The sequence below is a fragment of the Populus trichocarpa genome, chromosome 12 (assembly GCF_000002775.5).
Source record: "Populus trichocarpa isolate Nisqually-1 chromosome 12, P.trichocarpa_v4.1, whole genome shotgun sequence".
NCBI classification, from domain to species: domain Eukaryota; kingdom Viridiplantae; phylum Streptophyta; class Magnoliopsida; order Malpighiales; family Salicaceae; genus Populus; species Populus trichocarpa.
Genome location: NC_037296.2, coordinates 8480067 through 8552155, shown reverse-complemented (window position 1 = coordinate 8552155; position 72089 = coordinate 8480067). Strand labels below are relative to the sequence as shown.

The following is a 72089-nucleotide window of genomic DNA, read 5'->3' as shown; positions in this document are numbered from 1 at the left end:
AAGGTGAACTGCAGAAGAAGAAACGGTCTGGTCTACTATGGGACACGGTCTTATTTTAGTTTTTATTATTATTATTATTATTATTATTATTATTAAAAAAAACTGTAGATTTTTTTACTTTTTTTAATTTTTGAGAAATTATAGTTTATAGGCAACTTAATTTTTAAATTTAAAGAAAAGAATAAATTATCATTGTATATAATATAACACAAAAACTTATACACTATAAATACTTTTTTTTAAAATCTCAATAAACATAGCTTTTAAAGTCAAATCAAAATCTAACCTAGTTTTTTAATTCATTTGTTTAATTACTTTTTGCAAGTGAAAAACAATTAGCCATGCCTTTTGAAAACGGTAAAATAAACTCTAAATTGAAGCTTATAGGTTAATCTACAAAGAACCCTAATTTATAAATCTTTGTTAAAAACTTGTTGGGTAAGACAACATTAAGTTTTTCCTTAACAAAACAATAAAATCTTTTGTTGCATGAGACATTTATGCGAGCTATATATAAAAATGATAAAAAAAAAATTATTATCTAGTTTTATGAAAACTAGAAATCTTATCTAGTTTTTTAAGAGATTTTTGAATAATTAGCTAATTTTGATAAAGAGAAAGTGAAAATCATTCTAAAACATTATATCCAATGGGGTGTTTGTTTGATGGAAAATGGTTTTCTAGAAATCACTTTCCAAACTTTCCTGTATTTATTTGTCATTAGAAAAATTAGTCAACGGAAAACACTTTTCAGTCAAAAGAAAATTTAGCTTGGTTTCCAGGAAAGTGTTTTTCTTTTATTTTGAAGTGGAAAACACTTTCCGAAAGTTGTGAAAAAATTAGAAAAGTCATATTATTTGCTGATTATATTAAATTTGATCCTCAAACTTTTGATTGTTATATATATTTTGTTTTGAATATTTTTTTTTTCAATTTCATCCACTAGAATTTAATTTTTATATTAACTTTGGTCCTCATTTTTATAATTGTTATTTGCTTTTCCTTTATTATTTTTTAATTGAAATTTTTTACCAAACGAATTTCGTCCTCATTCTTTTGATTGTTACTTATTTTATTTGAAATAACTTATGAAATGGTAATTATTATTATTATTTTAATTTCTTCATCTTTTAATTTTTTTATTTGTTAGATTTGATCTCTATTATTTTGATTATTATTTATTTTATTTGAAATAATTTATGAAATTATATTTTTTTTTCAATTTCAATGTCATTCTTATTCAACTTTTTAATTTGTAAGATTTGTTCCTCATTATTTTAATAAACTTGAAAAAAATAAAACATTAATAAGTTATTTTCCAGCTCATTTTAATTTGTAAAATTTGTTCCTCATTATTTTAATAAACTTGAAAAAAATAAAACATTAATAAGTTATTTTCCAGCTCATTTTCCATGACATAACCAAATTGATATGCGTCATGGAGATTATAATCCATCTTGTAAAGCTACAAGAAAATTCAGATGATCCAATAACAAGAGCGAGAGCGAAACAACTGCAAACGACCTTGACGAGTCAAATTGGAATGATTGAAACTGCTTCGGAGTTAAAAGCTAGCAATCTGTTCGGAATTGGTTCAAAGGTTCTTATTTGCCTACAATTGAAACTTGGACATAGGAAAAGCCCTTAATGGTTCTTTTGATGTTGAGCTACTTGAGTTTGGATTGATAATGCAAATAAGTGAAGAAATTGATGTTGTTTACGGTCAGAATAATAGATGAATTTGAACCCGATTTTGAAGTCATCCATTGCATATGAAGACAAGACTAATATAGGTGGATTTCAAGTTCAGAACATGATCTTTCTAGATTGTCCAACCATGATTGCATTGGACTTTTTTGCAAGAAGTTATAGTCGTTTTAAATTTGGTTTGTTTATGTTTCAATTAAGGTCAGAAAACGTGTACTAGTTAAATTCATCTAGTTACTTTGTCAAAGTCTAATTTTTGAACTTGACTTCTGTCATGTTGAATTTTCCTAACTATAAAGGGATGTTCCAATTATAAATATAGTATCAGAATATGTAATAAATACTTTGGGCCAAGATTTAAAACTTAATTCAGAGAATTAAGAATTGTTCTTTCAAATTGATTTTGTAAAGAACCCTACCTGACTTATCACTCTTCAATCACAAAGAGTGTGGCGTCAAAATCCTAGATTGATCTTTGTGGCGTCCAGATCGACTTATCAAAGTATCATTCTAGTCTATCCTCCATCTTATTTACCTTAAAATTACTATAATTCAGCCTAAACACCAAAAGAAAGACAACACAACCAGACTCGTTCTTCATCCATTTTTGTTAGATTCATTGTTGTCGATTTTCAAATCATTCACGGCATATCACAAACACTAGAAAGTGTTTTCCAACTTATTTTGCATTACACTACCAAACATCGGAAAATAATTCACTTTCTTGGAATTCACTTTTCAAAAAGAAACTACTTTCCAACAAACAAACGGGGTCTAAGTAAGTTGCTTTGTGCTTTTTTTTAATGAAACAAATATACTTATAGTGCTTCCATGCTAAAAATATACTTAAACTAAATGCTTATATTTATTATTGGAGATAAAATGTTTATAATACCTAAGACAATGATTCGGGATCCATGCCTAACAACAGGGCTCATTCTCACTTTTAGGATATGAGTGTGAGATTCAGAAGAGTGGTAATTGGTAAATTGGGCTTGGGTAATTTTCTTTTAATTATTAAAGCTGTATTTTAAGGAACAAAATTTCATTTACATATTTTTAAAAGAAAAAAGGTTATGTTTTGGGAAAATTACCCTCAGCATCCTATAATTTTATTGAAATCGCACTTGCCTATCGAGTTTTAAAAAATTATAGTTTACATCCTAGGTTAATAAAAAAAAAATTGAATCTGACAAAATGATCAAGTTACCCTCATATATATTAAATTGAAAAATCAATTATACAACACATTTGATCTTCTCTCTCTTCAATTGACAATTTCTCTCCTTTCCACACATCATTTTATATTTCCTTTTAAACAAAAATCAAACATAAAATTAAGAGAAATAGATAAGATAGTGTCATTCATCACCATCTGATGAGATTATCTTAGTTGGATGTTGTTTTATTAACAAATTTGGATCAAGCGAGAATAACAAGGGTTTTTCATATGGGTATGCTTTAGGGTTATTAATAAAGCCATTAGGGTGTCTGCAAATATTGATTTGTTTTTTCAATGTTTGTTTCTTGATTAGTTGCCTGCAAATTTTCAATTTCAAAAGAAATGAAGGAAAAAGATAAGGGAGTGTTTAGGAGTGTTTAGGAGTGTTAGAGAGGTTGCTTTTCAAAGTGTTTTTCGCTTAGAAATGCATTAAAATAATATTTTTTATTTTTATTAAAATTTATATTTGACATCAGCACATCAAAATTATTCAAAAACACTAAATTCCAAACGAGGTCTGAGTCAACATGGTGAAGCCATTGGGGTGTCTACAACTATGGATTTGATTTTTTTTTAATGTTTGTTTATTATTTGGTTATTTGTAACTTATCAATTTTAAGAGAAATGAAGGAAGAGGCTAAGTCAAAATACAACTATGGATTTGAATTTTATTTAATGTTTGTTTCTTGATTGGTTGTTTGCGGCTTTTCAATTTCTCAACTTTATTTCCAAGTAAACACATAAAACAATGGCACCCACCAAATCTAGTTACAATTCTATGTTTTTTTGTTTGTTTCTTAATTGTTTATTGTTATATATTATGTCACTATCTGGATTTTGACAATGAGAAAATGATGAAGGTGCTGGTTAGGTTTTTTTTTAATTTGATAGCAAAGTTATAATATTTAATATAAGGGCATTTTTTCATTAAATGAAATATAATGATAATCTTGTAAATAAAAAAAAAATTGACTTTTTTTACCAGGATGTTAAGTGTTAACGCACATATAAAGTTCAGAATGTAAACTGTAATTTTTCAAAACTTAGTAAGTAAATATAATTTCAACCAAAATATACAAAATTAGAAGTAATTTTCTCTTATGCTTATTGTTTTTTTGGTATCAAAGCTCAACTTCTTGAGGACATGACCTTTTTAAGGATTATACCATACACGAGTTTATTATTTAGTGAAAACATGATTTTTATTTACATATTTTTCTTAGAATACAAAGTTATTACTTTTAGATGACAAAACTCAACTTCCCATGAACAAAATCCTTTTATGGATTATATCATCCACGGGTTGGTTCTTTGATAAAAAAAAAATTATTTTTACAATCTTTTTTGGTGAAAAAACCAGATTATTGTTTATTATTCTTAACAAAAACTAAATATTTAATAGACACAACTCTTTTCAGGATTATACCATCCACGGGTTGATTTGATGGAGAAAAAAGTTATGCACACATCTTTTAGATAACAAAATCATACCCGATAAAATTCGACATCTTATAATGAAAAAGTTCATATAAGCACAAGTTATGCAATAATTCCATAAGTGTCCATAGATAAGCAATTACAAATTAAAAATATTTTGATTCAACCAATCAATATGACTTTCAACGCCCAAAATCAAACATATATCATAAATTACTCAACAATATAAATAATGGCCAACGATCATTACTCATTCGCAGATCAAAATCCATCACTATGTTGAAAATAATTCTAACAATAAGTAAATCACACATTGGGTTCAAAATTGACCTTTACGAATCGCTAGGGTCAACTAAAACTGGACCAAGATGGCTAGAATGAAATGAGGCAATATTGGCATGTGAACTATCCAGATAGGTATGCTTCTATGAGGTAAGGCAATGCATGGATATGTGGGATCACTACTCCTCTTCCTTTTCTTCCTCTTAACATTGATGGTGTAGATTATCTTTATCAAAGATAAGAGATCGACGGTCGAAAAGATGGTCATTATGTTGTAGATTTTCTAGGTTGTCTTTCTTTTATGTTGTTATTGCTACTATTGCTTCTATTGTTAGTTCAATGGATATTAATGTATAAGAGAAAGGTAGTAGGTTGCTAGCGCTAGAAAGAGGTTGTCCCTTGATCACTGTTTGATTTTCCTTTTTTATAATCTTTATGTCTAAAATGGCCACTGGATTAACTTTAACTCTTCCACAATAATCCATTATTGGTAGAGATGAAGACACTGCTGCATTATTGCCCACTTTCTTCTTAAGTAAAGACACATGAAAAACAAGATGCATAAGAGATCTTTTTAGCAACTGTAATCTATAGGCTAATAGTCCAATCCTGTGTATAATTTTGTATAGACCATAAAACCTAGAATTCAACTTAATAGTCTTTCTCAATGCAACACTAGTATGCTTGTAAGGTTGAATTTTGAGCTACACCAAATCCACTACCCTAAATTCTCATTTAGTTCTTTCTTTGTCTTCAATATATTTTATTATATCACCTCTAGTTGTCTTTGCAACCATTGATCCATCTTATTTCTTCTTTGAACTACCCATTTAACTGCAACCATTATTGTATTTTTTTTTTTATCAAATTCTCTTCTTGGTGAAGGGTATCCATATAAAGCTTGAAATGGACTCATTTTTATAATAGAATAGAAGTTGAAATTGTACCACCATTAAGCCAGAGATAACCAATGATGTCATTATTTGGATTGTACATAATCATACATTTTAAATAGTTTTTTATACACTGATCAACCCTTGTTGTTTGGCTATTAGACTATAGATGGCAAGATAAACTCATTAGTAGGTCCACCCTAACATTTTAAACAACTCCCTCCAGAATAAGCTAATAAAAACCTTATTCCTATTTATGATAATAATTGTTGGCAATCCATGAAATTTATAGAAATGATCTAGGAATATCTGAGTTACTTCTTAGACTATAAATGGGTGTGCTGGTGTAATGAAGTATCCATACTTGGTGAATCTATCAATGATCACCAAGATTGCATCCTATTGATTTTGGCAATCTTTCTATGAAATCTATAGTTATGTATATCCATGTTCCTTCTATTATTGGTAAAGGTTGAATTAATCTAGGATAGGTTATTCTCTCCATCTTGGCATGCTTGTAAGAATTAATCTATGATAAGTATCACACACTTCCAATAACCTTTTAACTAGTGTTTTTATTTAAGCATTGACTTAAGCCTCTTGTAAGAATTATGTATTCTTGCATAATCCTGAATGTATGAATCATATACAAGACTAACCAACCATTCTCTTAAATTCCCTCCCTTGCTAATGACTATAATATTCTTATATCTCAAAATTCCTTTTGTAAAAGTATAATCTAGATAACAACTTGTATTTAGCATTTTTTAGCAATAATCTCTTGTAATTGAGGATCATTCATATAAGTTTTACCTACCTTTTTTATACTATGATGATACCACTATAGAAATAGTTATAAAGCTTTTAGAGTCCTTTTTATTTACTTTACCTTTAGCTGTTAAACTTTTTTCATTTCTTGTTCTTCTAAATAAAGCATCTATTACCACATTTTCCTTGTCTTTTTTATACTAAATTTGATAATTTAGCACGAACAATTTAGTTAAACCTTTTTTTTATATAGGAGTATGAACCTTTTATTCTAAAAAATATTTTAAACTCTTATGATTAGTTTTGGTGATGACAATCATTGATGCTTTGGACTCAATGCCTTATTAAAGAATACAAATGGCCTTTCATTATGGCTCAAGTTGCACTTAATTCTATTCAAATCAGTCTCAAACATAAAAATTATGTTGAAATTTGATAATGTTAATACCAGAACTTTATATGATGCTTCTTTTAGCTTTTAAAAAGCCTCTTGATCCCTATCACTCTAACTAAAATTTTATTTCCTTAATTGAAGTCAAGGGCTTGTTAATGATCCCAAATCCCTTGATTAATTTTTTATAATAGCCTATCAATCCTAGTAAGCCTTTAAACTCTTTAACTGAATATGGAATGGGTCATTTATTCACAACTTTTATCTTTCTTGGATTGTTAGCTACACATTTTGATGAAATTATATGCCTCAAATACCCAACCTATTGCTCATTAAAAGAACATTTTTATTGTTTTGCAAACAGTTGATTATCCTTCAATATTTTTAATACTACCATTAAATAATTTATATGTAGATTTAAAGTATAACTATATATCAGAATATCATTAAAGAATACCAATATAAACGTTTTAAAAAATATGGTTTGAAATGTGGTTAGCGCACCACTTAAGCCAAAGGGCATTTACCTTAAACTCATAGTGCCTATAATGAGTTTTAAAAGTTATTTTCTCTATATTTTATTTATACATTATAACCTAGTGATATCTAAACCTTATATCTAACTTTGAAAAAGTATTAAGAGCCATGTAATTCATCCACCAAGTCATTAATTAGTGGAATGAGAAATTTATTCTTGACAATCAAGTTATTAAGTTGTCTATAATCAACACAAAACCTTCAGGTTTTATCCATCTTTTTAACCAATAACATAAGAGAAGCAAATAGGTTGTAACTATGTTAAATAATCTCATTCTATAATATTTTTTCATCAACTTTTCTATATCTTCCTTGTGCATAAAGAAGCTTTTGTAAGGTCTAATATTGACTAACTTAACTCCAAGTATTAGAGGAATCCTGAGATCATGTTTCTTGTAGGTGAAAGGGTTTTGGTTTTGTAAATACTTCCTTATATTCTTATAACAAAGCTTTCACTTCTGAGTTCTATACAATATGTTTTAGTTCTTCAAATGCCTCTATGAAAAAGAATTATCCAATAAAACCATATACTTCTTGTTTCAAGCTCTTGTGTGCTTTTGATTCTATAATTGTTTGCAGTTTTACTTCTTTCATAAATCTTTTTTAATTTAATCATTCTTCCACCCTTTTTGAATCCCAACTTCGTTTTAATAAAGTCAAAACATGATTGGTGAGTAAATCCTTAACCAATCAACTCCTAATACCATATCATATCTATCAAAGAACCAATTAAACCCAAAAGCTTAAGCTATTAAGTGAGGTCTCAAGATATGATTTATATTATTCTCTAACACATTCCCTCAAGTAAAAATCTTTTGGGCTTAAAACTTACACAGGCCCACATTATACCTTGTGCTTAATTTTTATCAAATAAATAGGGATGATGAGATTCGAACTCGTGACCGTTTTGTCATCAAGGCTCTGATACCATAAGAATATTTGAAACTGTCATACATTCTAGTGGTGAGTGTTCTTGTATTTATATACATTTGTTGTTTGTATAATGTATTACAAGAGAATAATTGTCTACAAGAGAAAAGAAAGGGATTAACTACATAAGTGGGATTAGCTAAATGAGCTCCTATGATTATGGATCAACAAAATGCATATATGGAAAGTCCTAGATTAAAGTTGATGATCTTCAACAACCTTACCTAACAGTTTAAGCTTTTAGGTTAAAATGGTTCTATGACATGGTATCAGAGCTACAACCGTGAGTTAAATAATGAATGCATAAAGCATAGAGGGGGAACTCCAATATGCCAGATACTTATGTTTTGTCTAGTTTTGAAACCTAAACAACTAAAAACAAGATCTTTCATTAATTGAAGCTGAAAAGGTATTGTTAAATGACAAGAAGCAAGAGATCTTTCAACTGAAATGCAAACTCTATAGTATACAAAGAATTTGTCACATGGACAAACATCACAAACCTAGACTATAATGAACTACGCATTCAGAAGTTGACAAAAGGGGAACAGTATCAAAGTTTGCTGTCAACAAAATGGCAATGATTAAACTTACATATAAGAAGGAGAAAAGATTGTCAATTTCATACAAGCAAAAACGATCAAAACCCAAATAAAAAATGTAACAAAAGCAAGAAATAACTCATCCTTAAAACCCAGAATCAGATATACATTAAAACAAAGGGTAGTTCTTTCATTAATTCACAAAAATCAACCTTTTCCACTGTCAAGACTCCCCTCTCTCCACACCATTAACAATCAAATCACCTCTGCTATTTTTTTGGGACCAAAACCTAGCTATCACAACTAGCTACCTCTCTCACTCACCTTTGCAGCCTACCTACTCTTGGCAACCACCAAGATCGAATACCATTTATCACTACAAGCTCCATTTTTATCTTGTCCTTTCCAGTCGAGACACTTCATCTCCTCAACCCAAATAGAACATCTTTATAACCCATCATAGAATTATGAATCTCACCACCTTATTTATTTGATAAAAATTAAGCACAAGGTAATGTGAGCATGTACACGTTTCAAGTCTAAAGGGCTTTCACTTGAAGGGATATGTTAGAGAATAATATAAATCATATCTTAGGACCTCACGTAACAGCTTAAGTTATTGGGTTGAGATAGTTCTTTGACATGGTATCAGAGCCTTAATGATCAAGCGGTCACGAGTTCAAATCTCATCATCCTCATTTATATGATAATAATTAAACACAAGGTAGTGTGGGCCCGTGCAAGTTTCAAGCCCAAATGATTTTCACTTGAGGGGGTGTGTTAGAAAATAATATAAATCACATCTTGGTATCAGAGCCTCAATTAGATTAACATCTCACGATTCTTAATGGCCTTCAATTCTTCTGATTCCTCTCTCATCCTTCTTCCCTTCAACACCATGATTCATATGGTTACAATCAAACTCTCCTCCTTCAACTATCTCTTATGGAAGAGTAAACTTTTTCCCTTTCTTGAAAGTCAAGGTCTGTTGGGTCATGTGGATGGCACCCTTGTGTCACCACCCCATTCGACCCCCCTACCTCCCAGACACCAAGCAACAATCATTTGGCATGAAAAGCAACTGACCAACACCTCATCAATCTCCTTCTCTCCTCCCTCATAAAGGAGTCAATGGTTGAAGTTATCAGCCTCTCCACATCTTGTGAGGTATAGACCGTCGTGGAAAACACCTTCAGCCACCGCTCCAAGGACCATGAAATTCATCTCAAAGATGATATATAATTGATGAAGCGTGGCACCCATCCAGTCACTACCTATGCCCATGCATTCAAAGCTTTATGTGATCAGCTTCATGCAATAGGTCGCCCAATTGATGAAATAAATAAAGTTCACTAGTTTTTTCGTGGTATTGAGCTCGATTTCTCCAATTTCTTAACTGGCCATATGGCACAAACCCTTCTCCCCTGCTTCTCTGACCTCGTCTCTGAAGTAGAGAGTTTTGAAATTTTTCAAAAATTTGTTGAGACTCTGGCGTCCTCAGTTGCAGCATTCACTGCCAACAAGACCTCTTCTCATCGTGGAGGTAGCTCCTTTCGCCACAAATGTGGTTGTGGACATGGGTCCAATAGTGACTCTCCCAGTCATGAATAGAGTCATCCCACACCAACCAAGGTCGTCGTCCACCACGCTGCCAAATCTGCCGTCTTGAAGGACACTATGCAGACCGATGTAAGTAGTGTTATGATAGGCATGAACCCACAACATACCTTGCAGAATCTGACTGGTTCTTGGATATAGAGGCTTCGGCTTACATGACTCCAGACCACTCAAATTTAGAGCAAACCACAGCCTACACGAGTAAGGATTGTGTAATTGTAGGGAATGGTGTGTCCTTACCCATTACCCACACGGGAAATCTTTCCCCTTCCTCAAATCTTCAATTGTTAAATGTTTTAGTTGTTTCTCACCTTACTAAAAAAATTATCCATTAGTAAATTAACAAATGATTTTCCTTTATCAGTTACCTTTGCTAATAATGTTTTCACTGTTCAGAATTACCAAACGGGAAAGGTGGGGGCAACTGGTAAACGTGATAGAGGCTTATATGTGCTAGAGCGCGGAAATTCTGCATTTATTTTTGTCCTTAAAAATAAATATCTTCATGCTTCATATGATTTATGGCATGCACACCTTGAACATGTGAATCATTCTGTTTTTTCTTTATTAAATAAAAAAGGACAACTTTATCCTTGTTGTCATCTCCTAAGTTATGTGATACATGTCAACTTATGAAAAATCATCGTTTGCCTTATTTTCATAATGAACATAGGTCGCCAAATGTGTTAGATCTAATTCATTATGATATATGGGGTCCTTCACCCGTAAAATCTAATTTGGTTCATAACTACTATGTTTTATTTATTGATGATTATTCTCGCCTTACTTGGCTTTATCCTTTGAAATTGAAATCTGACTTCTATGCTACCTTTATTCAATTTCAAAAATTTATTGAAAATCAATATTCTTCTCGCATCAAAATTTTTCAAAGTGATAGTGGTGCAGAATTTACTAGCAACTGCTTTAAAACTCATCTTCGTACCTCGGGCATTCATCATCAACTATCTTGCCCATACACTCCTGCCTAAAATGGTCACACTGAAAGACAACATCGTCATGTGACTGAAACTGGTTTGGCGCTACTTTTCATTCTCACACTTCTCCTCGCTTCTAGGTTGACGCCTTTAACATTGCCGCTTACATCATCAACTGATTGCCCACACCACTTCTCGGAGGTAAGTCCCCTTTTGAACTTCTATAAGGTTCTCCTCCCAATTATGAAAACTTTCATCCTTTTGGTTGTCATGTTTATCCATGTTTACGTGATTATATGCCTAATCAATTTTCCCCTCGAAGTATTCGTTGCATTTTAATGGGATACATGACTTTTTATAAAGGGTTTCGTTGTCTTGACCCCTCTACATCTAGGATATATATCACTCGACATGCTCAATTTGATGAAAATTACCTTCTCATTTTAGGTACCTCTCAGGCTCAACCCATATCTTCCCTCCAATTTTCCAATTTTTTTAAGCTCCAACCCTGTTTCTCATAAGAGAGCCAAACATGTTGAGTTAGATTACCACTTTTTTCATGTACTTGATATCGCTGGTAAACTTCGCACACAGTATGTTCCTTCTCACTTACAAGTTGTTGATATCTTAACCAAAAATATGCCTAGACCTCTCTTTTAATTTTTCCGATTCAAGCTCCATATCAGTCCCAACCCGACATTCTGCTTGCAAGGGATGTTGAAGATCATCAGCTTTAATCTAGGACTTTTCTTATATGCATTTTGTTGATCCACAATTATAGGAGCTCATTTAGCTAATCCCGCGAATTTATCTAATCCTTTCCTTTTCTCTTGTAAACAATTATTCTCTTGTAATACATTTGTAGGCCACAAGTGCCACCTCAACATAATGGCTTCCTTACAAGACGGTGTGTATATTGCACGTGCCAAACAATTTTTCTCCTTATCCTTTTATTCCATTTCAATTTAATCCCATACTTTATATAGTTTTTTATTTGATCCCTAATTCTTTAATAACTCATCAACTTAGTCCCATATTTCATCGTACTTGAGTCTAATTAAGGCCCAATTAAAGCCCAACTAGGGAGAAAATAAGGGATGAGAAAAGAAATAGGCATATTGTCAACCAAGTTACCTTATTGTGGTTATGTCCATGACCTGGATCATGAATTTCACAGGTTAATCCAAGTTGACTTAGGTCAAAGTAATATGGAATTTTTAAAGAATTTTGTTCCCCAATCTTTTATATCTTTTTAATTTAGTCCTATATTTCATCCAACCCAAGGCCAATTAAGACCCATATAAGGTCTAACTGGGGAGAAAATAAGGGAAGGAGAACAAGAAAAAAAAAAGAATTTCCAATTAGGTTGCTCATTATGGTCGTATCCATTGTCATGGGACGACGTCGGGCTGGCGCGCTGAAATGGTATTGTAGGGAAGGAGAGGGTTTTGGATTTAATCATAAATTTATGATTAAGGTTCAGAAGTCGTCACCTAGTATTATGGTTACTAGGAACCCTATGGTCTATGAGAGTTTGGGTAAAGGACTGGTTGTGTAAAGAAAAGATATATCACCCCTAGTGCACCATACCTAATGTAAGTTGCATTGTTGTTAGATTGTTTTTCTATGTCAAATTTTTATTTGTTGGTCTCGTCTACAGTTCAAGGTAGATCTCTCTTCGTGAGAGAATCTCTATCTTATCGGTTTAAATCATAATCATTCTAAAGTCTGAATTTTAGCATTGCACATTTATTTTGCATCTTTAATACCTGAAGGTGTACTGTACTATGTAGTTTTACACCCCCAACTATTAAAATCTACATCTAAACCCTAATATAAAGTGAACAAAATGATTGATGAAGGGTTTTTGAAATTTTGGTCGAATCCTAATGAATAATCATAAACTAGTTATGATATCCATTTTTTGTATTTTTTTAAAATATGAGACAACTGCTTTTTTATTTTTTTATAAAAACATGCTTGGAAAACCTTTAGGATTTAGCTGTATGCTTGAAAACAAAATATTTTTTATTTTTGTTTGTTTTTTGAAAGAGGAAACTAATTAAAAAAAAAGTTTTGATATGTTTTTGGATTTTTTAAAAAAAAATTAGAAACATTTTCAAGGAAATCGGGTATTTTAATACCAAATCTATATCTTACAGTGTAAATATACAGCATGATATTATGCAAAATTGGTAGAAAAACATACGAGAAAATCATAATTTTTCTTAAAAGACTTTTGATTTTTTTAAAATTTTCTGTTTTTTTATTATATAATATTATAATATTAATATTATATTATTATTAAATACATGGGTTGGGTCGGTCCAGCTATACGGAGTGAGCCGAGTCTGGTTGGGCTGAATTGGCCCAAAAGTGTTAGGTCGATTTTGGCCCAAAAAGGGGTTGGGCCGATGTCAGCCTAAAAAAGGTTGGGTCGATGTCAGCCTAACATATCTGTCCTTTTTTTGGGTTTGGACTGGACCTGGCCTAGCCATTTGGGCTGGGCTTACACGGGTCCAACCCAAACTCAAGGGGGTTTAATTATTCCCCCTTACATGTAGAACAAATTATTGTTCTGCATACAGGAGACAATGGTGGGGGGGCGAAAAAGAAGGAGGAGGAGGAAGGAGAAGAAGGAGCTCACCTGACTCAGGGGTCGTGATTGTTGTCATTGGTATGGTTGAGGATGGTGGAAGGGTTAATGGCTCACGGCAGTGCTAAGGTAGTGGCTAGGTTCTTAGGGGCAGGAAGAAGAAGTATGCGTTGGAAAGGGAGAAGGAAAGATTGGCAGCAATGGTTCCTGTCTCCGGTGAAGGGATGGGTTAGCAGACAAGGTTAAGTCGCCTTCGATCACAGCGTGGGTGAAGGTTGTGGTGGTTGAACATGCAGTGGAGAGAGAAATGAGGAAGAAACTGATAGCTGAAAAATTAGGGGGTGATTTGTTGCCAACTTTAGACCCAAATATCCTCCTCCTCAAGCCATAAAATCCACCCTTATTTATAGGGGTGGAAGAGGGACATTTTCTCTTTATTGGTGTCAAATATTGACCATTGATTCTACCCAGAATGATCTCAATCATTAATTCAAAGTTGCCATTATAAACTATCAAAATTGGTTGTTAAAGGCTGGTCAAGTTGGCCACTTTGGGGCAATGCCTCAGTGACTATAGGGACAATTGGTCGGCGTGACCTACTCTAAGGTGTAGTAAAAGTCAGACCATCATGGTGGTGTATAGTTTGTCCGGTTTGATTGAGAGGTGAAGCATTAAATGCCCCTTAAAAGTATCCACTCAGGCAGCTTTTTCGGGTCAAAAAAAGAAGATAATGAACAGTAACCAGATAACGCGTCGTCTATTTTTTATTATTATTAAAAAAGGGCTCTATTTTGGACCTTAAATTAGAGATTTTGGCCAAAATTCAATTTGATCCAATGTCTTTTAATTACTTTCAATCACCCCTAATTAACCTTAAACTTTTGATTTAATGCAATTTTGCCCCTACCAAATTACAATATCAGCCCCAAATTTCAGTGCCTATTTGATATTAGTCCATAGTCTTAGATTTATAAAATTTGACTCTCACTTGACCATTAAACTTTTAATTTTCTTCAATTTCACCCTTGATTTCAATCAATTGAGTCCTCAAAGTTCGGCGCCTTTTACAACATGGTCATTAGCTGTGAATTTCTTCAATTTAACCCCTAATTGACCCCAAAACTTTGATTTTATTGTAATTTGCCCTTAATTTCAATCAATTGACTTGACAAAAATTAAATTTGATCTCTTAAAATTCCAATCTTTTGAATTAAGCCCAAATTGGGCTCCTAAACTTATTTTTTCACCAATTAAGCCCTTAATAAAATTAATTTAACCAAGTTAAAGTATAATTAAGTCCTTACACCTAATTAAATCCTTCAATTGGACCCAAATTAATTCACAAACATAATTAACATTAATTTGGCCCATGATTAAATTAAATTAGCCTATTAAAATTTTAATTGTCCTTGGACTTAATTTTTATGCATATTCGTCCAATAATCATTTAATTTGACCTTCAATCTACAATGTTTCTTCAGTCGTTGGTATAATGGGGTACAATTAGGCTTCAAATTTCATCCAAAATTACAGCTTGATTTTCCTATATGTTTAAAATCCACCCCAACCTGCTTTCCAAGTTGCAAGTCTTTATTTTATTTTTTAATTTTTATTTTGAAAGAAAAAAAAGGTGAATTTAGGGAATAACCCAAAAATGGGTTATGACATCCATTATCTAGATCCTAAATTTCATGAGTTAACTTGGGTCAATACAATATGTCATCGTCTTTTTATTTTATTCCCTAATTTATTTTCCTTGGATAGTCCAATGTTTCACATTTAAGCTTGATAGGGTTACATAAAGATTAAAACAACAGTGACAATAAAAAAAAACATTTTATAGTCAGGTCACCATTTAAATAGGATGACTAATTTATCTCTTAGCATGTTGAGTCGAAAGAGCCAAACAAAATCTTTTTTTGCATTTATTAGCGTATATAATAGTCAATTAATTTTATCTAACAAAGGGTCAAGCTTTAAATTCACATTTCAAATTTTTCATCGTATGCGAAAACAATTAATGGCGCCCATATGTATTTTTTACACAATAATTGACTTTTGACTTAGCTCGCAGTGCAGCCCGAGAATCCAACCTAGTAAGTACTAAATAGATTGGGTGTCTTTCTTCCTTTAAATTTACCTTATAGATGTTGTAAATTAAAAACCCTAAAAATTAAGGCTCTTAATTGATTTTTATCAAAAATCAATTCAGTCTCTTTTCTTCTAATTGTGGCACATGCATCTAATTGACTCGAAATCCTTTTAATCCTTGCAATTTCACCTTTAGAAATTCTTATTTGATCCTTTTATTTGAAAGTGTTTTACAAAAGAGTCTGTGGTTTTCAATTTGTTCAATTTCAGCCTTAATTGACCACTAAAATTTCAATTCCTTTCAATTTGACCCTTGATTTGGTCAATTTTAGCCCCTACAATTACGCATCTTTTTCAGTTTGGTTTTTTATTTCGGATTTCTTCAATCATGTCTCTAATTGCCCATCAAACTTTAATATTATTACAATTAAGCCCTTGATTCGTCCACTTTAAACCTCTAAAAAATGACTTAAGTCCCTAGACTTCAAAAACTTATTTTCCTTGCAATCAAGTCCTTGATAAAATTAATTAAGCCTTGCAAAATTCACATTGAGTCCTTAATCATCTAAATTTGCATTTCTTTACCCCAAATATGAATATTTTCACCAATTGGGACCTTTATCAATCAAAATTGGGTTGCCAATTTTGTTGATTTTGTTTATTTTGGTCCTCCAGCCTTTTCATTTGTCATCTTGGTCTTCTACCACCAACCTTAGGCAATCTTCTAGCCTTTCTTCATGTATATCTTCTTTTTATTATTATTTATATGTGGTAAAAAATAGGTAACAATAGATGCCCTCTATTTACAATGCTTACGAAGCAAAATTTCGTCAATGTTTTGCATAGTAAGCTTGTAAAGAAATAGTGTATGTCTGACTTGATGGGTGACCTACCCATGCAAAGACTTTGTTTTTTTAACAGAGAATGCTCTTATTATCATGGGTGACCTATTTCTTTTGAAAGTTTTAAAAAAAATTGGTTTATTCTCAAAGGCGACTGCCTATTTTGAAATTCCAAAAAAAATTTCAGCAAGTGTTCATACTTACTTGAAATTGGTCTATTTTTATGGGTGACATGCCCATTTTAAAATTCAAAGGTTTTGGTTTATTTTCACGAGCGACTTACCCTTTTTAAACTCCAAAAAAAATTTCAATAAACGTCAACACTTCCTTAAAATTGATCTATTTTCATGGACAACCTACCCATTTTGAAATTCAAAAGCTTTGGTCTATTTTCACGGGCGATTTACCCTTTTTAAATTCCAAAAAGAATTTTAGCAAGCATTCATGCTCTTTCTTGAAATTGATCTATTTTCACGGGTAACCTGCTCATTTTAAAACTAAAAAATTAGTCTATTTTTATGAGTGACTTACCCTTTTCAAATTTACATCGGATCCTACCAAAACTTTTCTAAAATAAAATTTCAAAACAAAAATAACCTCTAAAGATAAACTCTTAAAATGAGTGTCTTGTCTTACCGTCTTAGTTAGTCACACCCTATGAGTGAGATGTCTTTGTCATTTCTCGGCTTTCGTTCACCCATGCAGATTTCACTGCATTTCCTCTTGATTGGCGGATCCTACACCAACACTATTTCAAAGTTGAGGTTAAATCATATGCAATGCATGCTTTTCAAGGTATAGCCCCCCTTTTTTTCTTCACGATCTTTTTTTTTATTATCGAGGGTTGTAATTTCTTAAGTGGTCTCTCTTGCTGGCTCACCTTCCCGGTTTACTTAAGCAAGTTCGTGTGAGTTACTTTCAAATCTTGAGTGTCAAGATGCCTTCGTAGCTTTCTTTTTTTATGAGTATTTAGGCCATGACAAATGCTATTATATTTTTCCTAATTGAGAATGAATTAAAAACTCTTTGTCTTATAACAACGTTGTTTTTCGTGTTCTTTTTCAAGTACTCGTGACACACACTTTGGATTTTATTTTAAGGTGTTTTCCCTAACAAAATTTTTGCAAGATTTACTTTTTCTTTTCAAAAACTTGAGATTTTTTCAATGTCATGTCAAATAACAAAGTTCATCCTACTCCCATGATTTGTATTAGTTTTTGAAGAAATGTATCATGGTGATTGGTTTAGGAGATGACCCATTTAACATTGGGTTTAAAAAGGATCAAATACTTGTTTAGAGTCATTATCCAGGTCACCTGTTTATCACGCTACCTCAGGTTGACCTCAATCTCTTTTGGTGGGTGGGGTCTAGGGACCCTCCAATGATAAAAGTCAGTGACTTTTAGTAAGAGATTGTAATAAATAAGAAAATAAGTTTAAATTCTAAGAACTAGTGTGTTTATTCTAGTTTTTGTATGGTAAAATGCTCTGAGAATAAAAGTATGAAACTTAAAAAGCATAAATTGTGAACCCTTTACTTGAGTGGTTAAGGGGTATATATAGTCATTGAACCTTGTCATGTTACTTAAATAGAGAAGTTGGGGAACTATTTTCTTCTGATAGCATTAATGAGGGATAATTATCCCTTACATAATATTAACAAGGGATAAATATCTTTTACACAATATTAATGAAGGATAGATATCATTTACACAATATTAATGTTAATGGAAATATAGTAAGCCCTTAAAGACTTTTACACACTTATGAGTGTAGAGAGATGATATTCTTGACTTTTAATATTTTATGTTAAAAGCTATGAAAATAAACAAACAAGGCCTCATAATAATCATAAAGCCCATACCCATTTGGACTTGGAATAATGCCAAGCCCAAGAGTGATGGGTCTGACAACTTGTTAAACCCATGTTTGTTAAATCCAAGAGATAAATATCTCTTACATAATATTAATGAGGGATAGATATCATTTACACAATATTAATGTTGATGGAAATATGGTAGGCCCTTTAAAGACTTTTATACACTTGTAGGTGTAGAGAGATAATATTCTTGACTTTTAATATTTTATGTTAAAAGCTATAAAAATAAACAAACAAGGCCTCATAATAATCATAAAGCCCATACCCACTTGGACTTGGAATAATGCCAAGCCCAAGGGTGATGGGTCTAACAACTTGTTAAACTCATGTTTGTTTAGGCTCTACGCATAACTAATCCCAATGATGTTAGGTCTAGTAGCTTATCATACCCACGCCTGTTTGGAAGCACGTAGCTGAACCCAAAGATATTGGGTCTAACAGCGCACCAAACACATATATATTTGAGCTCAGCACATAACTAAACCCAAAGATGTTGGGCATAGCTACTCACCAAACTCATGTCTGTATGGGCTTAGTGTGTAGCTGACCTAAGGTTATTAGGTCTGGCATCTTACAAGACTCATGCATACTTTGGCTCAACACGTAGTTGAACCTAATAATGTTGAGTCTAGCTGCCCGCTAAACCTAAGTCTATTTGGGCTTAGCGTGTAGCTGAACTCAATGATGTTGGATTTTAGCAGCTCGTCGGATACATATGCATTTAGGCTCAACACATATTTGAACCCAAGGATATTAGGTTTAGCAGCTCGCCAAACCTACATTTATTTGGGCTTAACGCATAGCTAAACTCAAGACGTTGGGTTTAGAAGCTCTCTAGACTCATAAGTTCCTAGGCTTAGCACACAGCTGAACCTAAGAATATTGGGTCTGACAGCTTGCCAGACTCATATTTGTTTGGGCTTAGTGCATAGTTAAACATATAGGTATTGGGTCTAGCCACTCGTTAGACTCATATGTACTCGGGTTTAGCTTGCAGCTGAATCCAAAGATGTTGGGTCTGACAGCTTACCAGACACAAGTCTGTTTGGGCTCAGCACGTAGCTAATCCTAAGGACATTAGGTTTGACAGCTTGCCAGAACCTAATGTACTTAGGCTCAGCTTATAGCTACACCCAATGATGTTAGGTCTGGAATTTCATCAGATCCATATGTACTTAGACTCGCCACGTAGCTGAATTCAAGGTTGTTGGCCTTGGAAGCAAGCCAAACTCACGTCATCTAGGCCTAGGATTCTACCAAGCCTAGATATGATGGGTTATCACCTTGTCTTTGCCCCTTTTAAACATGGACTTAGGCTATAAAAATAAAATGCATTGATCCATCAATTTTTTTTATTTCTTTAAAACACGCTTGCATCATATAAACATCATTTTTTACATGAAGAAAATGCAGACCCGAGTCTAGTATTTCCTATTTAAGATGTTTTGAAGTGTAACTGAACTGAATTTGCACAAATAAGCATGTCATTTTAACTAGTATCTACTAATATATGGACATCCATCTAAAAAGGGTCTTAAGACACCAGTAAGTCAATTTAGAAATACATTTAAGTATGTGAGATCTTCTCTAACTAGACGCTAAGGTTTTGGGTTCATGAATATGAAATACTTAAAATCTATTTAAGGGCGTAAACGACTAAGGATAGCAATGCTCAATCCAAACATTAAAAAAATAACTTGTTTTTCATGAAAATATTTTTCAAAAAATTAGAAAATTATGTTTTGCAAAATAGATATAGACTTAATATGAATTTTTAATTAAAGTTTGTTATATTTAATTTAAATTTTGATTTACAATGTATAAAGTCCTTAATTTTAAATAATCACCGTATGCAAAAGTGTGTCTCTTTACATTTGATCCATTGACTACTTTATTATGCATAATATTTTTAATTTTTGTTTGAAAAAAGTACCCTGACTTTTTTATAACTTAGTTATTTTTTCACTATTTCTTCATTTTTTTAGAAATAGGTTTATATCCTAGATCAATATGATTTTTCAATTTGAATGAAACAAAAATCCACTCGTATATAATATCACTCATATGACATGTAAATCCATCATATTTCATAAATTATTTTCCTTTCCAAGTACAACTTCTTCTATACTATACAAATTGATGTTTTGATTTCACCATTAAAACCCTCTTGTCCCATTAAAACACCCCCCTCCTCATGCATTAATCAATCGTAGCCTGTCTACCAAAAACATTGACATTTGATTTCTTATTTTTTTAATGGTAAAATTAAAAAAAAAACTAAAAGAGAAAGTGTTTATCATGAAACATTATTTATTGAAATAGTATTTTTCTTCTTCTTCTTTTCATATATATATATATATATATATATATATATATATATATATATATATATATATATATATATATATATATTCAATTTCAATTTATTTATTGAGGATTGGACTTCATAATTTTTTTTAATTTATTTTTTATAAGGTTATCCTAAACTCATGACTCGGACCACGAGCTTGACATGTTAATTCAGTTAACTCGAGTTTTTTTTTTCTTTTTCTAATTGACTTTTTTTTCTTCTTAATTTCATCCTTAAACATTGGGTTAATTGAGAATTAAACTTCATGATTTATTTCGTTCTACTTTCTATGAGATTATCTTTATCTCATGATTCAGGTCATAAGTTTGGCGAGTTAATTCTGGTTGACTTGAGTTTTTTGTTTTTTAATCAATTTTGTTTTTCAATTTTATATTTCAATATTAGGTTGATTGAGAATTAAGTTTCATAATTTGTTTCAATCTTTTTTCTATTGGGATATTTCAGTCTTATAACTCAGATCATGAATTTGGCAAGTTAACCTGAGTTGACTCAGGTCATTTTCTCGGGTCTTTTTTTAATTTATTTTTTTCAATTTCATTATTTAACATTGAATTTATTAGAAATTGAGCTTAGTAATTTATTTTGATTTACTTTATATGGGATTATCATTAACAAAAAAAAAACTAAAGGAGAAGGGTTTTTATTCATAACTATTTTTAAGAATAATTATTTTTCTTTTATTTTTTTCTAATATATGTTTTTTTTTCAATTTTAATTTCATCATTCAATATTAAATTATCGAGGATTAGACTTCATAATTTTTTTCAATTTACTTTTTATGAGGTTATCCTAAACTAATGACCCAAACCGCGGGTTTGATGGGTTAACTTGATTGACTTAAGTTTTTTTATATATATAATTGATTTTTTTTTTCTCAATCTCATCCTTCAATGTTGATTTAATTGAGAATTATGCTTTGTAATTTGTTTTGATCTACTTTTCTATAAGGTTATCCTTATCTCATGACTTGGATTACAGATTTGATGAGTTAATTTTAGTTGACTCAAGTTGTTTTTTGTTTTTCTTAATTGATTTTTTTAATATTAAATTGATTGATAATGTATTTTTTGAACTTTTCTAAACTTAAAGAGGAAGAAGAAGATCACGAGGCGGTAGAGAAAGCAAACGGTCTTAAATTGGTTTCTATCACATCTCTCTGTAATGATGACTCCTAGGAAAACAAGTATTGGAGCTCTTCTAGAGTTATTTCTTTCATTTTCCTTTTCAACTTTTGAATTTTAATATAGTTAAATCAATCGAAGCATCAATTCCTTGTAAACATCTTTTTGATTTTTTATTATTAAACTGCAATCTATATAATGAACTTATTATGGTTATTTCAATTATATTTTGCAAATATTTGATTATTGGTTTAATGGTTCTAGATTTGGAGATAAATCCAATTCAACTAGTTTGGATTTAAGTTGTTTAATAGTTGAATTGATTTCATTTTCTGTAATTTACAAAAAACTTCACCAATCAGAGATAACAAAGTGAAGACTTCAGAAATTGCAAGAAAAGAGTTAGTTTAACAGAGTTTGAGTGTTAATGTGCTAACCTCTTTTGTGAATATCATCGCACAATTTAGGACATTCTACAGTATGAAAACTCCGTGGGGAGAAGTATAGGATGGATGCACAGTGAAATCAACATGAGATACTTGAGAACAAAGTGGATTTGTGGGTTTTGGAGAGTGCTTAGAAGGCAGAGCTGGAGAAATAATTAGGCTAAAGAGTCATTCACATAGTTTGGCTTTTTTGCTTTATTTATTATTATTATTTGAAAAAAAAAAAAAAAACAGACAGAAATACTGCATCCGCACCAGATCTTAACAAACGAAATGATCACTTTAAAATATTGCCATCCAAATAATTGGGGCATTCTCCAAAGGAATATTCATATAATTGACACTTAATAAAAACACCACAAAGCCAGGAAACCAGGTCTGGCAATTCTACTCACAGAAAGAATCGCAATAAAAGGAACCAATCTCTAAATCAACCATTCACTGTTGAAAATTGAGCCAACTCGTATGTTGAATCGTCCACTATCCATCAATTCTTTCGGGAATTCTTTCTATCATATTCTGACATGGAAGGGATTTTATAACCTCATGACACACATTAAAGAAAACAAAATCCAAAATGAAAACTGAGAAATTTTATTAGTTTGCGATTTGATATTTGAGATATATTTTTCCGACCTTAAACTTGAAAAAAAACAAAAAACAAAAAAAAAAACAAACAATCGCCAGAAGAATACAGACATTAAGCAAAATTTCAAGAAGAACAAGCACTACCAAGACAATGCTTATTGACAATCCAGGCGTGAATTTCCAAAATCTTTGCTGTATATGAGAACGCATGAGGACAATTTTTGAATAAATCTTGACAATAAATTAAGAACACTATGCTAAAAAGCATATTCACCAGAGGATGAAAAAAGCATTTGGAAAGACAAATGTGGAGAATCACAGGTACCTTGTGAAATTGACCACTCAGTGCGTTAACATGTCAACTTGTGGGGAAAAATGTATGACAAATCCTAGAGAAATGCCAACCAATTCGTACAAAATAATAGGAAAAATGATTAGTGAAACATCATTGCAGTAACACTGGATTCTGAAGACTTGGGACCACGACATCCATTTACCTCCTTTTTCTAAACAATCCTTATTTCACCAATAGAAAGTAGAAACCAAATACCAAAGCCTTAAGCAAGAACACAACTAAAATTTTCAACTATGTAAATATCATTACTAAACCAGACTGCACATATTCTCTCCATTTGCTAAAAAAAGAAAGAAGACAGGGAACCTAATGCAGCCTAGGGATTTAAGCATGGAGCAAATTTATAATTTCAGCAAATTTCTTGGGAAGAGGAATGTGAGAGAAAACAGCCTAAAGTCTACAAAGGGACAAGAAGAGAGACATTCAAGCTGCATGCCTTAACTTGATAGGATAAAGCAGAGGAAGACTCCTTGTGGGAGTTGGTTTAAGTTTTTAATGCTGTTATAGTTCCAGCAGAGCTCGCATTAGAGTTAATAGGGTCAGGGACTATTCTGCAATTTTACAGAATTGCTGGAATTTCAGTAGCAGAGTCTACTATTTTATTTTCCTATTTGGTTAATTTATTTAGTCCTTGAATAAGTCGACTTGTTTATGTTTCTTATATTGGAATCCTTATGTTTTCCTATATACGAATTCAAGTCCCATTAAGATTAGGAGTGATTCAAGCATTATATATATGCTTGTAGTTTTTCAATTTATGTAAGAGAGAATTATCTATTCAATAAAGTGCAGTTTTTGCTAAATAATGTGAGAGTGCAAGGCTTTAAATCTAGGAGTGAGTCCTAAACCTTTTAGTGTGAGATTCAAGAGGGGCAGCTTTCTTCAATCCATTGGTTTTGGCTATTGCTTTTCCAAACGGTGATTGAGATCAAAAGCAGTTTTTTCATTTCCCTTTTGGGAGGCTTTGACTTCTTCTGCTGGCGACAGAGACTAGGAAAAAGAATGATAATAGAAAATCATTTGCAACAAAAATTGGTTATTTCTTGAACTTAATTAATGAATTTGTTGCAACATCAAGTTTGAATTTAAAGAGACTTTCTAATAGAAAAAAAATCACATATGAAAAAATGGATTTAGAGGATGCAATTATAGTGGATTCTGAGAATATAAAAATCTACAGGAATAAAACAAAAGAAATAAGTTGACAAATACCTTGACGATCATACAGATTAATCGGCGATTTGGAACAACAAGAGGGTGAAAATGAAGAGACTAGAAGTTTATTTTCTGTTTTTCTTCAATTTCTTACTTTCAGATCTGTTTTTCAATTGCTAAATCCCTGCAATCTTATATTCTACAACCTAACCTAGTGAACAGCCAACTACGAACATTCCCCTAGATTTGTACTGCATCAAAATGATTCCTAGCCATTGAGGAAATGTAGTGTGCCTTCCAGGAAGATTAGATTTCTTATGTAGGTATCTCTTTCCTAGTTGAACTAGAAATATTGATGTTTCTTTTTCAAGAATAAAAGTTTAATCATGATTAGGACTAACTCAAGCATTGTGTATGGGTGTGTGCAGGTGTGTGGGTGCGAGCACGCGCTTGTAATCAGTAAGAGGAACTTCTATTGATGCTTTCAATCAAGAAATGATTCCTAGAATCAACTAGTGTGAGGCTTGTAGCTTTCTACCCTCTTTTCTTTATGTTGCTTAATTTCAGACCTGTGTTTTCAACTTATAAGTCTCATAAGGACCACATTCTACAAACCTAGCCCTAAAAACAACCAATTTTATAAACTTCCCCTAGAATTGCAGCATAAGAATCCTAATGTCTCTCCAGACATTCGATAAAGTATTCAGGACCACATCATATTTCTCAAAAATGAAATCAATGGCCTCTATTAAATGATCTAACAGCATTTTATTTGAGACGATTTGCATCCTCCTACATTCCCATTACATGGTCACTGGTAAGCAAGGGCCAAGTATATAGCTTAGATGAAAATCAATCAGGGAAGCACGCAGCGTGTGGAGAAATTAGCCAAGAAGGTAGAAAATCAATTAATCAATTATCAAAGTGAAAGACATTGTACCCTGTCAGGAAGATTCCTAGGCATGGGTAGTGCAGTAACATATCTCTGAAGACAGGATTTGTGGGCATTTGCAGCTGCATCTGAGGTCGATGAGCTCTCAGTCCCATCAGTTCGATCACGGCCATGGAACTTTGCAAAGCGATTGATAACAGAAAACCTCTCTAGATCTTGGCATTCCACTCTCAGGTTCGAAACTGATGCTCTTTTCTCCAATCTGCATCATCAATGGGCAAATAATAAAACCAATGAGTATATCTCTGAAACAAATATGTTCTATCATTAGAATTATCAAGCAAAAAGGATGATGCCAGAGAAGAAAGAAAGACAGAGCGGTGAAGCAAACTCTAATCATGCCCTGTATAAAATCGACATTAGCAAGCAAACTCTAAATCTGCATGATCAAGTTCCAACAGACTCAATTGTTCTCATTTTAATGACCAATATGCACCTCTCAGACACTTGTTTCTAGGGATACATTCTAGACCAGTTGAGCAAATCATCTCTCTTTTTTTAATTTAGTACATGATTCTCATGCCAGTCTTCTCAATAAAAAGCCATCATCTTCCTAGCAGAGAAATCAAAAAAATATTAGGAGATCTCACGATTCGTGAAATTCAAAATGATATTCAAATCCAATAGGTAGGCACATAGAGGAAGAAGGATACGTTAAAACACATTGGATACCAGGATTGAAATCAGAAATATCATAGACAGACAAAATTGAGAATAAGTTAGCAAGTAATCAAATATTACCACCAAACACACTAACATTTACCTCAACAAATCATTCTCCAGCTTCCTCGTTCTGCTGATAAGGTCTTCCATGACTTTTGAGAAGTATTGATCACTAATCTTCTCTGATGATTTTATCTTCTCAGGCAGGCTTGGGAGAGAAAAGAAAAATAAATAATTTCTTTTTCATAATCATATGGATTCAATGATATTTCCAACCAAAAACATTTAAACTTACTTCCAGTAAAAAGTATGTTTATAAAATAAAACGGCCAGTACCTTATTATGGACCACAAAAATGAGGTTCTATAGTGAGAATTTAGAGACAGCCCAATCCTTCAGCATTTTTTGCATGAAGTGGCTGCTCTTAAAACTCAAGCTGCACCCTTACAGTTGCAAGACCAAGACATTTACTACTGTAGCAAATAACTAGAAAAATATTAGATAATATAAAAGCAATTCTTACAGGTCTCCGCTGTTAGAAGGCACAGGAGTATCGCTTCCAGTACAAGAGAATGTGCTGCATGCATCTCCTAGTGTTGACCTGGCAACAAAGTACGCAGCAGTCTCGTAATGTAAAATAGCATCTGCAGAAAGAATCAATGCCAGAGGAGGGTGGAGGAGTATCTGCATAAGTTGTGTAGTCAATAGAAGCCTTCTCTTTGATCTATGGACTGGCAGTCCATCATCTACCATTTCAAGTTCGTCTTCCACCTGTTGAAATGCATACATTTGAACACGAGGAAACTGTAAAACACCCAAAAGGAAAGAAAAAATAACAGATGAATATAACTGGTAAGCTGCTTTAGCTATGAGCACACCTTCTCAGTCAATCTATTCACTGCCAGTGCCCACTCCACTTCTGCTGCGCTGCAAAGAACAAACTCTACACATGTTATAATCACCAGGGAAAACAAAATATAAAATAAATCAAACAATCCGCCCTGCAAATAATATGAAAAGTGCATTGGTTTCATTAACAGAGATAGACAAGGCACTTATAGTTTACGCCAACCACCTGAGATTCTGAAACCTTTGAGAACCCAATGTCACTTCCTTATGCCAAGGTACAAGCTTGGATATGGTACTTTTACGCTTCTTTGATCTCATAACCACCACATTCACGTCAGCAGAATCAGGCTGCAATGACTGAGAGAAATTCTCATAAGCTATTGATGAACTGATAGAACTTTTTTGGAAAATACCAAACTGATTAGCAGCAGCAACAATTCCTTGCTCAAGAGAACTATGAGCATGCGATGAATCAGGTCTTCCAGCGATGAAAGGCAGTTCTGAGGCCTTCATGGTGACATCTTTGCATGCATCCTGCATTGGTAATATCTGTTCATTTTTAAAGATTCCATAATTATCAAACCAGGATGGACCCATCTGATTACTCATCTGAGAATGCTCATCTCTGACAGAAACTGCAGAATTGCTATTGGCAAAATTCTGAAAATCATTCCGACCAAATGCAAGCATATCCTTTGAAGGAGCGTTTATGTCCTGATTATCAGCTGTTTTTTCTGAAAGGCTTAGCATTTTGGAATCTCCAGGGGGAAACGAAGTATGATTTGCTGATGCATCTCTGGCCATATTATTGTGTTCATAAATCTGCTGACTTCCCTGAGTAGCTACCAGATGAGCATTCACAGAACCACCAGGACTTTTAAATCTCTTCAAACTCCTATTAGCATGATCGGCTTCTTCATTTCTCATTCCCTGCCTTTGATGCAGCAGGGAGTAACTCTGATGCAAAATATTATTGGGTTTCAAAAATCGGCCAAAAGCTTCAATTTGTTTCTGTGTACTGGATAGATTTGAAGCAGGCTCAGTAAGATGATTCACAGCAGATTCTTTCTCATGTGAAGCACACTTTGTCTTCTGGGCCCAATTATTCTCAGGTGGAACTTGCTGCAAGTGGTCTTCTTTTGCTGGTTGCTCTTTCCCAACATAACCATGTGAATTCATAGAACATTCATCAGATTCAGCTTGACTGTTCCCTCCAGTTTGCATGGTTTGATCTTCTAGTTTCTGTGGCTGAGAGAAAGTTATGCCTGAACACTTGTGTGATTGAAGATTCGGTTTAAACATATCAGATGGAGTCTGAAATGGCTGAGCACCAAATGGTCGTAGCTGTTTTGGAACACTTGTCCACACAGGAGGTTGGATTTTTGAAGAAACACCATCATGTGATGAAGAACAATGCTGAGGAGCCGGTGCAGTTTCCAGCACAGGGAATTGTTGAGCAGAATTTCTTGCATGGTTTTGGTTGTCATCATTTGGCTGGGGCATCTCAGCAGAAGAGGAAAAATCATTATGTGTAGTATGCCTGGATGTGTCAGGTTGTGCTGATTGATTAGTTTGACCTCTCTCAAAAGATTCATCCGTCTGTTTTGGTTGAGAAGAAAACCTATCAAAAGATTCATTAACAGATTCACAGGCAGTTGTTTGTCCACCTGTATCAGGCATGTCCTGATTTGGAAGATGATTTTTTGAATAAGGGAAACCAGGGGAAAAGGCAGCAGAAAACTTTCCTAGGGCACTACTGCCAGCATGCACTGAGGTGCCAGAAATAGTATTCCTCAAATGTCCATGAGATGTATCGCATGAAAAAGGTAAAGACAGAACAGAGGATGCACGTGCCAATAATGTATGACCCTTCTCCCCAGTATTTGAAATGACTTGATTTGTACTGAGAGAACCAATCACTTGTGAGGGGCTCTGAGAAGGAAAGGCACGCTCTGGAATGAGCAACTGTTGGGATGGAGAAGCTAGAGGAATGGCCTGTGGGTTCCCTATCGCAGATTTTGAATGCTCCAATTCAGAAATCGAATTAGTCTTCCATGTACCAGCACCGTGACCCATTACCTCAAAAATGGGAACTTCTTTATCAACATTATGAGAATCTTGGAAAGAGTTTTCATTTTCCTGATTTTTTAAAGCAGCAGTTGTGCTGGGAGGTATAGAATCCATAAAGTTCCAGCCACTTGGACTATTTAGTGGTTGGTCATTGGAGCTATATGATGGCATGCTCCGTTGATTTGTCCAAGAACCTGGAACACCCTTTGTATTTGACCCTGCATCAGAAGAATGGGTAGCTTTTCCATGAAAATGACTGCCTTCAAAAGCTGCTTTTTGCATCAGGTTCCTATCTGACCACTTGCTTCCGTCTTCTGGAAACTGCTGAATATGTCTACGAGGAGAAAGAGACTGCAACCTCTCCCTGTGTTCATGTGAAGTATTGACTCCAGATTGCTGAGCCCCTGGGATATTATTATAGCTCGTACCTGTATTGATTTCATGAGACAGACGGGAGGGTCGAGACTTCAAGGAAGATGCTGACTGCAAGCTATTATCAGCCCAATTTGACTGTTGTTTGCTACTAGCAATCACAGAGGGAGTCTGCTGATTCTCAGCTGGAGGTTCACTGTTTCTAAAATTCAGACAACTCCACTCTTCTTGTAGGCCTGTATCGCCACTAGAAGTTTCTGCTACAGCAGATTGCATTAGAGCACTCCAACTCCCACTTTGCACAGAAGGCAACGAACTGAAAAAGTCTGTGCCATCCGACATATTGTAACCTCCAGAACCCATGTTGGCACCCCTGCCAAAGGTATCCCACAAATTATCATCTGGACCAAACAAAATCTGTGCCTCAGTTGGATCTAGGGTAGCTACATTCTGGGAAGGAGCAACCTGTAACGCTGTTTCCTCTTGTGATGCTTCTGATGGACCAGCCAAGTATTGCCTCGTGCAAATTTCTTGCACAGGCCCATTGCTTTTCAGGGGATTCAGTTGCTGCAGGCTTTCCAAATTAAATCCAGTATTTATACCCTGGCCATCAGAAGAAGCAATCATATTTTTCCCCTGATATCCCTGTCTGGAAACCAAAGTTCCATCCTGCATGCTAACCTGCTCTGGAAATCCAGTATACTGATTGCTTGTTAAGGAATTACTGCTGCCTAATATCTGCTGCATCGAGGGCTTATCCATTGGGACAGGAGAATACTGACTCTGAGTGACTCTTGTTGCAGAGATAGGGACACCATAAAGAGATTGATCGACCTGCTGTGGAACCGTACCCATCAAGCGTGGCATTCCCTGGCCCTGCTCAGGAGAAAATACATGCCCTCTGAAGGATCCTTGCATAACTGGAGATAAACCTCGCTGCTGCCAGGTTGTGTTAGCTGCCATAAGCTCAGGCTGCCATGAGTAATTAGATGTTTCACGAATAGGAATGCCATTGATCAAAGCCTGTGAGGGATTGGCAGCTGCCTGTTTTGCAAAAGCAGAAACCTGATTGATTGAATTCATCTTCCTAGCTTCTTGTTGCTTCTGAAGTTGTTGCTGCCTCTGCATTTCTTGCATTTGCTTAAGCATGAGCTGTTGCTGTAATAGCTGCATGTCACTAATCCCAGACTGCTGTCTTGGCAAAGATTGCAGCATGCCAGGATGCTGGTCGCTAATTTGCTGCTGCTGACCTCCGAAAAAATCATAATTAACTGGAGACTCGTTAAAATCCATTCTGACCGAAATCTTCTAGTGAATTCAGGACCAAACATTCAAAGCTCAAAAACAAAGCAAATGAATGTACAAAAGAATTCATAAACCAGCAGAAATGAAAAGGAAAAAAGAAAAACTCTCCCACCCTTTCTACCAACAACCTAATTTAACTTAAAAATCTCACATTTTATCAGCAAATTCACAAAAGATCAAACCTAAATAAATCGCAGGATAGCCTCTTTTTAGCAAGAAAAAAAACGAAACAAGCAGCAACACAGCTGCCTGCCCATTCCTAAACCACCAAAATAACAAAGCCTAGTGAGAAAATTAGGGTTTCTATAGAGAGAATTTGGACTCACGTTTTCAATTTGACGCCTCAATTTGAGCTCCAAACGAAACGATCCTCTATTCGCTTGAGATTTCTTTATTTTTAATTTAGGGTTTTGAATCGAATGGGAGATAGAGATGTATGTTGTGTTTGGTGTCCAGAGCTGAGAGCTAAGTAAAAGAGAGCGATTTTTTATTTTTATTTTTTTAAGCAGGGAAAAAGAAAGAGTGAACATGTGGAATTTGTTGAGGGTAGAGGAGGAGTTTGGGTGGTCTTGCTAGTAAAATCAGCCATGTGGCAAAAGTATCAGGTGGGCCCACATATGTTGACTGTGATTTGCCGATTTTGGTTTCGTGGACTTTACGATCCAATGTCTTGATTGGTCATTTCACCAACGTTTGATCAAAGATATAGGTGTGAGTGTATCGATTGCTTTTCTTGTTTCTTTCCCTCCCATTTTCTGATGTATTGCGTTTTGTTAAGAGTGGGTGTTCAAAGTTCAAACTCGGAGGTTGTGATTTTGTTTGGTTTCGAAAATAAAAAAAAAGGAGTAAATTACCCTTCCTATTCTATAATTTACTCGTTTTTTATTTAATTTATTATCATGATAAATTATTTATGTTGGATTTATGTGTGGTCTTACACTAGTGTGTCTGGAAGTGATTATTTTTTTAATAGTGTTTAGGATTTTTATTTTTTTTTATTGAATCATGCAAAAGACTTCATTTTGGCTTATTTTATTTTCTTGTTGAGTATTTATTTTTTGAATTTATGCAAAACAAAATATTACACTATGAAAAGGGTAATAAAAATACAAGTAGAAAAAAAAAATGGTGATGACATTGTCTTTAATGGCACACTTGCCTTATGTCATTGTTTTAAAAACTTTAGCATGTTTGGCATTGTGATAGCTTTTGTAGTTATGGTTTGAAAAAATCAGTTTAATAAAAAGTATTTTTTGTGAGGTTTATTTCAAAAAAAGTCAGTGTTTGGTTAAAACTGTAGTTGAAAAAAAAACAATTTCTTGTGTTTGGTTAAAACTGTGGTTGAAATTGTGGTGGAAAAAAAAAACAGTTTCTTGTATTTGATTAAAACTGTGGTTGAAATTGTGGTCGAAAAAAATAGTTTCTTGTGTTTGGTTAATATGCTTTGTGTTTTAGGTTTGATTTTAGAATTACTTAAAAGGACATATATATACACATATATAATTGCAAAACATAGGTGTTTTGTAATTATGATTACATAACGAAATGAAAAATCCTTATACATTAATGTACTCTTTCATTGTTCCATCAAACTATTTGCAATTCCATCGCGTACAAAATTGCGATGAACAATATCAGGTAGAAAGTCATCTGGAATTAAATTGGGATTGCGATCATACTCAGAAAAAACCGCATCATCTTGCGATCTCCTTCTAATATAGTTATGTAGTGCCATTGATGCAACTACAATCTCAACTTGTGTTTTGTATGGATAAGCAGGCATGTTTTGCAAAATTTTCCACCTTTGTTTCCATACCCCAAAAGAACACTCGATCACGTTACGTAGTGATGAGTGTGCACGGTTAAACACTTCTTTCCGACCACTTGGTTGTCCACGACGCCTAAATTCTTAGAAGTGATACCTCTCGCCTTTGTAGGGACCCAAATACCCATACTCATTTGGATATCCAGCATCAACCAAATAGTATTTTCCTGCAAATAATAACAACATGGTAATTTTTAACAAAACTAAAAAAACAAGTTATATTTCTTCAATTACCAAATCTTCAATTTATTCAAAATTACAACCTTATGGAGGTTTTGGAAATTTTATATTGCTATTGTCAATAGCCTCAAGAAAAATACGCGTATCGTGTGCACTACCTTCCCATCCTGCCCACACAAACATGAATTGCATGTCGAAACTACAAGCGGCCATGACATTTTGTGTTGGTACACCTTTTCTTCCAATAAATGGAATTTGATTTTCAGATGATATGCAGGCACGAACATGTGTGCCATCAATTGCACCGACACAATTCTACAAGCCACAAAAACATTAAGTACTCATAAACATTTATAACATATTTCATACTCATTTAAACAACTTAATTAAACTTAATTAAACAAAAATTCATCTTACCTTGAAATGTGGCATAAATCTTGGATTCATAGCAATTTCTCTTGGTGTGCTCGTAAATTGTGGATCTACTGGTTTTATAACTTCCACGGCAAACAAACATAATGATTTAAGCACTTCTTTAAAACATCTACTAACAGTTTCACCTGAATGCTGAAATCTTTCCTGCACTTGTCTATTTGACACCCCAACTGCTATTGTAAATAGAAACATTGCCACCTTTTCAATAACGCTTATTCTTCTTGACGGTTTTAAGCTATAATGCGTTTCTAATTCAGTGCACAGACTCAACAAAGTGGTTGCGTCCATCCTGAACATGTTAACACTTTATTTCCAATGACTTCTTAAAACCTCATTCAACCAACGCATGCATGTGTTGTACGAAACCATACATGGTTCTTTATACATATAATTAATATAATACATGTTTATAGCTCCAGCTGTGCATATAATTGATTTTTTCATATCAAATTGTCTCCTTAAAATAAATTCATCGTCATCATCACTGTCATTGTCACCGTCATCATCATCATCATCATCATTATTGTCGTCAGCGTCGTTTCCATCACCGTCATCTCTGGCACCAGCAATTGAGGCACCACTACCTTCACAACTAGGATAATTAATGTGGTCTACAATGCGGTTCATTACATTATCATAATTGCCATTGAAATCCCCATTAAATATGTCATTAAACCATGAATCATCCATAACTTCAATTACATGTAAACAAAAAAAAATTATATGTTGTTAATAAAAATATTTAAATAATTAAATATCATTCAATAAAAAAGAACATATACCGAAAATTGGTGCGACATAATTTTTTCCATACCTGTAAAGCCAACAAAAACAGAGTGTTCCACTTGCTTGTATAAAATGCAGTTGAGGTTTGTTATGAAGAAAAATAGTTCATTGAAAGTTATTATACAAACATTCCTCTTTATATAGAAAAAAATCAATGTTGTTTACGTCTCTTTTACAAGTTATTCAGCTTTCAACATAAGTACATTATCACATGTATAGACTATAAAAGTAACATATAATGTTAATTTTACAGCTCATACATGGACAACATTCTGACATGTATTCTTTCATTTGTATTGTTCTCATTCTATTATTCAAGATTCCTTGGCCCATTTTTTTTTCTTTACTTTTCACTATGACAGACCATGACAGTTTCAGCAATTCACAAATTGTGAAACTCTTGTAAATGAACTGCAACATGTACCGAATTCATCTAAGGCAAAACAATAGTAACTGAACTACAATTCACACCTCACAAAATAAACACAATTTTGGGATAAGAACTCCAACAACAATTGCACCAAAGAGAGCATGTATTCCAATTGAATCGGTGACAAATCTAGCAGCTAAAACAGCAGTTAGAGTAGCACATACATATATTTCATCCACTGGCTCACCCTCGGGGCAGCAATTTGCCATCCATTTACATGTCACGACAGATATTCATTCACAACTAAAATTGGCTTATGTGGTTTTATTTTCTAGCCAAAACAATATTCATACCTCACATGCACACAGTAGCTGAAACAAGCATTTTAATAGCAATGAATACAGCTGGACAAACAAGGCAGCAACTCCCATCAATCCTCACGGCAGTAAAGAAAACAAACCAATATTCACACCTCACAAGCACACAATAGTTGCACATGATATATTACAATAAAACAAGCATTATACAGCAATGAATATAGTTGGACAAATAAGGCAGCAGCTCTCATCAATCCTCACGGCAGAAAAGAAAACAAACCAATATTCACACCTCACAAGCACACAGTAGCTGCTCGTCGTATATTACAATAAAACAAGCATTTTAACAACAACACTCAAGATTCAAGACCTTCAAGGAATAACACAGTGAAGGTAAATTAACAACCAATTCCATCCAAGGGTCAACCATTTAACATTAATAAAAACCGAAGTTACAATTTTAATTCGTAGATAAAATATAACATTAAAAACCAGCAATATTCTCATACAAGTATATTAACTCTCGAAAAGCAGTTTAATATAAATACAACAGTAAACAAATTACCGCAAATAGAAATGCCCATATGTCTTAACACGAAATGTGGAATAATACAATGACTCGGATAAACTTCGGCAATTAGAAACTACTCTTTTTTAAAACCGGCATCCAATTATTCTGCAACAATAAAATAAACATGTATAAATACAGTAAGTAAGTGAACATAATTAACTTATTAATAGTTAAGAAAATGAAATAATACCATGTCAGCTAAGCACGTTTAGTGCGTGCATACATTCGTTGCAACTTGCAACCATCTCAACTTCTGCTGCTTATCACCCATACTAGCCCACATTTCTCTTTTCCTTCTTAAACTCAGATACTTCGTAGCAAAGTCGTGGAACTCATCTTCAATTGAAACTCTAGGAATTGAGTGCAGCCCAGCCATCACCTCGCGAATACTACAACCTTCGCAATCCATGTTAACAGACATGGAATCACTCTTGGTCAACATACTCTCAAGTAATTGATTGCACCTTGACAGCAGCTTAACACCAATTATAGATGTTTTCTTCTTCCTACCTCGCACCTCATAAGGATCTTGTTCTTTTCTTTTGCCGCCGCTTTTTATATTGCTGCTGCTAGACATATTTATCCCTCCAACCATTTGAGTCATATCAGTCTGGAAATCTGGAATCACATTTTCCTCCAAATCACCGCTTTCTTCTTCCAAACCAGCACGATCAATGTTGGCACTACTTGTACCAGGATCGACATCACTGCAGCAGGTACTCCTGATGAAGGAGCCCATGCAAACTCTCCAGTTGCGACAATATTGGAATACATTCTGTCAAATTTATTCTTCAAAGACGGTTCAACACTGACATGTCTGAATTTTTTGGCTCCTCTAATTTCCTGCATATAAATAAAATCAAGTATTGAAGGATCAACAGTAAAGAAATTTGGTGTTGGAATTTGACAACAATAAAAGAAATTGTTAGGATGACGAGGAATTTACCTAAATTTTTTGTTTCCACCACTCATCGCTAGCTGAAATTGTGCCTAATTCACTATTCCAGCCAACACCAGTTTCAGAAACCAGCTTATTCCATATCCTCTAATCCTTTTTACATCCATCCCATTTGTTTTGCAATTGTGTTTTAGTGAATGCATGGCTGGTTTGTTCTTTGAATGATGTTATAAGAAATTTCCACCCCATTTTATCGAAATGAGTATTAGGTCTCATTCCCATATCAATTGCCTTAATGCATATATCACAAAATATATGCAACATTTCCTTTATCCAAGCAGCCTTATCGAAAGATTCAAGACCTTCCATGATATCTTTTAACACATTTAACAAAAGTTTAAAATCAATCAATGATATCAATTACATTGTGGCACATATATAATCGTGGACTCAACCAATACAAAAACAATCAATGTTTTGCATTTACAAAAGCTGTGTGGTTACCAACAAACATTGACCATGCATTTAATTTGAATGAGAATGTTCCCGTTACTTCCAAGTAAACCAGAAGGACTTGTAATTTGTAATGAAAACTAATTGAAACCCATTAATTTTCAACTGTTCAGAAAACTCAATTTCAGCAATGATATTATTTGAATTATCAAGCAAAACATCATTGTCATCATGTTGTTTGGATGCTAAGAAAACAGAGGAGAAAAAAACAAAAAGCCAAGAATTTATTTCTACATTCAAAGTAACACAACTTTCTTTCGCAGCATTCAAACACACAAATGCAAAATCGAAGTTCTGATTTACGTCAAAAGTAGAAATCAAAGTAATCTTACACGACATGCTAACATGTCACTCCTTAGGATTTATTATAAACACACGCACAGTAAAGAACTTTACGGTTGATCAAGCAGAAACAATATCAATGTGCACAATGAACATATCAGACCATGAAGAACAACACATAATGAAATTTGTAAGCATCACATTGTTTCCAGTAAACAAATTTAATCAAGCAGCAGCACTATTAGCTAGTAAACATCAAAAACCAAACCAAATTTCAACGAAGAACAACATTAATTACGCACAGTACACAGACTATGAAGCAGCACAGAAATGCAGGTTTTAGCTCAAGTAAAAATTATTGAAGAACACACAGTACGAGTCATGAAAAGCAGTACAGAAAAGCAATGAAATTTGCTAAATTCAAAACAATTGACGAAGGCATAATAAACAGAAGACAAGCAGCAAAACAATGAAATTTATAGCTCAATTCAACAATTGCAGAACACACAGTAAATCGATCATGCAGCAGCACAGACATGCAATTTTTCATCTAAAAAAAATAAAGATGGAGATAAGGCAGGAACTTACCTCAGTCTCTCTCTTTTAGGTGTCCAAACTAGCACGGTTATGCAGCTTTGTTCTGCAAACATAAACAATGGAGACCCAGAACAGAAATGAGATTTTGAGCTAAATTTTAAACAAAATTGACGAAGATAAGACAGGTACTTAAGGGTCTCTCGCTCGTGGACTTTTCCCAACACGAATCTGTTGGGATTTTCTGCAATGGTAATAATGGAGGGACAGATCGGTGAAGGTTTGGGTTTTCGATCTTCGTTTGGAAAGAAGAAGGGACATAGGGGAAGAAGCTTGCTCTCGAACTGGTGTCGTCCTATACGTTGGTGGTTTTTTTTAAAAATAGAAACGGGGTTGTTGTAGCAAGAGACGAGAGAGGGAAACAGTCTGGGGAAGGTAGAAAATGGGAGTTAGATTAATGGTAACATTGATCTGCAACAGTAACAGAAAAAATTTGGGAGGGTAGAGGACCATTGGGAAGTAATTGACCGTGTAATGGGAAAGTGTCGGTGGTGAGAGAGAGGATAAAACGCATGAAGGAACAGTCTGGGGAAGGTAGAAAATAGGAGTTAGATCAATGGTAACATTGATCTACAACCGTTCTGTGAACAATTTTGTAAGGGTGACCGTTGGGAAAGTAATTAGGACAGTTGGGAAAGTAATGAGAAAGTGTCGGTGGTGAGAAAGAGGAGAAAATGCATGAAAAGCAATGCGTAATTGCTTTTCACAAACTGCAGTTCAAACTTAGTTTGGACTGGGACCCACATAAAAAAAACTGTGGTTGGTGTTAACCAAACATGTGTAAACTGCTTTTTAATTTCAGCCGCAGCCGCACCAGCATATCCAAACACTATCTATAGCTTGCATCTTGCTTCTATCAACTTGCAAAACAACTTAGATTGAAAAAAGTAAAAGCATTTTTATTCAAATGGTCACTTGTGGCATCGAGATCAAGAAGTAGTCACCTAGTTATTTGGTCTAGTGTCACTAGTTATTTAGTTCAGGGTCACTAGGAGACTCAGGTGGACTGGGCTTATATGAAATTCTAGGGTAAGAGACTGGTTATGGTTATAGAAGATTCCTAAACCAAGTATTCTCCCATTTTCTTCAACAAATCTAGATTCAATCTTCTTCTTTTCTAATATCGCTTTGATCATCTTTTACTTTAGGCTAGTAGAACTTTTTTCAATATCTTATGGAGATCTAGAACTTTGATCAATTCGGCCAATTAGTTAGTACTTTGTCACGTCTTTGGTGGAAGTAGACTTTGTATAGATTTTGAGGGAATGCGGTCGATAAACCATACTCTGTCAAAGAGATTCAAAATCCAACTTGTATTCAACAGAGGTCATCTCTTTAAGAGTGACCAAGTTATTAGCCCCAAGTCTTGCAGTTTAAGATGCTTTTTAGAGTTAAGCATGTTTTAATGCAACAATGTTTATTTGTGGAACATACATCTTATAGGCAGGTTTTATGTCCTTTTATGTGAGACATTGAGGTAGGTATTATTTAGTCTCAAAATGGTCTCTTGTTGTTCCAATGATTACTCTCGTGAAGGTAATATGAGGGCTCAGTAGGTAGTAGAATGGTATGTGTACCAATTACTATCAGTCCAAGCACTCAATAAAGAGTCGGATGTTTTCACCTAACTTGAAGCTTCAATGTGTATGCATTCCAAAGCGATGTATCACAAATAAACTAGTGATGCATGAAAGCATCATCCATATCCAAGATACATGAATGAACAGGATAAAACATGCTAACGCATAAATAAATAAAAAAGAAATAAGCCAATTTAAACACATCAAATCAAATAAACCGCATAAAACACACAAAGCATGGTCCAAAACTATCAAAAACTAAAAATCCTTAGTGGAGTCGCTCTTCTGTCGCATGTGAGCAAGTGATGTTGCGAGGTAAGCTACATTTTATAATCTATATATGACTTAAAGGTGTTGATGATTTTCTAAACAATGATTTGTCTATGGCTTGGACTAAAGATTTATTCTCATGAATAAATCTAGCTTTTCAAATTCATTATGGACTCGTATGCCTAAATAAATTATTGTGGAAAGAATCATGTTAGTGTCCTGACAGGGTTCACCTATCCTTAAAGGTGAAAGGGTTTTTTCACAACTCATATATTGTGGTGAAAAATAATCCTAATTAAAATTGATAAATACCTAAAATTTAGGAATTTTCAAGTCAATTTTTGATATTTAAATGTAAGCTTACTTGTTGGTCCAACATTTATACTAGAATGTTGATCATTAATTCTCATGAATTAAAATTTTTAGGGGTTATTGAAATATTGGCCAAATTCTTATAGATTCAATAAACTGGTTATTAATCCAAAAATACATGTAAAGATATTTTTTGAATTTTTGTGTGTATAAAAATGTTAAATCATACCATATGTTTATATATATATTTTAAGCAAAATATAATTTTTTATCTTTTGAGAGCCTCTGGGTGAATGCACACTGAATAAAAATACATTTTTGTATTTTTGAAATGAGATTTTTTTTTAGAAATTTTCGTAAAAAACTCTTAATTTCAAAATTGATCAACTAAAACTAAAACATGTAATGATAAATATAATTATTATCATAACTTTAAACTTGACCTAGAGGTCAGTCATGGACAAGACTCGGATCATAGATCAAGAAAGTTAACTCGGGTTAACCTAAATAACTTTTTTTTTTAAAAAGAATATCAAAATGTCGATGTTTTAACCATTTGTTTTTTTTTAATAAATGAATTTTTTATCGGGTTTTACCATTTGTCCAAAATCAACACGGGTTTTTGATCGGGTTAAGCCATATTAATTTTTTTCTATTTTTTTAAACCCGGACCAGTTGGGGTCCTAAATGAACCCGTCGAGCTAATTCGGATTTTATAACCAGAATTATATATTATTATTAATTTCAACACTAAATATAAACTAAAGTAAAAAAATAATTTATTTTTTAAAATAGATTAATTTTATAATAATACACATTTAAAGTAAAATAATTTTTTATATATTTTATTTTATTTTATTTTATTCATTGTCAACTAAACATATCCATCTTATATTTCAATACCAAACACAATTCTTTATATATATCTTTACTCTTAGTATCTTTTATCCCGAAAGCAATCAAACACTACAATTTATAATTAAATTAGATTATTAAAAAAAACTTAATCTTCATTAATACACATGTAAATGCAAAAATATCCTTAATCATAAAAAATAAAATAAAAACCCACCAGCACAACCAAACTTGTAAACACGAGCGCACACTTTTTTTGTTTAACGATTTCGAATACCAATAATAATATTATACCGACAGCTATGCTTCTCTGTAGGCTGCAAAATTAAAAAATTGGATTCCAGTTCATCTCTCACCAGATCAAATAAAACCCTAGGGTTTGCTTTGATCGTCTCGATCCGTATCTCTTCACTGTTAAGTTCGGTTTTCTCTCTTTTTTCTCTTAAAATTAGTTTCAAGAATTGTTGTGTTAATGGTGCGTTTTATCTCAGTATCTAAATTTGGTTAGTTCAATATAACAAGATGATGGATTTTCTAATTATTGTTGTTGTTCTTATTATTTTGTGTGAGAATCAGTTGTGGTAGCAACCGTTGTTTACTAATAGTATTATTGTTTAAATTTACAAAAGTGAAAGAATGATATATTTATATAGTACTTTAATTCTTATTTATTCATATTTTTTTTTTCTGAACCAGGTGTGGTGCAATCTGTTCTGTAGCAGCATACATTTGGAAGATATCTTTATTGGAGAAACAGTAGTGCCATATTGTACTCTGATTTTTCGTTGATTACAGCATCTGGTGGTGGGTTTAAAGTTTTGGTAAATTTGTCTTAGTTTTCTTATTGATGCTCAAACTCTTTTTGGTTGATATGTTGTTATATGATTTGTAGGTCTCTCCTGTTTGTCGTAGAGGTTATAGAATGTGAAAGAAAGGAAGGGTGTTGGAGAATGGATGATACAGACATTGAAATTTGGTTTCCTAGTTGGAATAACAAGAACCCAACTGAGTCTCATCTCTTTATTATTTCTTGCTTTCTTGCTGCTTTAGTTGGTATCTCGACTATTGCTTACACCGCTTTCCAATGGAGAAGGAACATTAATCTAAGTTGGATGAAAGCCATAGCAAGGTCAAAGAAAAACCCTAAAGCAAGGCACAAGGTTCCTCTAGCTCCCCATACTTGGGTTCTTGAATCTGTTTCTCGAGGGAAGAACTTAACTTGCTGTGTTTGCTTAAACTCCCTGTCTCCTTCTCAAACGCTTGGCCCTATGGTGTCGTCAGACAGTTTTGTTCGCCATTGTAGCATTTGTGGTGCAGCAGCTCACCTTCATTGTTCTTCAAGCGCACACAAGGATTGCAAGGGTGTATCCATGGTTGGATATGAGCATATGATGCACCAGTGGGCTGTTCGATGGACAGAGATAACAGATCAACCTGATGAAACTTCCTTTTGTAGTTACTGTGAAGAGCCGTGTAGTGGGTCTTTTCTTGGTGGATCTCCGATATGGTGTTGCTTGTGGTGTCAACGACTTGTTCATGTTGATTGTCACAGTAGCATGTCTAATGAAACTGGTGATATTTGTGATTTAGGCCCATTCAGAAGGCTGATTTTATCACCTCTATATGTTAAGGAATTGAATACATCAGGTGGATTTTTGAGTTCAATCACACATGGAGCAAATGAGATTGCATCTTCAGTGCGTGCAAGCATTAGAAGTCAGAGTAAGAAGTACAAACATGTTAATGAATCGACTGTTGATACAGGTAATAGTGGTAGTACTTGTGACATGTCTACAGAAAGCACAGCTGATACCCATCCTGCATTAAATGGTTCTCATGCTCTCGATGAAGGCTGTAATGGTAGCTTGGATGTGGGGAGCCCTCGCCATGATGGTGGCATAGATAAGTTAGAGTTAAAAACTAGCTTTAGAAGAAGTGGGTCGATTAATCAGAAGGATGAATCCCAGATATTAAGTATGAAACAGAGGTATGAAATAACAGACTTGCCTCCTGATGCAAGGCCCTTGTTAGTTTTCATCAACAAGAAAAGTGGTGCTCAGCGTGGAGATTCTCTCAGGCAACGCCTGAACTTTCTTCTGAATCCTGTTCAGGTGCGAATTCTTCTGCAATGCATAATCTTTAAATTATCACCATTTTTCTTTGTACTCTATTCATTGAATTGCTTTATTTGTGTCCTTCAACAAGGGCCCTGTATATGTGAAGTAATTAAACTGTAATAAGCTTTTAATGTTTTTCAAACATATGGTGATGGCTTCAGCGAAAAGTTGTGTGATGATGATATATTTTCAAGTCAAAGGGATTTCGACACCAGTGATTTTCAGATGGATTAGATGCTGTTTGTTATGGTTTTATTTATGTTTTATCATGAAATCTTCTATCTTCATTCTAATCTCTTTCTTTCTTTTATCAAAGAAATTGTGTACATGCTAATCCATAAAATGGCATATCAAATATAATATTAGGATTACATTATGCACAATTTTCTCATATGAAATAGAGGAATTACCCATCTATGTTACAATTATAGTATCAGATCAAAGATGGCAGCGAAGAAATATTCTTATAAGAATAATATAAACAATTTTGTGTTTTGACTAGGGGATGTTAAGACAGCATATAATTTTAGATTTTGTTACCATATAAAAAAGCTTCTTTGAGTGCTGTCTAGGTCAGATATCTCTAAGTCAGTTTCTGGTGTTTGCATGGTTATTAAAACACAGTTGAATCCAAACCTAAAAAAATGTATCTTCTAATGGTACTTGTTTCAGTTTTCTTCACTAAGTTTTGTAAAACAATGAATTGCACAAATGTTCTTTAGAAAAAATGCATATGGGGTTCTTTCTGGGAGTTTTCAAGATTTTAATGGAACCAAAAATGCTATGCACTTCATATGAAAATCCTCGGTTTCAGACTCTACTTTAGCACCTCCAGATTTTTCTGTTAATAACCAAATCCTCTTATTTTCCCATTCCCATTTCCTCAGTAGAAGTATAGCATCCCAAGTATTTTTGTGGCAACTGATGCAGGACAATTTTGGGGGTTGTTCTGGATATGAGTTTCAGGAGCTGTTCAGTGCTGTGAACATTGTTTTAAAAGATTTTAGGCTGAATCTTTGATGGGTAATTGTTGTAGGGTTGATTAGTTATGTGTGAGAAGTTGTTTAGGGAATATTGATGAGTGTTTTAAGGTTTAGATTGATGGGGGTTTCTTGTTGGATATTGTAGAAACTTTTTCTAGGAGTCACTCCTAGAGGACTGAGAAAGCCTAAGCTTCATTCCTAGGCTCTTAGGAGTCACACCTAATGGAGATTGAGTCGCACAATCAAAAGCAAATTGTTGGAATTTTATTCATAAACTTTAATGAAAATATTGAAAGACTACATGCTTATTTATTGAGTTTTAGCAGTCCACATCCAAAAAGGACTTGGATTCCTAAACCTCCACCATAATCCTATTCAGAATAGGAAAACCTATCAACTGACTAATAAATTAAAATACTAAATAGAAATAAAGCCTAGACCTAGACAACTTTTCCCGATTTTCCAGCAAATTTAAAATTACATACATAACCTTATTTACAGAAAGACAAATTTTGCTTCCTTTTTTTTTGTATGCATCAGTAACATGTTCTTTTGAGGTGTTGGAAGCCCTTTAAAGTGATCTCCCCCCCCCCCCCCCCCTTTTTTTTTAGACTTTTATTGATATGTCTTGGATGTTTAGATATTTGAAATTAATATCAGTATCTGGTTATTGATGTCAAGTCTGTTCCCTTCTTCACTTGCGAAACAGTAAATAATTTCCATCTGGTGCTTGGTTTTGATAATAATGGAAATTGCAACTTTCTTGGAATAGACATCTTGTTACTTCCGAATAACCAAGTGATTGTATTTATCATCTATCACTAAATTTCGCCCATGACTCAATGGCATTTAATGCAAAGAAGCTTCTGAACTGTCTGTGGCTTTGCATAAGCACATGTTCTGCATTCAATTTATTAACAGCTGATGGTCAATCAACTTTTACCGTTGGGCAACTTTTTTATTTTCTTGTTGTAGCATACTTTCCAATATGATGCTCATGAGGGTTGTTGGGGATGATATTTCGCGCAGGTATTTGAATTGAGCTCAACACATGGACCAGAGATTGGCCTTTATTTATTCAAAAAGGTGCCTCACTTCAGAATTCTTGTATGTGGAGGGGATGGTACTGTTTGCTGGGTTCTGAGTACCATAGAGAAGCAAAATTTTGTTTCTCCTCCACCAGTAGCTATTCTTCCAGCTGGAACTGGAAATGATCTGGCTAGAGTACTATCCTGGGGAGGTGGTTTGGGCTCAGTGGAGAGACAAGGAGGCCTTTGCACATTGTTACACCACATAGAGCATGCTGCAGTGACCATCCTTGATCGGTGGAAAGTAACAATTGTAAAAAATCAGAGAAAGCAACTTCAACCACCAAAATATATGAACAACTATTTAGGTACTTCAAAGCATATGTTATGAAATTACCTATCTAAATAATCTGATAGAAACAAATGTTTGCCAAATAAAATCTTTCATTTATGAATGGCTGTCACATTTATAGGTCGTTTGGATTTGTAGAACAGATCATACAATTGGACTAAACCATATTGAATCTCAAGATCTCACCTTAAATCTAGCTCTGGTCTTCAAATTTATGCTATTCAAGCATTATATGGTTGGCGTTAGCTGAGTTTACCGGGTCAACTGATGAATGTATAAGACCAGACATTTCTTATCCAAGCATTCTTGTTAGTTCCTAGTGCCTGAACTGTAAAGATCAACCCTTAGGCATTTTCCCATATAGTTTTTCAGAAAGGTCTGTTCAATGAGACATGCTTTGGATGGAGAACTAATGTATTATGCAATTAGATATGAATGCTTAATGCATTGTTCTTCAGGTTCCATGACAGCAAAGTGGATGATTTTTCTGTCACAAATGGTATTGTGGACTGCATTTTCTTATTGTGAAACAATTGTTTTCAGGAGTTGGGTGTGATGCAAAGGTTGCTTTGGAAATTCACAATCTACGAGAGGAGAATCCTGAGAAGTTTTATAACCAGGTAATGGCAACTTTGGTTAGGATGAATATGAACTGCTTTATAGAGCTAGTTAATACGATATCACTGTCATCAAATCAAGGATGTTAGGGCAAATTAAGAAGAGCTTTACAAACACAGCTAACCAGACATACTGCCTTCAAACTCAAGGTTAAGGTTTGAGTTTCCTATTTAATAGAGTATATTAGATGTCAAATTAAATACCATCATTACTAATTATGATTGTGGACCTTCTTGCTCAAGAAAATTTTAGCTGTTAGTTAAATTGGCCCAGGATTCTTTATAAAATATGAGACAGGAAAGCAATAAATTATTTTCCTCTGCTATTAGTTAATTTAAAGACAGAGCAGTAAATTCCCTATTTCACGAGAACTCAAAAATTAGCTAGCTATAGGGTTTGTGCATTCTGTGTACATTGAACATGTATTCTCCAGACCTGTTATGGAAGCTTTCTTACTAACCATATATACGTACGTACTCTATTGGAGCCCTTTGGAATTTGGATTTTTGAATCACCTTTACTTGCATTGGCAAATGATAATGGTGGATAAAAGTCACCATGTTGTAACCATCCATTCTACCTTAATTCAACTAATTAAGACTTGCAGAATAATAGCAATGAGTAGAATAAACCCAACATAACTAGATGGATGAAGCAGAGATTGTATGGAATATAGATGATACAGCTTTGAAAAAAAGAACAAAAAGTGATCTTAGTGATAATGTTGCTTGTTTTCTTTGTCTTATTGATCATATTGGAGGTGCGAACATAAATTAGTAACTCAGGAGGTTTTTGTGTTGAATAATGTTGCTTGCATTCTTTGTCTTAGTGATCATATTTAGCTTGGTAACTGGTTTTCAAGCTTTATTGGCTGAAAATGTTATGATGTAACTGCAGTTCATGAACAAAGTTCTGTATGCAAGAGAGGGAGCTAAGAGTATAATGGATAGAACATTTGCTGACTTCCCATGGCAAGTGAGAGTGGAAGTGGATGGTGTTGATATAGAGGTCCCTGAGGTGAATATCTCCCTCATTTTACAATCTGGATAATAGAAATGCTTTGGACTTTTTCTGGCCCTGTTGAATGTACTGTGATTTCCTGTGCTGTAAAAAATTATAAGTTGCATGATTGTTGCACAATAGAATAACATGAATTATATTTACAGCACATGAACCTTTACTCATATCCATCTGTTGGTTTTGCTAATTATGGACAAATAAAATTTTTCGTTGTAGAATAGCATGATAAAAAGGCAACATTGCATGACTTTTTTCCATGCTTCATTGCCTGAATATTGTTTAGCTTCTCATATTTGTGTTGGTCTAGATCCAATTTATCAGTGAATTTTTTTTTTATAAACTTTCTATTGCTGCTCAACCAAACCCGGGGTTGGTCTTTATGATTCATTTTTAAGTAGTATAGTATAACAATGAAAGAATGTCTGGAATCTCCTTTATGGTAACTGAAGGTGACAGTTTATTCACTTTGGCTTCTAGGAACTATATGATTTTGTTCAACAACATTGCAGGACGCGGAGGGTGTACTTGTTGCAAACATTGGAAGCTATATGGGTGGTGTAGACCTATGGCAAAATGAGGACGAAACTTATGATAACTTTGATCCACAGTCTATGCATGATAAGATGCTAGAGGTTGTGAGCATATCCGGGACGTGGCACCTTGGAAAGCTTCAGGTGTGCATTGAAAATAGTAAAATACTATGTTTGAGCATACATGCATCTGTGTGTATTGCAGAGGAGGGATCAATTTACTCATGTACATCTTGACTTTGTTTAATACTTTATTAAAATAGACCATTCATATCAAATTGCAAGTCAAGACATTTAATTTTTTTTTCTATATTGTTATTGCTCCATTCATAATTATTTTAAATTGAAAACTCAATATTTTTGGAGTTAGCATGGATGAACAGCATATAAACAGTCAATTCACTTGAAATTGTCCATGTGAATAGAAATACCAATTCGTGGTTTATAAAAAAACAGATTACAGAAAAAGTTGTCAATCCATGTAAACATTTTTACTAGTGTAAATTTACCCCTTCACTTTGTGTGTTCCCATACATGTATGAATGCTCATCTGTAATTGGAAGTTTCCAGAGTTAGTTTCAAGAATTGTAGCATTTGCTTGTTTTTATCGACAACTTGATGCACGCCAGAGCATAAGAATAATACTTATTATTGAGAACATATTGAAGTGCATGATCAAAAAGAAAAAAAAAACTCATATTGAAGATCACGCATTTGATTTAAATCCATCAATAACATCTGCTTTTGTGATATTGTAGCCAGAGGCAGATCAGGTGCCTTATTTACCTTTTTTGACATTTTGGTCTCCCAAACAGATTCAATATTCTTGACATCTCTATAGAGAACATGACTTTTAGTTCAACTTGGGATATACCCTCTTAATTTGTATCTTTATACTTTGAAGTCCAACGCTGAAATCTATTTTGTGTGGGACAGGTGGGGCTTTCTCGTGCTCGAAGGCTTGCACAGGGACAGTCAATTAAGATACTCCTCCTTGCAGCATTGCCTGTACAAATTGACGGGGAACCTTGGTTTCAGCAGCCATGTACCTTACATGTATCTCATCATGGACAGGTCCTCTCTCCCTCCTCCCCACTCCTCTCGCTTAATAATGGAGATATATGGCAACATAATACAGAACTTCATAATAAGAAAACTCCTCTAATCATTGTCTATAAATAATGTCTTGATGCATTGCAGACACAGTTCTCAGCAACGTGATGATGATGGAATGTATGTATATTGTCTTGATCTGTATGATATCTGTTCTACACCAAATCTCAGCAATATAACAATAATGGTTAACATTTGTTTTGGGATAAAATATCACAAATTTAGAGTTGTGACTTTTAACTTTTAAGTCATAATCCAAAAGTTGTTTTTTATAAATCAAGAAAAAATGAATTAAAATGACTCAAAGTTAGAAGTATAATCCACAAGTTAAAAGTTAAAAATTGTAACTTTTGATTAAAGCAAAATTTTGACCCAATTTTGTTCGAACTTTGATTCAAGTTAAATGTCATTTCCAACCAAGCATACTTATGACTTTTCTGCAAGTCAAAAGTTTAAAAACAACTTAAATCAATTTGCAAAAGTCATACCAAGTACCAACAACCTTAATTAATTGGGTAACTAGATATTTCATATGTGAAGGAAGTAAAAGAGACAGAAATTTTCAAATGCTGAGCTGCCTGTTTCAGATGAATTTGAGCAACCAAACTGCACACAAGTTATCGTGGTGCATCATATAATTATATCAAGTTAGAAGATTGGTGATCCAACTTGAACCATTTTTTTCTGAAAATCTCATCGATTAGCATTTTTACAGAGAATCTCTACCTGTTTCATGCTCGTTTTGGTAATCACCTGTTCATGGACAAAGAATCTCATCATATAATTGTGTCCACTGTTTAGCTGGAAAACATTATTTTAGAGTTCCAAACCAGCATTTTTTTTGGTATCACCTGTTCATGGACAAAGAATCTCATCATATAATTGTGTCCACTGTTTAGCTGGAAAACATTATTTTAGAGTTCCAAACCAGCATTTTTTTTTATTTGATGAAGTTTTAAAGCTCAGTTGTTAGTGTTTAGTTTGATTTATATTCTCCTGTTTATGTGAATGCTTCAGTAGCCATTGTGCCCTGGGCAGTTTGTTTGCCATTCAACTCCTTGGATGTTCGCGCTGCCACATTTTTGAAGCAGACAATTTCTTAAAGCATCTCAACTTAATTGATTATATATTTCTGTACTTTCTTTGTGGTGTAGAATAAGCTGGAACAGAATAAGTGATTACAAATTTTCTATATTTGACTAGTTTGGCCTTCTATGGAATGATTTAAATTGCTGCAAAAGATTTGTGTGCATTTTGTGAACATGACCGTATCAAGAACCTAATTGTTTCCTGGTCATGATTGGTTGGTTATTTATATGATTCCTCTTGTTTGACAGGCTTTCATGTTGAAGAGAGCGGCTGAGGAACCTCTTGGTCATGCAGCTGCCATAATAACGGATGTGCTTGAGAATGCAGAAACAAACCATGTGATTAATGCGTCCCAGAAGCGGGCTCTTCTGCAAGAAATGGCACTTAGGCTGTCATAAGGGATGCATCTCTATTTACTTGCATCCATCGTGGTTTAGTTGCCGCCTTGGTTAAGGTTCCAAGTGTTCTATATCTTCAAATATGCCATATGTTTGTTGTTGAACTACCGCTTCTAGCTGAAGCAAGTCTGTAAATGAACTTAGTTTAAAGTTGATAGATAGTGTATGATGCCCCATGGGAAAAATCAATAGAAAGGGGGAGTTTTTATATTTTTCTTCATAGAAAATATAAAGATATGCCTAAGAAAGACTGGATCAGCATCCATTGTTTTTATACATTTCAGTTTCAAGTTGAATCAACTTGTTTCCTTCTAATATGAATCTTTTTCGATTGGAAAGATATGCCAGAAAGCACTCATCACAAAATTCTATATGATGAAAAGAAACATTCATATTCATGAATTTCATGCTACAGCTTGTGTAAAATGAACTGGTATAGCGTGATGGTAAATGATTTGAGGATCTGCATAGCAGGTAAATCCCAATAATCAAGGTAAATCCTTGAACAATGTGATTAACCCTTGCTAGTCTGCTTTGTTCTTGACAGCTCTTTTCTAACCTTCTGCCATAGCCTGCTCACAAGACTCCCGCTGGCTGACTTTGTACCGGTAGTGCTGGCCTTTCTGTCAAAGGATACATGGGCTAACTTTGGATACGTAATTCCCTTTGGTGATTTTGAATTTTGTCTGTAAGTTCTATCTAAGCGCTGACTATAGAATGGGGATTTCAGAAACGACAACAGATTCGGCGCGCCATTATAGCCTTGCATGGCCTGGTTTAGCTGGTTGGTCACTGCTCTGAGCTCATACGAGTCGTAGAGGGTGCTGCCACTGCCATGGGGGCTTACTCTGAAAATTGGTTTTAAGGTTTGTAAGTGGACGTGGGTCGGCGGGATGATTGGTGGCTCCTCCACTAGGATGTCCCTGGAATCCGGCAACTTTATTTCCTTTAAAGCTTCTCCCATCCTTTGAGAGATTTGGTTATGGTGTTTTGGCTTTTAATCGGGTATGAGATTGTCCTGGAGTGTGCATTGGAAGTAACGTGGCTTGGCTTAGCAAAGAATTTTCTTCGTTTCCAACGCCTTCAGTATGTTCTCACATGGATTTTTTGGAGTTTATCATCGTAAGGTTAGTGAGCATGCGATACCATATTCAATATTCGTTTAGTCATGACTAGAAAGGTTCTGCCACTATGTTTCTTTCCTTGTTTCCTTTTTTTCATCTGGTTTTTATTTGCTTTTTAGTTTTTTTATTTATTTTCAGGTATTTTCCAACTTTTTTTTTTTAAATTCCGGTATAACCTTTTTACCTCCACTTCTCAAGTTTAATATCATCCATATAGTATACATATTTACTTTACCTGGTTCATATATTGTTTTATTTTACCAACATTGTGAATTTTTATTCAAAGTTTTACGATTCATCCTTATTCCAATTCAATGGATAATATTATTGTAAGGTCTTTTCAAACTCTATTTGCCATAAAATATTAATCCTAGGTAGAACGACTTGTCAGAAGGTTCTATTTAAAATATCAACTCAATCTAATAATCGAATTAACAGTTATGCTCTATATCATAAAACTGGTACATATAGGACTTACGCTAAAATCTAAAATTTCTTGTTTCATTCATACATAATTCCTATCTATAATCCCATGAAATTCTAAGGGTCGTTTCCTTATTCTACATATATTTCTCTTATTTTTATTTTATTTTTCGCAACAATGTCATCAATCCTTATTTTACATAATATCCTCTGTTGTCTTTAATATAAATTTTATCCAGGATTTAGATTCTCCCTTCCTTATAAAAATTTCATTCTCAAAATTTAAAAACATTCTTTTGTTAAAAAACAATTTTAGATATTTTCTCCTCATCTCCGACTCTCTTTCCCAAGTTTCTTCTTCAATTTGGAAGCTTCACCATAATACTATTATTAAGAGCATCTTTTTGTTTTGTAATTCATTCTCACTTTTATCCACTATTTTCACTGGTTTTACCTCAATAGCCAAATCGTCATTAATTTTCATGAGCACTTGTGGTATAAATCGTGCAGGGTAGACATCTACCTTCTAAAATAATGATATATGAAAAACATTATGTATCCTAGCTAGTGTTATAGACAATATTAATCGATAGGCCACCAGACCAATCTTCTTAATAACCTCAAATGACCCGATATATCTGGATACTAGTTTACCTTTCATTCCAAATTGAACAATATTTTTCCAATGCACAACCTTTAAGAACCCTTAATTCCCAACTTGAAATTCTAGAGGTCGTCTTCGATTAAGCCTTTCAGAATCTGAATCATCTTTTAAGATTGCTCATTTGTCTATGGATGAAAAGTTGTGCTCATATTCAATTTTATACCCAAAGCCTTTTGTATATTAGGCCATAATCTCGAAGTAAATCGAGGATCTTTATCCGACACTATAAAGACCAGTACTCAATGCAACCGGATCACCTCTTTCACATACATCCAAGCTAGCTTTTTTACAAAATATTTCATTCATATTGGCAGGAATAAGGAGGACTTGATCAATCTATCCATAATCGCCCATATGACGTCATTTCCTTTCCTGTTCTTGGGTAACCCAAACACAAAATTCATGGAAATATGCTCCCATTTCCATCTGGAATGGGAAGAGGTTGTAATTCCTCAACATGACTTTAATGCTTTACTTTCACTTGTTGACAAACTAGACATTTAACTACATACTCTGTTATTTCTCTCTTTATACCAGGCCACCAATAATAACTCTTCAGGTCTTTATACATCTTTGTACTCCTAAGATGAACAACTAGTTTGCATTCATGTGTTTCTCTTAAAACTTTATTTTTCAAAGCCTTGTCATAAGGCAAATATCCTCATTCCCATAACTACCAGCCCATTTTCCAACATCTAAAAAATTAATTCCTGCCTTGACTTTAACCTATTCTTTATCTGTATTACTTGTGTATCCTTATCTTGGGCTTTTCGAATCTTTTCTCTTAAATTTGGCTGCACAATCACTATTCTTAACTGATGATATCCCAACCTTAAGTCTATTTTTGAAAACACACATGCCCCCTTTAATTTATGAAACAAATTATTTATTCTTAGAAGGGGGTACTTATTCTTAACTATCACTTTGTTCTGCTGCCTATAATCTATACAAAGCCTAAATGTTCAATCCTTCTTCTTAAAAAACAATACTATAGCTCTTTATGATGAGACACTCGAACGAATAAAACCTTTATCAAGCAATTCTTGTAACTGTACCTTTAATTCCACTAACCTCGCAAGCACCATTCTATATGGCGTTTGCACTATAGGTACAATTCTAGGCAAGGTTTCAATAGAAACCTCAATCTTTTTTTTTTGTAGTAATCTGGGTAACTCCTTTGGAAACACATCAGGAAATTCTCTCACCACATGTATATCCTTTAATATCTCTTTTTTTTTTTTCAGATTCTACGACACATGCTAAATAAGCCATATATCCATTTCTCATCAATCTCCTAGCAGTCATTACCAAGATTATATTAGTCGATATGCCATTTTTTCTTAGCTAAAGACTATTTTTCTACCCTCATCACCTTGAAGAGTCACCGTCTTAGTAAAACAATCCATTTGGGCTATATACCTAACCAACAAATTCATTCCCAGTATTACATTGAAATCATGCAACTCTAAGGGTATTAAATTTACTTGCAACGCATAATCCTCAATAAATACCCAACAACCCTTATACAATACCTAATCAGTATAACTTCTTTCAAAGGTGTACTAATCACCTACCATTTTTCTATCCTAATATATTGTACATTTACTTTTCTCCATTTTATAGCTATAAAAGAATGAGTAGCACTATCATTGATTAAAGCATAAATATTTTGAGATTCTAACAGTAGAGTACCTGTGACTATATTAGTGGGCATCTCGAACATCCTCCTGCATCATATGGAAGACTCTACCCTGGGTCCCCTCTTTTGTCCTCGGGGTCAACCTCTATTGGCACTAGCTCTAGACCAAGTAGGTTTACCGAGTCTATCTATAGTCAACTGTTGTTGACTCTTCACTGGAAATCTTTTTCTTTAAGTCTGCCAGGCTATCCTTCAGGGACATTCCCTTCGACAGTGTCTTGTCTCTCCACAATGGTAGCATACTGCATCTAGGTAAGGGCAATCTCTCCACCCACGCCCCTGCCTATAAATATAGCATTTTCTAGGTGTAGCCGAACAATCCCTAAAGTGCTTATGTTTACACCTCACATATAAGGGGTAGGTGACTATCTTGGATCTCTCCATAGCCCTACCTGCTAAACTGTCTCATAGGCGTATCTACCCTCCTGTGAATCCCTGTATAGGTCCATCATATAAACCTCATTAAATGCTTAAAATCATCACACTCAAATACATAAATTCAAATTAATTTTTATCACAATTACAACTATTAATTCTATACAATTTCACAACATTCGAACACATCACAACAATCCCAATTCTTTTTTTTTCCTTTTATGGTCGGCCATGTACCCTAGAATTTCACAATGATTTTCACTTCATTAACAAATTTTCTTCCTTTCTCTCATCATTTTTTCATCATTTACAACAATTACTAACTAATGCTAAGTTTCCTCAATTCACTTAAAAACCTTAATCCTTAAAACTTAACAAATCTATCAAACTTTGTAAGAAATTGGTTAAGAACACTTGACATATCATACCTAGCAAGAATTTGAGCTTCCTATGCTCACCAAGCAAAGTTCTTCTCTTTTTTCTTTGGTATCCCCTTATCTCTTTCTTCTTCTCTCCCTCACTTGATTTCTTCTAATTTTTCTATGTGTTTAAGATAAGGGAATCCAAAAATCTCAAGATTTCTTCTTACTTTTATGTTTTTTCCCAAGCCTTTTCTAAGGTTTTCCTCCAAATCTCAAGCTTTTTCTCTTTAGACTCTTCTCAATTCTTCTCCTTCTCCTTGATTTTTTCTAGAATGGCCAGCCAAGGCCATATATATTTATGTAACAATTCTATTAATTCTATTTACTACTCTTCCTTTAGACACTTCAACTTCCTTTAACAATTTTTTCTTGGTTTCAACATTTGTTTATACCAAATCTAACCTGGGTGAATTTGAATTTCCTTAAATTATATGCCACAATGTTTCTTTCCTTGTTTCCTTCTTTCATCTAGTTTTTATTCGCTTTTTGGTCTTTTTATTTTATTTTTGGGTAATTTGCAATAGTATTTTTTTTAAAATTCATGTATAACCTTTTCACTTCCAGTTTTCAAGTCTACTATCATCCATATAGTGTACATATTTACTCTACTCAGTTCATATACTGTTTTCTTTACCAACATTGTGGATTTTTATTCAAATTTTTGTAGTTCATCTCCATTCCAATTCAACGGGTAATATTATTGAAAGGTTTTCTCAAACTTTATTTGTCATAAAATGTCAATACTGAGTAGAACAAGTAAGGGTGAGTAAAAAAACCGAGAAACCGATTAAACCGAGAAAAAAATAACCAAAAAAACCGAACCGAAAAAAAACAGATTAAACCGATTGATTTTTTTTTAAAAAAGTTCGGTTCGGTTTCAGAAATCTGAAACCAAAAAAACCCAAACCGAACCGAACCGGTTCAGTTAAAGGGGTACTATAAATACAAAAAAAAATGCTCTCTAATTTTCTTAACCCTAACGCGTCCAGCCGTCCTGAGCAAACAAGCCGCTCCCTCAACCCTCGCTCCCTCAACCCTCACACTTTCACATATCTCATCTCATTCTCAAGTCTCTAACAAAATCAAATTAATCCGTCTTCATCTCCGTTCTCCTGACTTCAGCCACATCTCTCTCCCACACAGGCATGACACACACCACGCCGACACACCTAACCTCCAGAGTCCAAATCTAGCAAACCAGTCACCTCCCTCTCTCACACCCGACCTTGAATCTTGTCACAACTCACACCAGGTATGATTTTTTTTTTCTGTCAATCTCTGTTTTTTTTTTTAATATATGCTCTGTGATCTTTTTATTTGTTGGTATATCCTTACAAAAAATCAGTGTTTGAGCTTCAAGTCGTATTTTGGTTGATTTGGGATTCTGAGAATATGCTTAAATTTAGCTCCAAGTTTCATCAAAATTGAGCGAAAAATTCTAAAATCTCTGTTTCAATCCTTTCATTTTCGAGAATTATCTTTTTCTAATTCACTATCATTTTTGTTTTTAAATGTGAGACTAATTTATATCTCTATTTCGTATTCGATTAGGTTGTTGCACAGAAAGTGAAAGAAGCTGAGATCACTCATGGCCAGCAGGACTCGCTTCTTCTGGTATACATATCTCAACGACTCACAATCTAGTTTTCACTTTTTTTGAGCTCTTAATAAGTTGTTTTTATAACTTTTTATTATTATTATTATTTGTAATAGAGTGTACTTGTTTGAGGTTTTATTCTGCTAAATTTCGTGTGATTTAGCCTTTTGGAAGCATATTTTCCACTAGTTTTTTTTTCCATTAAATACTGTGTTGAAGTTGCTGTTTGTATAAAATTTGAAAAATCTGTTTCTGTATGTGTATCTGTATGCATGTGTTGTACTGTCTTTTGATTTATGTTTAGTAGATTTTTCTTGTGATTTTGCAAATGGGTTTTTAAGATTTGTGGTAATTAATGATCTTTTGAGTTTTTTTGTGTATAACAAACCTTGGAAGGTTATTCCGTTTCCCAGAAACCTTGTCCTTAAAAGAAGTTTAGATTTTCAGCTGTATGGATAGGAGAGCAGAACTTAAATTTGAGTTGTTATAGTTAACTAAAGTAAGAATATGGATCTGGGTTTTGCTCATTTTAGTGGGAAAAATTATTGTCTAGAAACATTATTGATTAAAGGTCCTTATCAGTAAGCAATTAAGCATTAAACAGCAGCCAGCATGTATATTCCAGCTCCCTGTTTTTCTTTCAGGAAAATGAACTACTGGACATAATGTGACATAATGTGACAAATTCAAACAAATTTGCAAATGAAAAATAAAGACCAAAGAAACCTTAATTCTTACCTGGATTGTTTTTACTTTCATCGGCATGTGTATGATGGTTTAGTGTGTTGTTGAACTATGTTATTAGACCAGTGCTGTTATTGGAAACATAGTGATTTTCTTGAAATCACTTGCTTGATTTTCTCCAGTGTTTAGAATGTGGTGTAAAAGTATATGCTTTCACAATTACTGCATCGATATCCAATTATCATTTAGAAACTTGATAAATGATCTTGAAACTTACGAAATGAGTGAGCTAATTTTTTTTTTTATAAACTTGCACCTTTTACTTTGTGATTTATTAATTAAAGCATTTGCAATTATCTAACATGTCTAATTTTTTATTTTGTAGAATTCGGTGGAAAGTTACATCTAGCAATGGATGATAATTAGGCAGTGCTTTATATTTTTCATTTATATTTTTTGCATGAAGTGTTTTATATTTTATGACAAAGTTATTTGTTGTTTTTTTAAGCCCTTTTGAAGGCAGTGCTTTGTAATTTAGATTTTAACTTGTGTGTGTGTTATTTAAACTCTGATGCAGGAGTCCAAAACACAAATATTAGAAATACTTGCAACATATGAACACAATATTAGCACTAATAATTTAATATAAATGGATATTCAGTGACAAAAAAAGTTAAATATATTATAGAATGTAACAAAATTAGATAATATTAACATCAATTACAAGCCCATTAGAAAGCCCATCAGAAAGCCCAAAAAAAGCCCAAAAAAATTCAGGTTTTTCCGGTTTTTATGGTAAAAAACCGAACGGTTTGAACCGGTTCCGGTTCGGTTCTGGTTTGAATTTTTCAATTTTATTTTAGTTACTTTTTTAGATAAAAACCGATCCGAACAAAAAATGATCACCTCTAAGAACAACATGTCAGAAGGTTCCACTTCAAATGTCAACTGGATCTAACAATCGAATTAACAGTTATGCCCTATTTCATAAAACTATTCCATACAAGGTTTACATCAAAATCTAAAATTTCTTGTTCCGTTCATACATAATTTCTATTCATCATCTCATGAAATTTTGAGCGTAGTTCCAATATTCTACATATGCTTCTCTTACTTTTATTTTATTTTTAACAACAGTATCATCAATTCTCATTTTACCTAATATCTTCACTTGTCTTCAATATAAATTTTACCTGATTTACATTAAATCCTATTAGCAATCTAAGTACATTGTAGACAAGGATAAATCACATGTCAAAACCATATAATGCACTTGGATCTACATACCTTTTACTAGTGTTGCTAGATTCAGATAAAATTAGATTAAATAAAGAGAAACAATATATCATTTTTTAAGAAAAAAAATATTCATTTTCTCTTTTTTTATTAATGAAACTATATATAATTTTCATTTTTAAAATAGAAATCCAACTTTCAATCACATCATCATCATTCCTTTTTCTATTATTAAAAAAACATTTTATTAGGTTTTGTTAGGCATTGTAGTTTAACACTATTATTTAAAAAAAATATTTGTTTTAGTTTTAAATTATTATTTTTTTATATTTTAAGATCGTTTTAATTTGCAAATATTAAAAATAAATTTTATAAAATAAAATATTATTTTAATATATTAAAAAAATAATTTATTTTAACTATAAAATATTAAAGGGCAACTAATGTTAGTTGTAGTCGGTGAGCAAAACAATGTACATAATATGCATAAGGGCAATCTTTAAAAAATAAAGCTTTTACTCCGTTCCATGTGCCACACATATTGCTAGCACCATCATACCATTGACCTCGCATATTAAGAACATGCAAGTTATATCGAGCGAGCACATCATAATTTTTTTTTTGAGTGTTGAAGAAGTAGTATATGAAACATGCACAATATAAAAAAAAAACGCTCTCATAAAAAACCCTGAATGTCAACATATCTCAAAACAATAGCCATTTGTTTTTTATTTGATGTATCTTTAGCTTCGTCAACCAAAATACAAAACTTTACATCTCTAACTTATTCACAAATCTTTTTCCTCACTTTGTTGGTGAGAATATGCAAAATCTCTTTTTAAATAGTCGGTGAGGTATACTTTGCATTTTTCAGAGCTTTTTCTAAGACAACATCATCAATATCAACGTTCAATCTCCCAATAAGTCTTATCATCTCCACAAAATTGCCTCGATTATTAGATGCCAAGATTCATTTTGACCTCTAAATGCACATACTTGTAAGCTAAGTCATCGAACACTTTAAATTGTTGTTGTGAGTCGCAACTGATTTTTTTAAACTTTTTCAACAGTTTTTTCATTCAACACTTTATCAATATGTCCACTTACTTTCATTAAATCTTCAATAGATTTTACAGCATTGTTATGTGGTGAAGTGGAGCTTCCCACATGTATCAAAAGTGCACATATAACCCCATCATTAACCCTCTTCCAACTTTTAAAGCCTTCGGTGGTGAATGTGGGTTGACGAGGCACTTTGTTTTCAAAGATAAAGCATGGAAAACAAAATATCACATCCTTTGATGGAGAGTACTATAACAAAGGAAATTGATCAAACCAAGTGTACTGTGAAATCAACGATACTGTCTCACTGTTTCAGTCATCGGATACTCTACTAACTTAGGTTGATATGGACCCATTTTGATATAAGCTCTTCTAATTTCATCTTGTTGATTAATAGAATGTTGTCACAATGGAATTCGTATCCCAAGATCTCGTTCAAGAGTATTAACATCAATTTCAACTCTTTGAGATCTTAAAGGGGGTTGGTCATTACGATTTGAAACATCAACATTGAATGGAGAATGTCCTTTATTGGTTGATGTTTGTTCGCTTGGTTTAAAGATTGAAAATATAGTTTTTCCTCTCTTGCTTCCTTGATTTTCCATTATAATTTATAACCTATTTAAGTACAGATGATTAAGAAAGTCGGGTGCAAGATGAAGAAACACTAATGCCATAATAGGATATTCATGAAATCTAGACTACACAAGGATAAAATGGTGATGTAGACTAAGAGGAGAATTGAGGAACCTAACTTTGAAATAACTAGTAAATTATTAGTACTAGTCGTTAGCATTTGTCAATTTACTCCTCTAGCAATTTTAAACTTTTTTATTAAAATATTTGCATAAATTTGTAATATTATCATCTTCAATTGGGTCTATAATTCTGACCCCTATTTTCCACCTCTTAACAACTTCAATTATCTTTGCAACAACAAAAGCATTCAAATTTATGGGAAAACCAATAACCTTACCACTATAAATAACACTCCCTGACTCATCTAAATATTCTATAAATGCCAGAGTAACTTCCAAGATGGGAAGCCAATCTTATTGTCGAAACCAATGCCTCAAAGAAAATCTCCAACAGGAGTCTTTTAGAAAGACCAATGGAAAACCAATTAAAGGGTTTCTTAATGTAGAAACAAATGTATTGATGGGAATACATTTGGGGAAATTGAATTGAGACCCATTAGAGCATTGAAAAAATTGAATTTATTCAAACTATTAATTGATGCATTTATGTGTGAATTAGAGTTTTGAACATTAAAGGTTACAAATGAAGACCTAGAGCTATGGTTTTTAGTGAGGGACCGAGGGTATAAAGATTTCTATTAATTATAGTCTATTATAATGAATATGAAACATTGAATTCAAAATGAAAAGTCAAGGCTTGGAAATTCTTCCTAATGGTTTTGTACTCTTGTAGCTCTCTGTGTAGATTCCTTCTCAAAGCCCAAGCTAAAACCACTGTATGTTATTGAGAAGAAGAAAGCTAAAACTCTAACTTATAAAGGTACGTGAATCTGATTGTCTTACGACCAATTAATTATTTGTGTTTAGGATTTTTGTGGTTTTCAATAAAGGATAAAGGGAAAGTTTATTATTAGGTTTAGGGTTATTGAAAAGTTTTTGTGATCGTCTCACGATCAATTACTAAAAGTCAAGGTGATTGGGTTATCGGGTTTTTTATAATCTATTTTTTTAACCTGGACTATAGCACACCCAAGCCTTCTTAACTCCTCTACCCTTGGGTATGATGGTAGCAGCGGTGATGTTTATTATTTAAAATATTTTTTTTGAAATATATTAAAATAATATTTTTTTTATTTTTTAAAAATAAAAAAATATTATTTTAAATTTAAAAAAATTACGGTCTGAACTGTATTCTAAACACTGTCTAAAAACATATCCAAAACTTAGGCTCCGTTTGTTTACTGGAAAGTTGTTTCCTTTTGGAAAGTGGTTTTCTTGGAAAGTGAATTATTTTCCGATGTTTGGTAGTGTTATGAAAAATGAACTGGAAAACACTTTCCAGTGTTTGGTTATGTTATGGAAAATGAACTGGAAAATAATTTATTAATGAATTAATTTTTTTTCAAGTTTATCTAATATATATATATATATATATATAATATTTAATATAAATATTTAATCACTTACAATAAAAGAATGAAATCTAAAAAGTATAATGATGAATTTTTTTTATTATATTCTATATTTATATATAGCTTATTTTATAAAATATAACTATATATGTCATATCATATTATAGAGAAATAACCTTGTGAAATATTTCTTAAGTAAAACTTATTAATTTTTTTTTTCAATTTTAAAAGCTTAAAATAAGTTTTTTTTTTCATATGAAGAAAGCCAAATTAGTTTATGATATTAAGTAAGAGTTAGATATTTGAGTTTTTTTTTTGTATGAAGATTTTTTTAAAAGATAAATAAATACAAAAATATTTTGATGGGTTTTTTGGATAAAGATTTTTATTTTTACGGGTATAGGCAATTATCCATTTAATATCCCTTTAATATATATCAAATAAGCATCAAGAAATAAATATAAATTTCTAACATCAAACATAGTCATGCATAAATATTAAGTTTTGATGTCATATACATACATATTAGTTCAAATTAACAAACATAAACATGCTAAACCGAATTAAACAAGTAAACATACTTGTCAAATAACAAACATATACTTTCTTATCATAGTAAAATCATCTTAGCAAGCAGGCATGTAGTAGTGTTGGTTCACAAAATTCTGAACCTAAATTTTCCTCAAATTAGCATTTTTTGCCATAAATGCTTTTGCTAACATTTTATTTTGGACCAAGTGATCAAATGCATCCCCAAGAGTGATCTCATCAAAACCTTCAATTTTCATCACTTCTGTATACAACTCATTAACATCAAGTTGATTTTTGCTAAGGCTTTGAATTGCAAATGCTACATCTCCAATCTTTTTAGACAACTTTTCAACACCATTATCTTCATACATGCGATTTCTCTTTCTATGTTGCCTCTTTTGTGCACTAGAGGAAGATGTCTCTTTTCCCTTAAAAGTTTCTTCATATTCCCCTTCATTTTCAATTGAAATTGATTGCTCTTCAGTGTTCTATTCCAAGTTGACATCAACATATGATTTGGCATAATTTCCGGTTGCCATGTCTTTCCAACAACAATTGTCATTGCCTCATACATATCAAGTTTTTTGTTGAGATACTTGTCATGATTGGGATGTGCCTGTTCATAAAGTTTAGAATATGCAATTTTTTAGTTCCTTGTATAACATTTTAGAAACAAAAGTAAATATAAAAATTACAAAGAGTATAATATTTATCATACCTTTACTTCTTCATCATATAAATATTTCGAAACTGTAATCATCTTCAAACAATCATCCCAGCCAAAGCCACTTTTATTTTTAAGTTTGGTTATTATTCTTCATTCTTTTTTCACAGTCTTGAGATGATTGTCCACATGCTTAGGCTCGCATTGCATGTTGAACTTTTGACTAATTTATGTAGCCACCTTAACAAAAGATTCTGCTTTAAAGGTGGAAGAAAGTTTGTTTCCTTTAAGAGCCTCCTCAGCTAATATCTCAAGTAAAATGTGAGACAAAGGCTTAGACCATGTGAAGTGCTTGCCCTTGCATTTTACATTCTGTGTGGAACTCATTTCTACAAAAAAAAAATTACAAATTTATACAAAATAAAATCATACAATATTTAGATTTAATAAATTTCATATAAAAACTACAATTAATATTTAAAAGAGAATACATAAAATACATAAGAAATTATAATAAAGTCAACATCTACTCCAAATACATAACGAAGATAATACAAACTCAAGCAAGACATAATAAAAACAAACACATATAATTAACACTCAATTACTAGTTTCTTTGAGTGTTATAATCATTCCACATGGTTGATGCAATCATTTCTCTTTCTGTTATCCACTCCTTATTATCTTTCATTTCCTCTCATTAACTTAAGTTGATTGTTCGTCTAATTGGTTCACTTTCCGAACATATTTCTTCCATAAGAAAGTCATAAGGATCAACTCTCATTATGTGATTATGAATAATACAACATGTAAGCACAACATCTACTTGTGTTTCATAAGACCAAAAAGATTTTTCATCAATTGATCTAAAACGACTCTTCAAAATACCAAACTCTCGCTCAATAGCGGTTCTCAATGAAGAGTGTCGAAGATTAAATAACTCCTTTTCATTTTCTGGTGAACGTTCTGTAAACTCATTCAAGTGATATCGAACTCCACGAAAAGGAGAAATGATTCCTTTTTGAATACCGTAACTAGCATCACCAAGATAATATTTCCCTACAAATTAAAAAAAAACCTATTACTATCTTTATTTAATAAGACATTTTATATGTTTATTGCATATAATAAATACTTTATTATATATACCTTCTGGAATTTTTAGACCACTAGGTCTTGATAATGCATCACCTAAAACCCGTGAATCATGTGCACTTCCTTCCCAGCCAGCTAAAACATATATAAACTTCAAATCAAAAGTTATAACATTTTGTGTTGTTCCTTCTTTTCGACCTCGAAACTTTCCTTGAATCTCAACAGGAACATTTGCAGGAACATAGGTACCATCAATTGCTCCCACATAATCCTATATAAACATGAAAAATAATTTATAACCTTTTCTTCTAGATGTAATTAATTAATGTATAAAAATATTGGTATTGTTCTCATACCTTAAAATAAGGATAGAATCTTCGATTATTCATTATCTCTCATGTAACTGTATCCTCTGGATCTTTAATAAGGTGTTTGTATAACTTAAGAACTGCTTTTAAAACAATTCTAAATTAACGATGGATAGTTTCAACAGACCTATAGTATATACCACTAATAAAACAAAATCTTTAGTTTTGGCCTACAATTTGTAAGAACACAATTACTTGCTCCCTAATAGACACATTTTGAGTTGATCATAATAGGTCACGACTTGTGAGAACATCACACAATCTATATAAGACAACAAGTTTCATACGAATTTATTCAACGCAATATCTATCACCTCGATTCAAAATGCTGTCAATATAGAATTCTCGTTGAGCAATTGCATTTATACGTGGTTCTCTTGGTATATAAATTCTATTTCTTTCTTGTTCAATAATAGCTACCCCTGTAGCTATCACAGTTACAGCTGCTCTCATACCTTCTGCATGAATTATCTTACTATCCATAACATGAAAGTGAAGTTTTCTGATAACAAAACCTAATAATTTGGGGAAATAAATATTAAAAAAAGCATATAAAATATTTACACAATCAATATAATAAATTATGCTCAAAGAAGTTGACAATGTATAATAGTTATGACAATGATATATAATTCCCTAAACAAACAAGGTCTTAAAATATATTATTTAAGACCATAAAATTCAATTTCTCGATGATAAAACCCTTTTGAAAATTATACAATTCATAAGTTCACAACGATCAATAGATATTGCTCAATGAAATCCATATAATTACCGGCATGGTCCCACAAATTTATCTATATGTAACAAATATAATCAAACACTAATCATGAATTAATTAAAGCAAAATAAAACAAGCACATTTATAAATATAGCAAAATAAAGCAATAATTATGGCAACAATCACGCTTTTTCAATGGTTGAGGTGTTATCCACGTTTTTAGACTTCTATGTTTAACTTCCTCTCGATTCTGTTCTTTAATTCCCCTTAACTTCCTATCGGTTCTGTAATTCCCATGTTCTCTAATTCCCCGCCTGTTCTCTAATTCCTTAACTTCCTCTCTCTGTGCACAAAGAAGAAGGACAAAGATCAAAGATTCAAGGGGCAAGAGGGCTAGACCTCAAAGACCTGCTCCTCCTTCCCAGTTCTCCTCCCTTGCTCCTTCGGCTACTTGTATTGATAACGCTGGGACTTGAAAAAAAAAAAGAGCAATGGTTGTTCCTCAACACATTCACTGATTCCCCCTTTTTACTTTTACTTTTCCTCTCTCTCTTGATTCCCTCCCTTTACTTTTCCTCTCTCTCTTTGTGCTCACTGATTCCCCCCTTTTACCTTTCCTCTCTCTCTTTGGGCTTCCACCTGGGCATAATCCCTTGGTTATATTATGGAAACATGAGTCTTTTTTTTTAGAGGGGAGTGGATAGGGTGGCTGGATCCGAGGACGGGGAAACAAGGTAGGGATTGCTTTTTGATGGGGAAGTTTGGGGATTTTATTATATGTGAGTTTTTTTGTTTTTCTTCATTCGGCTAGTGATGTGGGTTCTCTTGGCTGCTTGATGAATTTTGGTTTGTTTGGTTTCTGTGAACTAGCCGAATGTGACGACGTAAGATGAAAAAGAAAACTATGTCATGGAAAAAATGTGCTTTTTATGGCTTGCTTGATGAATTTTGGTTTGTTTGGTTTCTGTGAACTAGCCAAATGTAACGAGGTAAGATGAAGAAGAAGACTATGTCATGAAAAAAATGTGACAGGTAGCAGATTTATCATGGTTTGTGAGGTTTCTGTGAACAGCATGGGAAAAAACATAGAGTTTTGTTCAGAACAGCACAACAAATTAAACAAGATCAAAAGATTTATGCCATAATTCTAACTACATATCTCTAAACAAATAAGATGAAAACATAAAAGAAATAATAGAGAGACATTTGAGGAAAAAAATACCTGAAATAAGAGGAATATGTTTCAACTGTTCCAGAGATATGCTTCAATTGTTCCTGCTTCAATTGTTTCCGGAAAGAGATTAGAGAGACAGGGATTTGAGAAGATGTGTTTTATGTAAAGAAAGGAAAGTGTTTTCCTTTTGTTATCAAAAGGAAAACACTTTCCTGTGATGAAAGTTACTTTTTTTCTTTTGACCGGAATTAACTTTTCTTTGACTAACTTTCTCTATGGTTATCAAATATGGAAAAATGAGGAAATTTGTTTCCAGAAATTTGTTTTTCTAGAAACAAACAAGGCATTAAGCTATTTGACGACGTAGCTAATCTGGAATAATATTGGGATTTGACAACTTACGCAGCCAAAACTCAACTGAGCATAGCTCCCCAATCTGGTCTCTTAAAATGAGATGAGAAACTAGAATGGTAGACCAAGAAAATGTTGTATTTGTTTAAGTTTGTTATTGAGAAACTGGATTTTTTGAGGAAAGTCTTAAAATCAATGTTCATGGCACAGTAGATCTTGCCTGCATCAAATGTGTATATGGTTTGTGTTTGTAGGGATCCTCCATCTTTGTAAAATTTAGTATGAAGGGAAAAACTTAATTGTTAATCTGTTATTTTGATATTGTAGATCATATCACTCGGTCGAGTTGAGTTTAAAAATTTATATATTTTTTATTTTATAATTATAATAAAAAATGTTTTTTTCAATAAAAGTATATTAAAATAATATTTTTTATTTTTTAAAATTTATTTTTGATATTATTATATTAAAATAATATAAAAAAATAAAAAAATTAATTTAAAATAAAAAAATTAAATAAGTTCGGTAAAAACAAACATTGCTTTACTCTCAATGCAGTCCTCATACTTCTTAAAATCATGATGCTATAAATCCCAAGCATAGAAACCTCCATCATTCATGACTGCAAGAGCAACAAAAAAAAAAAAAAAACCCATCAATTTCAAAAACCTAATTCTTCTTTTCTGGAAAAAATTGCAGAGGAAAAGCAACAATTTTTGGTAGAAATTAAAAACCCAACCTCTAAAAACGACCCCAACTGAAAGGTCTCCTTCTCTTTCTCCCACCGCCCTGCCTGCAAGAACAACCCAAAACCCATCAATCCTTCCTCCACCATTTCAAAGAACGAACCACCAGCATCGGAGCCCCACACACCATTCTCTGTTGAAGCCATCTTCCCAAAACAGCCACCCAAAACAACACATTACCCATCGATTACCATTTCGCCTTCAAATCAGTGACCGAACTCTAGACCAGAAGTCATCTATGTTAGCAGCTGAAGTGTGAGCATCACGAGTTCATAGCTGGACCACCTGCCAACAATTGTAACAGCGCTCCTAAACGCAGTCAGAATCGGAATCGGATCTTGCTGAGTTTATTTGGACGGAATCCCAAAGGTAAAATCTTTTTTGTTTTCTCATTTGCATATTGAAATATTGCTTCTGGGAATGTTTAGTTTGATTGTTGGTGCAAGCGGAGCTTGCTGTGATACCTTAGTGTGTTAATTGCTTGAGGATGGGATAGGGAATATAATAATCTGATTGTTGACTCTGTGCGTGTGCCTTTGATGTGAAGATAGGAAAATCAGTTCATGTTTAAAAAAAAGAAGAAAGAAAACAAGTTCAGGATCTGCTATTTAACCACATGGATTTGAAAATGGTTAATAGGATATATCACATAATAAACCTAATGGATCTTTATAATTTGAGTTGTATGACAATGTTTATTTAATTATCTTCCATTTAGTTTTTGGTTTGAATGTATGTCCTTATATTCTGGCGTGCTTGCTTGTGGGTGAAATCATGCTTGTTTGTTTGTTTAAAGTGAGTTATGGGGTTGCTGCAGTTTTCTTTGATTTGGCAAAAACCTGTTTGAAATGCTTTTAGGATAACAAAAATGCGTTTTATTTTTCTTGTGCACCTTGATTAGGTTGACCGTTGAGTTTTCATTTAATATTTACATAATTTGGTTTTAAAAACTTTTGAAAAGTGATTGCCATTTCCCTTCTCTTGCTTTACTTGAACTTGATTGAAAAATTGTCTTTGGGTCTTCCGAAGCATAAAACATTGGCCGCCATTTGGTTTTGGATCAAAACCCTGTGTTGATGCATTCTTGGGGTTCTAAAAGATTGTTAATTTGGATTTAAAAGTTGGTTTAATTTTCAATTGCACCGTATTTATTTTCCCTTAAGTTCCACCTTATTAACATAATTTTTCCTTGGATTTGGTGTGAGTTGGCTTGCTTGGAGGGTGCTTTCATATGGCCCTAGACTCGGAGGACTGTTTTGAATATGTATTTTAAATTTGTAGGCTTATTTAATATGGGCTGTAGTATTTAGAAGTTCAGGACTTAGTTTAGTGTTTTTGATAATTGTAGGGACTGTATTTGTATTTTTTTCTATTTAAGTTTCCCTTGTAGACGTGGAGCAATAGCATTAATGTGCCTTGGACGCCACTTATTATTTTATTTATTCGTTGGGTTTATAATATCTTGTTGGCTTGAGGCCCATTGAGTGATTATGGAGTGTGATGGCAATGGGCTTGGACCAAGGGTCCTATTGTTTAAATTGCAATTTTATTTTGGCAGAGAGGCCCTAGGAATAATTTGTTTATTTCTGTTTTCGTTGGTTGGACACAGATAATTGATGGAAGGCTTGGTGCACTATCGAATCAACCCCATTCATGCTACTCGTAGACAATATCACTCTTGTCTTGTACCAGCATTTTCCCTTCTTTTGTCAAAGAATTTCACCAAAACTCCAGTTTTGTTTATGAAAGGTCATCGATCATTCAATTCTGTTGTTGCTTCTGTTCAGCCTTTGGACGCCTCTGGTTTAGGCCACTTTGACAATACCCTGCCATCCAAAGGTTGTAATTACTACTTTTTTGTTATTTGATGAAACGGTTTGTTTATTTAATTAGTTGAGTTTAATATTGACTGAGTTGATGCCTTATACACGTTAATGGAGGTGTAGGAGTATTATTCACAGAATGAAGAAACTCTAGTGAATTTAGTTATGAATGAAACTAGTATTTAAGGATTGGTGAGGGCATTCATTGACTCTTTTAATTCTAAAGCATTGCCATCATGTTGCTGTAATTGTTGGGTTTTTTCTTTTTTGACAGTCATTCTTCAACTTTGGAGAAGTGCTGATGCTGTGTGCTTTGATGTGGATAGCACGGTGTGCCTGGATGAGGGCATTGATGAACTTGCAGAGTTTTGTGGAGCTGGAAAGGCTGTTGCAGATTGGACTGCAAGGTTGATTTCCGTTGTCATTTGTTAAAACTAGAATTGTTGATAAGATCTGATTTGAAAATTGGATTTATCTAGAGCAATGGGTGGTTCTGTTCCCTTTGAGGAGGCCTTGGCTGCTAGATTATCTCTGTTCAAACCTTCCTTACCACAAGTTCAAGAATTTCTTGAAACGAGGCCCCCAAAGTATGTTAAATACTTGATTCTTAGTAACTTTTTTTTTTGCTCTTTGGGTGTTTCAAGAATTTGCACAATTCTATAAGAACAGCAGTTTGCTTATCATTTCATTGGATGGAAAAATTGGTAGTGCCATGTGTAGTTTTTCTATTTCTGTTGTCACAAAATGCTAAACTTTTAGGAAGGTTCCAAAAACACAATAAATGCATTCCAAATTCCACGCTTATGTGTCATGTTTGTTCCTCTGTAGGGCAGAGTTTCTTATATATCAGTTAGTTCTTATATCATGTAGCATGTTTGTTACTTTTAAACTCAGCTTGACTAGTTTCAGTGAAGTTTTAATACCACGCTATGGTGATTCATTTTCCTCAGTTCTATATGCTTATATTTAATAAAAGCAATTTTTCTTGTATCTCAAGTCATAAAATTGAAAACCAAAATACTTCCATTTGCTCAATTTTATAAGAACAGCAGTTTTCTTATCGTTTCATTGGAAGGAAAAATTGGTAGCGCCATGTGTAGTTTTTCTACTTTTGTTGTCACCAAATGCCAAATTCCACGCTTATGTAGCATGTTTGTTCCTTTGTAGGGCATAGTTTCTTATTTATCAGTTAGTTCTTATATCATGTAGCATGTTTGTTACTTTTAAACCCAGCTCGACTCGTTTCAATGAAGTTTTAATACCACACTTTGGCTATTTGATTCATTTTCCTCAATTCTATATGCTATTATATTTAATCAAGCAATTTTTCTTGTATCTCTAGTCATAAAATTGAAAACCAAAATTCTTCCATTTGATCATAACTTTGTTTGAATGTTTGTTGAGGATCATGAGAAGTACGATAGTTTCATTGCACTTGACCAAAACTAGTGTTTTGCATTCATGTCTTTAAGTATTTTTGTCAATTGAAAGACAATGCTTAATTGTTTGCATGAAGGTTTATGATCTCATGCCCCACCTTATGATATTCAATATTTTCCTTTATGAAATCTTTTTATACTTATCAGAAAACTAGTATCAGCCAAATCATTTTCATATGACGCTTAATTGGATCCAGTTAATCTTATCCATGAAGACTGTATATAACTTGTTTCATTGTCAAATAATCTAGCTATCTTATCTTTTATTCTGTAAATCATCTTAAAATGCTTGTTTTACCCACTGAGACCAGATTTGTACTTTTATCACTAATGTTTTGCAACAAAAGTATCTACTTTGCCCCTTTGTTTCAACTGCCACCCCATAACTTTTTTTGACTTGGCAAATTTAATTAAATCAAAGACTCTTAACTGTTTCTGATTTTTATTCTCTAGGATTTCCCCTGGCATAAATGAGTTAGTCAAGAAGCTGAAGGCTAAGAACACAAATGTTTATCTGATCTCCGGGGGCTTTCGTCAAATGATCAATGTATGCTACTGTATTACAGAATTTTGTCTTTGCATTAACGCCTTTTTTTTTTTGGTTTTCCCTGGGATTCATCATATTGAAATCTTTTAGCTATAATTCATAAACTTGGAATAGCTTGGAGTAACTTGATGATATTACAATGACCATACAGAACCATTGCACATGGTGTCTTGCCAAAACAACTCTGTGGTATCATTTTAGCCATATATTTCTAAGCTTTATTAGATACAAGAGGTGTACCATCAACAGCAATGTTTCATGAATTGCCTGTGAGGCATATTGCATGCCCAGATATGTTCTGAAAGGAAATTATTTACATTAATAAACACAGGTTTTTTATGGAAGAAGCTTCATGAATTTGTGCTACAAGATTTGGTGATGTTCTAAAAGCAATATGTAATCATTGATCAGTATACTAATAATTTATCCTTTATTTTCTGACTGTAATGTTTCCTCCTTCAAATACACAAAATCCTATAATCTTATGCCAAAAATTCAGATAGTTCATATTGTATTTTACTGAATTTATATCTGAAAAAAAAAATCCTCTGTGTAGCCTGTTGCATCAATCCTTGGTATTCCACCCGAAAACATATTTGCAAACCAGCTACTCTTTGGAAGTTCTGGGGAGTTTGTAGGGTTTGATGTGAATGAGCCTACTTCCAGGAGTGGAGGAAAAGCAACGGCAGTTCAGAAAATAAGGAAGGTCAGTCCTGTAGCTTTCCACCTCATGTTGTTTTCTGACAATACATGCAAAGCTGATTGTATTGGTTCATCAGGTCCGTGGATACAAGGCTCTGGTTATGATTGGGGATGGTGCAACAGATCTTGAGGTACGTAAATTCAATGAAACTTCCAAATTGTGAAGCAAATCAGATGCTGCTGTTTTGAGTCCATATTCAGCACATAAATTACAAGAAAATTGTGCCGTGCTCAACCTGCCTTTATTAACCATTAATTCTGAGTTAATAGATTAGTTTGCATGAATGCTTTGCTAATGTAGCCAAACTGGGATTTTTGGTTGTCTAGGTGAGTTTTTTTTCATATAGTGTTTCCATAGGGTCGGTATCCTCTCATGCTCTATAGGACATGATATGGTTAATTTAGTAGCTAATATTTACTAAATAAATGAAAAATTAGCTAGTGTGTAACCATGTATTGATACTTGCTTTTAATGTATTCTTTTAGTTTTTGTAATTGAAAATCTAAGAACTGAAACAAAGATTAAGACAAATCTTAATAAAAAAAAATAAAGACTCTTGTATTGGGAAATCAGTCACAT

At 33.3% G+C, this 72089-nt stretch overlaps 4 protein-coding genes across 15 annotated transcripts in view; 2 read left to right on the top strand and 2 right to left on the bottom strand.

Moving 5' to 3' along the window:
• Positions 1-38, bottom strand: part of LOC7487127 (SNAP25 homologous protein SNAP33) — a 3646-nt gene extending 3608 nt beyond the window's left edge. For both annotated transcript variants that reach the window (XM_002317930.4, XM_024582019.2), the window contains exon 1: positions 1-38. This exon is cut by the window's left edge and continues 119 nt beyond it. The gene's annotated coding sequence lies outside the window, so the exon portion shown is untranslated.
• Positions 39-25451: 25413 nt separating this feature from the next.
• LOC18103751 (uncharacterized) lies at positions 25452-31443 on the bottom strand. 7 transcript variants are annotated; one of them, XM_024581920.2, is made up of 6 exons: positions 31243-31443; positions 27396-30919; positions 27199-27247; positions 26844-27091; positions 26421-26528; positions 25452-25859 (listed from the first exon to the last, which is right to left on the bottom strand). In XM_024581920.2, the coding sequence occupies exons 2-6, from the start codon at positions 30902-30904 to the stop codon at positions 25625-25627; spliced, it is 4149 nt and encodes a 1382-aa protein (XP_024437688.2). In that variant the 5' UTR covers positions 30905-30919; positions 31243-31443; the 3' UTR covers positions 25452-25624. The 7 variants fall into 7 exon arrangements, with proteins under 7 accessions (XP_024437688.2, XP_006376803.3, XP_024437692.2 ...); XM_006376741.3 differs by having other exon boundaries at positions 27396-30916; XM_024581924.2 differs by having other exon boundaries at positions 27396-30882.
• Positions 31444-40934: 9491 nt separating this feature from the next.
• Positions 40935-50267, top strand: LOC7484732 (diacylglycerol kinase 1). Of its 4 annotated transcripts, none has more exons than XM_024582447.2 (9): positions 40938-41117; positions 41401-41508; positions 41597-42815; positions 44834-45200; positions 45728-45804; positions 46700-46819; positions 47332-47496; positions 48289-48426; positions 49803-50267. In XM_024582447.2, exons 3-9 carry the CDS (start codon positions 41655-41657, stop codon positions 49950-49952), a joined length of 2178 nt encoding a protein of 725 aa, XP_024438215.1. In that variant the 5' UTR covers positions 40938-41117; positions 41401-41508; positions 41597-41654; the 3' UTR covers positions 49953-50267. The 4 variants fall into 4 exon arrangements, 3 of the variants coding, with proteins under 3 accessions (XP_024438215.1, XP_002318591.1, XP_024438216.1); XM_002318555.4 differs by having other exon boundaries at positions 40938-41122; XM_024582448.2 differs by having other exon boundaries at positions 40938-41179.
• A 16602-nt stretch (positions 50268-66869) lies between these two features.
• The window catches only part of LOC7484731 (phosphoserine phosphatase, chloroplastic), a 6246-nt gene continuing 1026 nt past the window's right edge, over positions 66870-72089 (top strand). For both annotated transcript variants that reach the window (XM_002318554.4, XM_052446034.1), the window contains exons 1-7: positions 66870-67367; positions 68608-68837; positions 69096-69228; positions 69301-69408; positions 70714-70807; positions 71364-71513; positions 71587-71640. In XM_002318554.4, coding sequence (XP_002318590.1) covers positions 68615-68837; positions 69096-69228; positions 69301-69408; positions 70714-70807; positions 71364-71513; positions 71587-71640 — 762 coding nt within the window. In that variant the 5' untranslated portion in view covers positions 66870-67367; positions 68608-68614. The remainder of the gene's footprint in view (positions 67368-68607; positions 68838-69095; positions 69229-69300; positions 69409-70713; positions 70808-71363; positions 71514-71586; positions 71641-72089) is intronic.

What these genes read in the sequence shown, in the direction of transcription:
- LOC18103751 (XM_052445845.1), bottom strand. Translation starts at nt 30,904, where the DNA reads ATGGATTTTAACGAGTCTCCAGTTAATTATGATTTTTTCGGAGGTCAG. An exon ending in CAAAGGTTTCAGAATCTCAG is followed by an intron (nt 27,248 to 27,395) that starts GTGGTTGGCGTA and finishes TGTTCTTTGCAG; the next exon opens with CGCAGCAGAAGTGGAGTGGG. An exon ending in CCTTCTAACAGCGGAGACCT is followed by an intron (nt 26,529 to 26,843) that starts GTAAGAATTGCT and finishes TTCTCTCCCAAG; the next exon opens with CCTGCCTGAGAAGATAAAAT.
- LOC7484732 (XM_024582447.2), top strand. Translation starts at nt 41,655, where the DNA reads ATGGATGATACAGACATTGAAATTTGGTTTCCTAGTTGGAATAACAAG. An exon ending in TTCTTCTGAATCCTGTTCAG is followed by an intron (nt 42,816 to 44,833) that starts GTGCGAATTCTT and finishes TATTTCGCGCAG; the next exon opens with GTATTTGAATTGAGCTCAAC. An exon ending in ATGTATCTCATCATGGACAG is followed by an intron (nt 48,427 to 49,802) that starts GTCCTCTCTCCC and finishes CTTGTTTGACAG; the next exon opens with GCTTTCATGTTGAAGAGAGC.